The following is a 70348-nucleotide window of genomic DNA, read 5'->3' as shown; positions in this document are numbered from 1 at the left end:
GACGATGAGACAGATTGCAAATATTGGGGCCGGACCGACTTAGCTAACCTACCGGAATTGAGCCCACCAACTTCTCTCATCACTTCAGAAGCTCCATAGATCTCGATTTCAAAAGAATCTCGCAAGGTTGAATCGCAGAATGGTTATGAGAAAAAGATTGCCAGACTTTTGAACATGATCATTTTCTCGAATTTTTTAGACTTCAAATACCGCAATTAGTCGATGAGATCATCCCAAGGCAATTGATTCTAGAAATGTGGCCCCCCCCTTTTTTTGTTTTCCTGTACATGGACTGGAGCCAGTGCATGCATGCTGTGGAGATCCAAACCCCATCTTCTCCGATAGCGTGACTGATAAGGGCGAATCTCTCTGTAAAGGGGAGGGGTAGACTTAGCCTTGGCATTGTCATTCTTAAGCCAACATCTAAGTTCTTGTGAGCAAGGGGGACTATTGTTAATGCCCTAACATGCCTCATGGCCTGCTCGGATCCGAGTCTGTTTAGAAAGTCCACCACCTTCCACTTTTCGACTTCCAACAAGCTAGACGACGCTCACTGCAGGATACTCACTTTTTGTTGCAAATGCCCTATGGCTACGCCAGCGAACCAGACAGTTACGAGTCCCGTGTCACTTGACCTTAGGCGCCGGTCAAAACGAGGATGTATCGACTGCAAACTAGCTAAGGTTCGATGTGACGAGATCCGCCCATCATGTGGCACTTGCGCTCGTCGGCAGCGTCCTTGTCGAGGATACGCCGCTCAAGCCGATACAGGAGCACACCCAAAGGAACGACAACGGATTTTCATATCATACGTCCCGAGGAATGCAAGAAGCAAGTGGGGCCAGGATCATTCCAACGAGCACTCTGATACGCAGACACATGCATCGCCAACCGCCGAGCCGACCGGAGAAAGATATGACAGGGCTTTGTCGTTTTGCTCCACTGCCAGTGCCAGAACTGAGATTGACGCTGATGCATTCCGCAATGAAGCATTTCAACTGCCAATGTCTCCAGACCTGACGATATCATGCGAGTTATTTTCATCTATGTCTCCTATACCCCGGTCCATTCCCGTGATTCCGCCAGGAGCAATCCCGGAAGACGACGCCGAGACCATCAACGTATACTTTAATAGGCATCCGTTTGAGCAAGTCATTAGCATAGAGTTCGTTGAGGAGATGAACGCCTCGGTTTTCATGGTGCTGCAAGACAGCCCAATGACAGTTGGGGATGCCCTGTACTCAATCGGGCGCGTCTACCTTGAGGAAGAGGGCCATGGTGCCTTACTTCCGCTGGCACTGGAAAGACGGGCGCGAGCTCTAGCCAGCCTGAAGGTCAAGGACCCAAGTCGGGAAATAGAGCAAATGCTACTCACATCTTTAGCTCTAGGTGCAATGGAGGTATTGACTCAACAGTGTTGCAACGTATGTAAAGTCATTAACGGTCAATAGGGTATCGACACAAGATGTGAACCTCATGAGCGTTCATCCTCTATTCTCGTCACTTACGCCGCATCAATTATTAACAAATACATCGAATCGGGCCTGCTACTAAGTTCGCTGGCCAAATATTTTATTCGTGCCCTAGCCCGGCATGACATGATATTATCCCTAAGTCAACTGCGTCGTAATTCAATCAAGACGAACACGTGGTTCGATCCATCTACTATCTGCACCGATCGATTTATGGGATACACTACTACGCTGATGCCACTTCTGGAAGAACTGTGTGCTCTAGCTGAAGATATCCGAAATCCAGTAACTACCCAGGCCATTGCGTACACACCCGAAGACACGGTATCGATCTCACAGCCGTCACTACAGGATATGGCTATAGCCAGCTTGCGTGCACGAATTCTGTCATGGCGATGGGCATTTGGCAATGGCGATAGTATAGCTGTGAGATCCTCTGGGCGCCTCATAGCACATGCTTATGCGTATCGCGCCGCTGCTCTGCTTATGCTACATCGGGTGATGCATCCTGCTGGAAGCTCGATGGAAAGTGACCAAGAAGCTTTTGGGATGGCGTGTGAGATCATGGCCTATTTAAAGGGGCCTCCGGAAGACTTAGGGCTATCAACTTGGCCCGCATTAATTGCCAGCTGTGAATTCGACACTGAGGAGGACCGGGAGATCGCGGTCGGGATCTTTCGTGACATATATAGCGTCCGAAAGACTGGTACATCTCTCCAAACAATGAAATTTGTCATGAATAGGGTCTGGAAGGCAAGAGATGAAGGCAACGACTGGGACTGGATGAGGTTAAGTCAATTATACCCCGGAGAGTGTATACCGATATAAGACCTCGGATGAAACCTGGCACGTATTTGCACCTTAATCAGTGACCCGGAAGGTCAATCCTAACAGAGGAAGCCCAATTTCAGAGGGTGAGAATTCATTCTAACCCGAGTGTAACATGAGAGCTTTGCAGAAAGTGCAATTGTTTCTCGATACAAGGGAGCAGCATAAAGATGGACATACTCCTAATGCAGTTCATGAACATCGCCCTGCCACGTCGAACTTGTAGATTACTTAGGGGATGGTTATTCGAACAGGCGCGAGGATATATGTGATATATATGTTTGCCTCTGTTTACTTCTGATACATTCGTCTACCGATGAGAGTTTGTACGGAAATCACATTTCACGAACTAGCGAGATCGAAAGCTTTTGCATGGAAAATCAGGTGACTATTTGCTCAGTGACTAAGGCTTAGTTGAAATATAGTATGGTTTGAGTATTAGGCAACGAAGCGTTAGTAGACTCACTTATGGATAGCGCATATGTTGCTTGCGCATACGAGCCTCGGTCAGCAGCTTCACACCGTCTTAAGTCCCGAGCACAAATACTACTTTGATCTGGCGGAGGAAAACTATTACCATGAACAAAGCATGAGTCTCAAGACGAGCGAGCTATTGAGTTCGAAAAACGCTAAATTGACATAGTGATAAGGTCTCATACGTGTGTGGGAGGTCGTCCTTGAGTGGCTGTCGGTTGCGGTGTCGATAAATACGACAGCCAACAGGGGTGCACTTGCTATCTACCTATAAGAATACCACAATACACTATACCGAAAATCGACAGGATTTTGCTATCTAAAACCGGGTATCGTCAATCCGCCCTGGTTGAACCGCACAAAGGATCCCGGAGATTGCAGACCCTTGCGATGTAAATGTACCTATGGCCCCTATCTTACTCAAAACAGTAACCACAGCATGGCCTGTTTTACCCCGCGAACTCCACCGTTTACTTATTCTATGTTATGATGGTTTTCTAGTTGAGAGATGTAGTGAAGGGTCGCTAGGTACTTTGAGAAGCAAATACGCAATGCTCTTTCTCCAAATACAGTTGCCGAACGCCTTACAAGGCCACGAAACTATGGTTATTGATTAGCAAGAAGACTGAGCTGGCAATGCAACTGGCTCTAGACGGTGCAGAGCGGCTATCTGACTTGATCTTGCTAGTAATCTATTCAATGAGGGATTTCAGAGTCTACACACTTCGCTATATACTCCGGCAACTTGGTCTGAGTTGTTTGAAAGTACAGTATTTACATAAGGTTCACGGAATAATTTCTCCTTGTTCTCTAACGTAATAATATATCTTGTCTGAAGTCCCCTTTCATCCGTGCAACTAAGTCGTCATCCGATAGAACTTTCCAGCCTGTTACAGCCATGCCTTTCGCGACCTCAAGCGCGGCGCGGTGTGCTTCCTGTGTTCGTGCAGCGTCCGCGAATTTTGCAGAGTGCAAAGCGACGCCTGAAGGCGTTTCAATATGAAAGGTTCCATGGAACGCCGGACAGACATAGGAGACATTTCCTGTAAAATGTCAGCTAGTTGAATTTATCACATGGCAAGAGAGATTACCCATGTCTGTGCCATAAGGTCCATCTTCGATATTCTCCAAATCACATTTGAACGTCTTTTGAAATCTAGACATTGTTTCCGTGAAAGTAGAGCATAGTGCCTTGTTAGATCGTAGATCGGCGTATGGTTCATGTCTGAGCGTACAAGTCAGCGCCAGGTCATGACATATCGGAAACCCAAAAGCTAACTCACATGGTTTCAAGTTTCAAGCTACATCCCGTAGCAAGGGCCGCTCCTTCAAAGCACTTGTGTACTCGATCCAACAGCTCAACACAGTTCTTGAGAGTTTTTGCCCTAACATTACAACTCATGACTGTGCGTTCCGAGATAATATTACTACTCGCTCCACCATCTTCGATGATAAGCCCTACAATATCAGTTGGCCGAGTCTGTTGGCGAAGCATACTAACAGCACTGTACGTCAAAGTCGCAGCGTCTAGTGCATTTGCCCCTAGCCACGGCGAGAAAGCAGCATGTGCAGCTCTTCCCTCAAATGTGGCCCGAAATGCTAAAACAGCAAGGCAATTCCCGTATGCGACACCATCCCATCCTTTACTCTGAGAAGAGACTGGAAAAGGGTGACACATCAGCGCCGCATCGACGTCTTGGAATGCACCAGCACTAACGAGCTTGATCTTGCCCCCACCGCCCTCTTCTGCAGGCGTGCCTAGGAGTCGGACACGAGCACCAACACCAGAAAGTTTGATCGCGCTAACAACTCCCAAGAAAGCTGCAATGGTAGAGGTCGCGATTAAATTGTGTCCACAGCCGTGACCGATTTGGGGTAATGCATCATATTCGCAGCAGTAGGTTACGACTCGGCCACTGCCGCTTCCATATTCTGCTGAGAATGCAGTTTCGAGACCGTAAGCGTGTGGCGTGACAGATATGCCGAAAGACTCAAGAAAGGCTATGATGTTGTCATGGGCCTTGAATTCGGCGTACATCAGTTCGGGATTGCCGTGGATCTATCATCAAAACTTTGTTAATGAGTTCTCCTTGATCAGAGGCAAGCCAAGAAACATGCCTTGAGGTTGATTTCGCGAAGTTGGTTGTCAAGCCCTTCGATAGACTCGCATATGGCTTCTTCGATTGATGTCGCGGAAAGAGCCTCTACAGTTGACACTGAAGTGATGGTGGACATTCTGTTCGATGTTCTCTGCTTATGCAAAAGGAAGGGCAGATTTTGAAGCTCTTTGGAAAGGCTGAAAGACTGGACTCATGCATCACAGGCGCGGTCTTTTATTTCTGCAATGGCTAAGATGTATAAGGAATTAAATGTTGCTTATCCAATGTTGCTTATTCTACTTCTCCCCATTCATAGCCCTGAGTTCTCGTCCACTCCGAATAACTCTTAATAACGACACCCATAAATCGCGAGCAGCCGGAAGCTGTGATAGCTTGCCCTCCTTGTCTATGTGGGCTTCAAATCAAGGATCGCCGTTCCCTTGTCCGGGCGTATTTCCCTCTTCAGACCGGTTAGCAACAGCCGACCAGCATGTCAGTTCATAATGTGGGGCATTACAGATTGCCCAGGCTCCCAGAAAGCATTAGTGGCATTACCCGAAAGGGAAAAGCACTTGCTATCAGTACTGATAAGCGTTACCAGGTGTTTGGGTGACGTACCGAACGTGCGCTCCAGGGCACACGAATCCACCAACGGACTGACTTATCAACTCGTATGTTGACTAGCGAGATAAAGCTGCAACACAGGAGTGAATTTTGGCCAGGACCGATGTATCTTTCTCTACAACATCATAATGATCTTGATACCACACCTTGGCAACCATCTGATAGCTAATCTTCAGGTGGCTGGCACTAACCTGACCTGATAATCCTCGAGGGAGGTATTTCGCTACTTAAACATCGTTACCGCTCCCCTCACCACTCTGCTACACCGTTAGTTCTGGGCAAGAAACACGCTCAAGATGGCCGAAATCATTGCTACCGATAAGAAAGTGTCGGATAACACTGCTGCCGACATGAGAAAGGACCTTTCCATGGACGACCTCAATGCAGCTGAGCTAGTCAAAGCCGACAAGAAGAACGTTGATGAGGCTTTTGCGGCTTTCCAAGGCTATGGAGACATCGTCGTTGACGAAGCGACCGACAAGCGTCTCCTTCGCAGGATTGACAAACGTATCCTGCCCATCATGTGTCTGATTTATGGAATGTATGATATGACTCATAACGAGATGATTGGCAGATGGGAGACTGACAAACCTAGGAACTACCTTGACAAGACCACTCTGTCGTACTCTAGTATCATGGGCCTTCAAACCGATATCGGCCTTCTTCGTGATAATTACCAGTGGCTGGGCTCGATCTTTTATTTTGGTTATTTGGTAAACATCTCGATAAGTGACTTCTTGCGACCGCAAGTGGCTAATGCATCGCGCTCCAGGGATTTGAATGGCCTACAGTTCGGTTGCTTCAGAGATTGCCAATTGCTAAATACTCTGCCTTCTGTGTCGTTGTCTGGGGAATCATCGTGACGCTCTTCGCGGTGGTTCACAATTTCGCCGGTGCCGCAACCCTTAGGCTTCTTCTTGGTGGCTTTGAAGCTGCCGTCACACCAGGATGGGCTTTGATAACATCACAGTGGTACAAGAAAAGCGAACAGGGCGCAAGAACCTGTCTTTGGTTCAGCTTCAATGGCTTTGCTCAAATCCTCGGCGGCGTTGTTGCGTGGGCCCTCGCTGTTGGGGAAGAGAGGAATTACTACTCGATCGCCGCTTGGAAGATTCTATATATCATCACAGGTCTTCTAACTATAGCCTTGGGCATTGTCTTCTGGATCCTTGTCCCCGATAACCAGCTCAAGGCTCACTGGCTCAACGAAGAGGATCGAGTCCTCGCTGTTGCACGTGTCCGAGAAAATCAACAAGGAATTGGAAATAAGCATTTCAAAACATACCAATTCGTTGAGGCACTCAAGGATCCTTTTTCCTGGGCTATCGTTGTCCTTAGCCTGGCTGGAAATATTCCCAATGGAGGGATCTCAAACTTCTTCAGCCTGCTGATTGTGTCTTTTGGATACGATGCCAAGAAATCTTTACTGCTCGGCACCCCTGCCGGTGCAGTTGAGATTGTCACACTTCTCCTTACCGGATGGCTTGGGGATAGGTACAAGAACCGCTTGTTGATTTCTCTCGTCGGCGTCGGTCTTGCAACAATTGGAAGCATCCTGCTTGTAGCACTCTCGGACGGTGCCAAAGCCGGTAAGCTCATAGGGTTCTATCTCACCCTAGCCGCACCAGCAGGTTTCGTCATTATCCTGAGTCTGATTTCGTCCAATATCGCGGGATACACCAAAAAGACCACAACCGCGGCCATGTTTCTTATCTCCTACTGCGTTGGCAATATTATTGGTATGCATCACAAGAGCACCCCATCGAAAGATTTGGCAGACTACTAACCGACAATAGGACCACAGACCTTCCGTCCAAAAGACGCGCCGCACTACCGACCCGCTATTATCACAATCTTCGTCTGCTATGCGATTTGCATCGTGGATGTTCTCTTCATCTGGTGGTGGTTCCGCAGAATGAATCAGAAGAAGGCAGCTGTCCGGGCTGACCCTTCCTATGTCAAAGTAGCGAATTCTGAGTAAGTTGTTTGTCTGAAAAGACACGCTGCGAGGATACTGACTCGGTAATAGGTGGCTTGATCTGACTGACAGAGAGAATCCGGAGTTCGTTTATACACTGTGAAAGACGGTCAAGCGCAAGAAGGCTAGCTTAGTATCTGTCGAAGGACCTGCAACTTGAGTCTATTTCGATGGAATGATCACGGCACGGAAAATGCCTTCATCAGAGTCTTGAGACTTGCATAGAGTGTCGCGGTTATTTCAAGGTATATTCAAATACTTTGTTTTTTACAAAGTCTTTTCAGGGGTTTGTTCACTTTAGGCATGAGAGAAGGTTCGCGCTTTTTAAAGGCTGTTTAACAAAGGGGAGACGATGACTTTTGGCCTTTCCCCCCTACTAAAGTAAAACTTCACTGCTCTGCTGTGGATCGCCTGGACCAATCAATGCAATTGTGCTCGTATCTGCCTTGTAAATGAGGAAAAGATCAATCAGTAGTCATTGCGTATCAAACGAATCTTAAGATTGACTTCTAGAGGGATTCGGGTATTGAATCCTTTAATAAGTCTAATTGCTCAGACGATTTTCATTTGAGCTACTGAGGCGGTAGCTCCAAATTTTCTTGCCTTTTCTATGGATATTTGGAGAATTCGAACAGCCGCCGGTTTCAGCTAAATGTGAGGAGATATTGCCTTTTCTGAGAATGACATGCGTACTATTTCTTCCCTAGATGGATCAGGTTGCTCAACAATGCTAATTAATCAGTTTTTTGTGTTGCCTTGTCTAGCTCGTTGCTTTCCGAGCTTGTCTGGCCTTGGAAGGCGAGAGGAAGTGATACGATCCAAATGTCGGTGTGCTATCAAGTCGGTTAGTCTCTTTCTCGGATACATGTATTGATAAGAGATTTGTCTTCACTGCTGTTTGGTTAAGGCTAGAATAAGTGAGGATCGGTTGTGATGTGCATTCCGGGGTAGAGGCGCTACTCTGGGGGCTACAGCAGGGCTAGTATGATAGCGGCCTTGCATGCGTAACGAGGAATTAGCTGGTCAAGTGCAAGCTATCAATTCTCGTTTCGGCTTACCCTGGTAGTAGCAAGGACCAATCACGTCTGCGGTATTTCGAAGCCACAGTGATGTTATCAGAAGTCGTCAATCAGCCCAGGAATAGGGAGTTGGCATACATGGGTCAATCCTTGTCGAGACTTTTTGTAGCGTAGGCATTGATACAATTCATAGCAGCCAACACCCTCCATGTGAGGGAGGTTGCCTAGAAGGAATGGGACTTGCCGTTGCCATGTGGTGCCAGATTTCAAATTCATTCTTTGCAGAACTATGATAGCTTAGGTTTTCTACAATGGGAAACGGATTCATGTAGCAGTGAGTGTTAGCAAGTTCAGGGCCAACCATGGCTGTCCACGGCTATTCCGTATCTAATTGCTGATGACGAGCCCCTGCTAGCTGTGGCGATGACATTGCGCTGAGAGTGACGGTCTCAGTTCAAGTCGTGAGTAGAAAGCAGTAAAGACTTCACAGCCTGACTAGTGGCTTTCCAATTATTCGCTTCTAGGTTGTCTCGGAAAGGGGGCCTTAGTATCTTTGCCCTTTCCCTAAAGACTTGGAGATAAATTGAGGCCGCTCCTTTCCATTCAAGGGGTTCTGACATATCTCTCTACTTTTCAAACACCTAGACAAGTCGAAATGAAGATTGATAGTTTCGTGCTAGGAACAGCTGCAATGATCTCCCGAGGGTTTGCAGTGTCTCCGCCATCTGGGACAACTGTAATTACTTCCAGCGTTAACAGTGAAGTCAAAATTTCGCAGAAGCAGGTGAAGAAAACTAAAGGATATACGAGATGATCTAGCTGACCTTTTGTAGATGCACATCTGTGAAACGACTCCTGGCGTCAAGTCTTATAGTGGGTATGTCCATGTTCCAGGCAGCCTGGTCCCTGCGCTCGGAGGCTTCGACATCAACACCTATTTCATGTATTTCGAAGCACGCCACAAACCTGAAACCGCTCCACTCGCAGTTTATCTTGCAGGAGGGCCTGGTGAAGCTTCATCTTATCCTGTGTTGAATAGCGAGAGTGGACCATGCTATGTCAATCCTAATGGTACCAACACAACGACGAATCCCTGGTCCTTTAATAACTACGTCAACATGCTCTATATCGATCAGCCCAACATGGTCGGCTTCTCATATAGTCAACTTATCAATGCGACGTACAACACTTCAACTCTTCTGGTCACACCTCAGAACATGACTTCTAGTGCGTCACCAAGTAGTGGTTATGGTACATTCTCCGATCAGAACCCATTGACTACATCGAATACGACGGTAGCCAGTAGCAGGGCTTTGTGGTATTTCGCTGAAAATTGGCTCTCTACCTTTCCAGGGTATAGAACTTCCTCAAATAAGATTAGTTTTTGGGGAAATTCCTACGGCGGCTTCTATGTACCCGAAACCGCAGCCACTATCAGCAAACATCTCAAAGACCTCACAGCTTGCCATCCTCTAAAGCGAAAGAATCTCACAATCGATGCAATAGGAATCACAAACGGTTGCATCGATTTCAAATACCAAATGGAGGGGTTCCCTGAATTTGCAAACAACAATACTTACGGAGTCAAGTTCTATGACGACGCAACCTACCAGGAAATCAAATACAACATAACAAAAACTGATGGCTGTCTTGACCTCATTACAACATGTCGTCGAGCCGGCGAGTTAGGAGATCCTAGCTATACGGGCAACAACGGAACGGTCAATGAAGCCTGCACCAAAGCGAATCTCTACTGCGCCCCTCTCATTACGCTTCTTTACCAGCAGCACAAGGTATCAGACACCTAGCTCTATCCCGTGAATTGGCCATATATTGACGAGTGCTTAGGTATCGACATATGATGTCGCTATCCAGACTCCAGGTACCTGCACTTACTATCTAACAGTCGGCAAGTATCTCAACACGGCCCAAATGCAGTCTGACCTTGGAGTGCCGCTTAATTGGACGTGGTATTCGATGGAGGTGACGACAGTATTTGGGAGTCTGCAAGGAACAGGAGATGCATTCCGACAATCTAATCTGCCTAACCTTGAATATCTACTCGACAGCGGCGTCAAGATCGCCTTAATATATGGAGACCGGGATTACACCTGTCCGTGGACAGGTGGCGAATCGGTCGCAAAAGTAACAAAATGGAAGAACCAAAAAGGCTTTCTTGCAGCTGGATATCAAGATATCCAGGGGTTGGGACAGAACGCCAAAGGAGGAGTTGTAAAACAACATGACCGACTTTCGTTCGCGAGAGTGTTCGAGTCTGGGCATGCGGTTTCTGCATATGCTCCGGAAACTGTATTCACGGTGTTTAACCGAACAATATTTGGGAAAGATGTGGTCACAGGTACCGAGAGTATCGGTCCTAATTACCGTACAACTGGTCCAACGGACAGCCGGGGTTGGAAGACTAAACTGCCTACACCCATCCGTGATGTTTGCATGGTGGAAGGAGATTTTTTGCCGAGCAACATATTTGCTGTCGACGGGTGAGGAGTCTTTTCTACTGTAGACAGTCTTTTTCGCAGTCTTTAAAGAGCTATATCATATATCTCCCTATCCCTCCCCCCCCTTTTTTTCTTTTGGCATGTACCCTAAATTCACTAGTTTGAAGTTAGATGATGTCCGAATTGGTAAGTGTATTTATGGGTAAAGTGGACACATGGTAAAACGGGCGTTCGGATGGATTGCCAACCTTTGGAGTATTCGATTGATCATGATATATGTACACTTTCAATATCTTCAAACCGCCGCGCTCTTCTGCCCGGTACAAACAGGACAACCACCCATAATACGGTCCTTCAACAACCGCGCGTGCGTGACCTTGGTGCCAATCACATTTCTCCCTGGCCGATCCTCCGACCCGAATCCAAAATCAATGTCAACCGGCTCGCCAGGGTGCAAGAACTCCAGGAGATGGGTCAAGTGGAAGACATGGCCACAAGCAAAGCCTACAAGCGTCTCCGTTTCCCACTCGGCGAAAGGCTCATTGCACTGGACACAGTGACCCGGCTGGTATTCCTTAGCGACTCTGGTCTTTTGCTTCGGCTGACCGTCCGTTGCTTCGTCATCCCCAGCTTGTTCCTCCTGCTCGGCTTCCTCCACTCCAGCTGCCGCTGCTTTAGGCGTTGGCACATCCTTAGTCTCAATGTCGACATGGTCGTTGCTTTGTATCGCTACTTCAAATTTGATGCCCTTTCTCTGGCCGTTCCTCAAATTAGACTGCGCTTCTGCAACTTCACTTCGAAGTACACGAGCCACTCCTTCACTGATGCTATATTGTATCTCGTGCTCTTTCATGATATGCTTCAATCCTTCTCGTAGTCCCTCGATCTCTAGACCTTCAGGTATCCTGCGGACCAATATGATCGGATTGATGGCTGTTCCAACTTCTTCAAGAAGTCCTCGAATGAAGCGCGGCTTGTCCATGCTATACTTGAGTAGATCTTCCCATAGATCCGGATCGTCCTGTTCTTTAGCAAACGCTATGGCTTGGCTGACATCTCCGAGACGGTCTATAATGAGATACAGAGCACGCTTCATCTGACCCGTCTTGGCGTAAAGGTACACTAGCTCGGGGACATAGTTGTGTGACTCGCATTCTTGCACAGCCTATCATCATTAGCTTAATATATAAATGGCAAAAGAAGACATTGCTCACTTTTTCAAACGCGTAGGACGTCGATGTCTTGAGAAAGTCCATCAGAATTGGTTGGTCATACACCGCGAATAGATGAACTGCCAGATCTGCAAAGTCGTCCACCAGTGTCTTGCTGTCCATGACAAGGCGATCGCGATTCTCACCCATGTGTTCTTGAATGCCTTCGCCTTTCCAGAGAGCTCGCAGGTAGAAGAAGAGGTAGAGGTTCAACTTTCTTTCTTGTAGCTGAGAAACAACAACTTCGGGTCGCACGAGACCATGCTGGGCTTCATCGACAAGCAGCGTAACTGCTTCTGACGTCGCCTCCTCAAGCTCGGGCCTCGACATGTGATCAACCCGCCCAGATGGAACTCTGAGGGCAATGAAACTAGGGATGTCGTCGGCCACCGCATCAGCCAGGTGACTGTCTTTAATCAATCGCATTGCGGAATCGGCATCTTGAAGCCTAATGTAGCAACGCAGCGCCTCTCTATGGCGTCCGTTCGCTTCATGTAGTTTCGCTAGACACTCCATGACAATGCGCCAATCGCGACCCCTCTCACCATCTTCGACGCTATCTTCGCGGACATCGCGGAATTTGAGTTGATTCTCCAAGGCCGTTGAGACAGTGTTCAGATCGAATAAGTCTGGTCCCCACCGATCGAGCAATTCTCTGAAACGGGGTTTGTCTGTCTGGATATAATGGCCCAGCACTACTTCATATATGGTGCTCCGGATAGGCGGTCGTAGTGGCTCAGTTGGCATGTAATTCACAATCTCGTCGAACTTGTCGGAGCCAGCAAATGTATAGACCCATTTCTCCCATCGATCGGATGACTCTATTACTTTACCAGCCACTTGACCAGCCCGAGTCCAGTTTCCGGCTTCAATTAGCTCCTGCATCCAAAGCTCTCCAATGCGTCGTTTTTCTCTCTCGGCAGACGAATTGAAAGACCGGCTCGAGGCATCAATCGTGGAAGCAGTATCTTCGTAAAAGTCATCGACCTGCTGTGGTGGATGTGACTTGTCCGGTGTAGAAGGGGGCTGCAGCTCAGGCAGCTTGTCACTTGTGCTGACGATCTCGGGGTGCTCATTAACGAGCTCCCATGCTCGCTGGTACTCTTGATGCTCTAAAAGCCATCCGAGATGATCACCTAGATCTCTTTTTGTTGCGACGATACAGTCGTAAGGACTGTGAATGAAAATCTTGATCCCCGGCTTAGCTAGGTTGGGATGAACTGAAGGTGCCGGGCGGTGTGGTAGCCTCAAACTGCCTGTTGTGCTAGCAACCTTGGTACTTGAAGGAGCATCACCGCTGTCTCTGCTCTTGATACTAGCACCCGAACTAAACAGGGCTTTGGGATTAATGGCAGCATTCCACATATCAGTACCTAGCCCGGCTAGGGCTTCCAATGCGCCCCGCGATGACGCAGCTGCTGAGACGCTGTGTTGAGGAAGGACTCCCAGATGATAGTCTCCAGAAGATAGCCGCTCGAAGCGACTGACGCTTAGTCCGTCCTTATCTACCTCAGCTTGCGAGACAAGGTCGATTAATCGAAGCTCTGGAGGCTGGTTGTTTTGTCGTCGTCGAATACCTCCGGATGGCTCACTGCTGCTTGATGCCGTCGAGGGCTTGGATTTGTGACCTCGAACTGGCGCCTTCTCCTCTGCTTCGTCCTCCTCCTCTTCCTCATCAGGCAATGTATATGCAAGCACCAACAAAAGATTCTGGGTATATAATGAAATGCCGGAAATGATGCAGTCCATGCGAAGTCTGCGCAAAATCGACATGTGAGCACAGTAACATGTAAAAAAGGGCGAAAACACTTACATCTTCATAATCTCCGCTCGCCCTGCGGATCTCTCTCCTACATGCTTGCCAACGCCAACGTCGCCCGGATGAACATTAATAATCCAAATAGTACTTCCCCAGCCAACCAGCAAGCGTTCGATCTGCTTTTTCCCCTTGTCTTGCTGTTGTTTCAACTTCTCTGCTGCAGGCGATGCTGCGACTTCAAGGCTGTCTTTCTGTGCATCTTCTGCTTCAACGGATTGTTCGTCGATCCATTCTGCACGACCCTTCCATACACTAGCCATAGTTTCCCATTCATCGGTCTGCGGTCTGTCGATATGGCCAATTCGTTTCCATGCATCGTCGGCGTCAGCGCTCTCAAGATGCAGCTTCGTGCGCATAATCCAGATGCCGTGCTCATTGATCCAGGCGACGTACTTGCCAGAGAGTGACCACTTAATTGTACTAATTGTACCCTCACCAGAGTGTAGAATAGTGTCCTTCCCAGTGTTTGTACCTAGCCCCATGCTACCGAGCCAGCCGGAAGCTGCAGCCGCAGTGCCCACTGTAGTCGACGTACTTCGGCCCGCCTGTCCTCCAACAGTCAGGATCAGGTTTCCGGCAAGGCCACCGGAAAGATATGTTCTGTCGTTCTTGTAGTCTGGAGACAATGCTACGGCTTGAACTGGTCTTGCGAAATTCCGTAGCTGGACATCTTTCATATCAATTAGCGACTGAACGCACACATTGCCGTCCATTGACGATGTCGCGATGTGAATGTTGTTCGATGGGAGGTTCGGGACTTGCGGTGCTTCTCTCGGTTTTCTAGATGTTGCGGCGGATGGCGACCCAGACTGCCGTGACTCTGGCCGTATGGGAGTGCCAGTTGCTTGAGCCACTGCTCTGGCAGCGACCTCGGGTTTCAAGGTGGGAAGCGGAGGCGGGTACGGGGAGATGGAGATGCTGGTCACGGATGCAGAATGGGCATGATAGACTCGGATAGTCTGGAAGACTGGCAGCTGGATAACATGCTGGGAGTCGAGTTAGCGGAGGCCGATCGCAGAGCAGCATTGTGAAGCTTACGATATTGCCATTATGAGTTCCGATGATCTGTGTCAATGTTAGCACGCTACATGTGCAGAGTGACCTTTCGATGTAGACGTACCATCTTGTCACCAGCCACGAGAAATGAGCTTGTGGCGTCTCCATTTCGATAGACAGGGGCGAGATGTTGGGTCAAACGCGCGTACTTCAGTCGCGGCTCTTCATCCTCATCGTCTTCTTCATCTTCATCCTCATCCTCCTCCCCCTCATCGCCATCTTCTTCTTCGTCACCCTCGTCATGCGACACCCCATCTCCATTGTTGCTGCCCTTGCTCCCAGCATCTTCAGACTCAGCATCTTGACTTGCCTGCGCAGGCGGGTTGTCGCCGGGTGTCGGAGAGGCAGGCGTAGGAGATGCATCTGAAGTGTCGTGGGGCTTCGTGTCGCCTATATCAGGCGATTCATCTGCCATGTTGCAAAACGCGGCCCAGGGCCAGGCATGGCGCAGATGCAAGATAATGTAGAATGTCGCGAGAGCTCAATAAAGTGTTGGGAGTCCTGATGTTAGAGGTGCCAGGCCGGAGCTTGGAAACATGGGGAGAGACGGGAGCTACGTCAACAGGTTAAGCTTGGGCCACCTTCCTGCGATGCTCAGGTGCCTGAATTAGCGCCGATCGATAAGGGAAGGTCGGGCCTGCCCCACCAGAGCTTGCTGGTGAACCACACCTTCCTCTGTCGCGTCTTCCCAAAGTCAACACGCGCATGTCCAAAAGTCGCCGAGAAGATCAGCCCCACCTACAGAAAGCTGAGCTGGTACGCCCCTTGTTGAAGCTATGATCTGGATTATGATCTTTTCCATGAGAACGCATTAACCTCCTTTTCGAAGGACATTCCTTTGCTATTCTCGACTACCTGCGAATGGAGTGTGGTTCCCAAGATGGCGTCGGTGAAGTCTTTGGGGGTGCATCAGCCTACGGGCCTCCGACATGCCATTGCAGAGCAACTGCTTCCTCCCGATCCGCCAGCCGACTCTTACACATGGGAAGTAATACCTGACAGTAACCCTGAGAATGCCGGTGTCGATGGGGACGATGAGCTTCTCACTGTTGGCAACTGTGTCATCTGGTCAAGAGGTGGCATCTTTCGCAAAAGCTTCAAGTTCGATCTCGAGAAAGAAGCTATAACACAGGCCCTTCTGACCCAGTTCCCTGCTTCCGACGAGACCAAAGACCCGAATAGCCCCGATAGCAAGCTCGAGCACACAACGAGGACACGGCGGCGCCCACTCTCGAAAGCCCTCGTTGTCTTTCTCAAGACCCAGGCACACATATTCTTCCTCTCCGGTCCCAGCCATGTCGTCCACATGCCCTTCGAGGTCGAGTCCGCCTGCGCTGCTCCCTGCGGCGTCATCATCCAGCGCAAGTCCAAGACGGATAATCTCGCTCCCGTGAGCATCAAATTCCCCCGAGTTCCCCCAAATTCCTTCATATCCTCGCAACTCTCGCCGGTAGCTCCCCAGAAAACTGCGAACATCGCTGGTGCTTTCTCTATCGAGGGTTTGGGGAAACCCAAGACCTTGCCTCTTCGACTAAGTTCTACTTTTGAGACGATGTTCGATACACCGCTAGAAGCAAATGATTCCCAGTGGCCCAGACTTGTATGTCTGACAGACCCGTTACTGGAGCTAGGCCTTGTCGTCACACCTCAAGACAGATCCGTGAAGGAGTCAAGAAGGACTAGCTCGATCCGATCGCCGTTCCTTGACCCAGCTGAAGAAATTCTTCATATAGAAGCTGTCAAGCAGCCAGGACAAGCTGGAAATGCTAGCCAGGATGAACTGGTACTGGCTGTGACGGTCAATCGAGAGAGCAATATGTACACCGTGTGGCGATTATCATACCTAAAGAACGAAGACTTCTTTATTGGAAGGCAGAAGAAGCCAAAGTCTAAGACGTCACGACGGCGCAGCTCGATGCAGCCTGGTCTGAGGAGTGGTGCGGCGACTCCGGTCCCGGCTCCCAGCTTTAGGGAGAGCTTTGGTGCCCCCATGCCCGGCAAGAAACCGAGGAAAAGCGAAAAGTTAGATAAATCAATCGAGGCCGCGTTATCGCTAGATGCCGAGAAGGGGGCAGAAGTTACTCGGAGACAGTCACGGCGGGTTAGCTCCCTCTTGGCTAGAGCTGACCTTTCTGCGTCTCATGAAAGATCCGCCTTTGCGGAACAGTCGATGGCATCAGTATATCCTGGGGATCGAAGACACACCTCACACGGCAGTCAGAGAGGGCGTTTGAGTGGCGGCTATCCACACTTGAGTATGAGTGGCACTTTCAGCCAAAATCTCAACAGTCTTCTCGAGGCTCCAGTTGACGATGTCCTTGACGAACTTCGTGCTGGCGGTGACTTCGAAGGGTTTCACGATATGGGAATCGATGACCACGAATTTGACGGTCTTACTAGAGAAATTCTCTTGACCAAAATCCACAGCGTTCCAATGGACAACAGTAATGTCCGGTATTCACTTTCAAACAAGCCGGCGCGAAGTCAATCCAAGGTCTTCATTCTCACAGGTCCCCCATTTGCAGCGGACGAAGCAGGCAGGCAGTACCTGCTCATTGGCATACAGGACCCCTTAGATAAGCGATTGCAGCTGCTGACCCTTTACCTCGAAAGACACAGAAAGTTTGATCTCGCCGTCCAAGCAGGAAAAAAGGAATCGAATACAGATTCCGAGATGACAAAGCTGACATGGGGATTGCTTAGGAGAGCCCAAAATGTCGTTGACTCGTGCAAAGTCTTCGACGGAGACCAGGCTATGATACTTATTCTATCCGAGAATATGACGGGACAACGAGAACTGAGCATCCAGGCACCTTGGAGCGCGATGTCCATCATTTCTTTACCGAGACTCTTCTTTGATAACCTGAACAGCCTGGATTATAGTGGCAGGCATGTCAATCGGGAAGTCCGGGGTCGGAAGTCTGTCAGTGCAGAGTTTTCAGCAACCCAAGTCCAAACCATCCGCCAGAGCAGACCCGGAGGCGTCATTGATCTCCAAGACAAAGATGGCATAGTTCACCGGATACAAATTCAGCTACAGCCACTTTCACCACAAATTCGCAAGACACTCGGTGTATGCCGGAGCGTTTTGCCTTCAACATATGGCGAGAAGATGCTTCCAGGATGGTGGCATGTGACGAAATGGCTGAGAGAGCAAGACGTTGAGCTGGGAGACCTCGAGTGGTCTTCATTTGTTGTTGAGCTTTTTGTGATATTCTTGGCACTAGGACACACGGACGCTTCAACACTGCCGACGGTTCAAGGTCGTCCACGGGCATTCAAACGAGCACGTAGTAGTGCGATTACCTTGGCAAACCTTGAGCTTATGCGAACCTTTGATGCACCAAATGCTACTGTCGCTTCTCCCTGGTTGCATACAAGGGGTTGGCAATGGATAATGGACGATGAAAATTCTACTCCGCCGTCAAGTCCGGAAGCCTTACCAATTACTGAAGATTTCCTGTCCCTCCACATCCGACTAGCCAAGCAATTCATGGCCTCGGAGCCCGGGCAAGCAGCTATTGGAGCCGCCGGCTATCTTCCTACCGCTTTTAACAGAAGTGTGGATAGTCGCAGGAAAGCGGCATGGAGTCTTATTGTTGGCCTCCACCTTCTCCTTGAGGAACAAAAACTGAATGCCCTCGCCCCTGAATACATCTCCCCTGGTCGCGCCGACTTGCGGGTTGTTCTATGCCAAATCGGTAGATGGCTTAGGTGGTATGAATTTGTGTCTTTTTACGAGTTGGGTATACAGACTGATGTCGACCCAAAGCATGACGCAGGTAAGCGCTGGCAAGCCAATCGCTAGATCTTTTGAGACTGACAACAGCAAGAACTGGAACTCGATCCTCCAATAACGGACCCCCCAGGTGCCATCGGCGTCTTTGAATGGATACAGTCACATCTAGCGGGAGACAAGACCATTCACTTTCCCACTCTCGCTGATGTATTTACAACCGCAACTCGTGAGACCATCAAGCCTGCAGACAAACAGAGGCGCTGGGGAGCACTCATTCCTCGTACCCTGATGTTTGAGAAACTGTTTCAATCACTCAAGATATCCAGTACCCATGTTGAGGTTGTTGAAGCTCTGCATGCTTGCGGATTTACGGTTAGCATTTTGGAGACCCTGCCTGAATCAGTATTAGCTCCTCTTCAGGACGCAATCTCGATGTGTCAGCCTCATCCTCCAGCATCGTGGCCGAAAGCCCTGCTTGACTTGGTGAAACGATCAGATGTTGCCTTAACATTGAAGCCTAGCAGGATAAGTCGATTCTCAGTCCCGCAAAATATGGTCAGTCCATTCCAATTTATTTACTTTTCACAACTAACCGCTCTTCAGGCTCCCACGCACACCGCAACATGGGATTTCCGCATGATCGCACAGAGCTTAGAAGAATATAACAATGTTGGCTACGATGAAGGAGATGGCACCGAACGACAGGCCGTAGTACGAGCCTTGTTCAAAGATGATCGTCGACTCAACGAGGCGCAGAACCTTCTCTCTACGCACCGCCTCCGTGTTGTACGTCTTAACCCAATACCGCTGTGGACGGAGCCGGAGTACTTGGAGAAGCAGAAAGAACTCGTTGCAACCATTGCCACCAGCACCCTGGCCATTCCAGCTGGACGTGGTCTGCTATACTACAATCTGCGTTTCCCGCTTTTAACCCAGAAGTTCTTTATCGGGGGCTTCAATCTCACTTGCGTGGTCAAACCAGCAAACAACACAGTTGGCGTTGAGAAGTCGCTTTTTACTGAAGAGAAAGTCAATTGGGCTTTTTTTCACCAAGGCGTTGCTGGTGGTCTCGCGATATCGCCGAATGCGAAGGGCATCGACACTTCGTGGATTCTTTACAACAAGCCCGGTCAAGATCTCAGCAATCGACATGCTGGGTTCTTGCTTGCTTTGGGCTTGAACGGCCACCTCAAATCCGTAGCTAAGTGGGTGGCCTTCAAATACCTGACACCCAAGCACACTATGACTTCAATTGGCCTATTGCTAGGTCTTGCTGCCTCATATTTGGGGACAATGGACTCCCTCATCACCCGACTCTTGTCTGTTCATGTCACTCGCATGCTTCCTCGTGGGGCGGCCGAGCTTAACCTTTCGCATCACACTCAGACTACAGGCATTATGGGAATTGGGCTGCTCTACTGCAACAGTCAACATCGCCGGATGAGCGAGATCATGATGTCCGAAATCGAGTTCGTCGATGACGAAGATGACGAGGATCCATTAAGGAACGAGGGATACCGGCTGGCAGCAGGCTTTGCACTTGGCTTTATTAACCTCGGAAAAGGAACCGACTTGAAGGGACTGCATGATATGCGCCTCACTGAGAAGCTCCTCACACTAGCTTCCTCGACGAAGAAGGTTGAGGAGGTCAACGTTCTTGATCGGTCAGCTCCAGGCGCTGTTATGGCAATCGCCTTGATTTTTATGAAGTCTGAGGATCATATCGTCGCACGCAAAGTTGATGTTCCCGAGTCAATTCTGCAATTTGGTTATATTCGGCCAGATATATTGTTACTTCGGACATTAGCCAAGAACCTGATCTTGTGGAGCCAAGTCCAGCCCACTTTCCCATGGATCAAAGCCAGCTTGCCTAGAGAGTTTAGCTGGCGATACCAATTAACGGGAACGCACAAGTTACAGAGCAAGGATATGCCCTTCTTCTCCATAATTGCCGGTCTATGCTTTGCTATAGGCTTGAGATACGCGGGGTCAGCAAACATGAAGGTCCGCGACCTCCTAGTCCACTATCTAGACCAGTTCATTCGCATATCTCGCCTCGACTCGGGCAACTATGATGCGCAGCTATCACGCAACACGGTGCAGATGTGCATGGACGTTGTTGCATTATCGGCTGCGAGCGTCATGGCTGGTACCGGAGACCTTGTTGTCATGCGTCGCCTGAGATCTCTTCACGGTCGTGATGATGCTGAAACTTCGTATGGCAGCCATCTTGCTGCCCATCTCGCTATTGGTACCCTATTCTTGGGCTGCGGCACAGCGACCTTCAGCACAAGCAACATGGCTATCGCGGCACTCCTAGTTGCATTCTACCCGATATTCCCGGCGGATGTTCAGGACAATCGCTCGCATTTGCAAGCATTCCGACACTTTTGGGTTCTTGCCACCGATCCAAGATGTCTAGTCGCAAAAGATGTTGCCACTGGGCAGCCAGTGAGCGTTCCCATTCTTATCAAATTAAAGAAAACACCGCTGCCGAGCGTTGCCAAGTTGTCCTCACCGCGCAAGAGGTCAAAACTGGCACCCCAAGCCGCTGAAGGATCAGAGGATTCCGTCATCCGCCGCATTACGCCGTGCCTTCTGCCCCCTCTCGAAGACATCTCCACTGTGCGCACGGATGCTACCACCCAGGGCTTTTGGAACGTGGAGTTGAACTTCGAAAAGGATCCCAGCCTAATTACCTCGTTCCGGAAAAATCAAAGCTTGCATCTCCGGCGCCGAAACCTTCACGAAGGTGCATTTGGTGCCACGGTTCGTGCTCTTGGCCGCGATGATCTGGAATTCCCTGACACAGCCAACGTCCTCGCGGCCGACGAAGCCAACCCCACTCGGCGGGCTCATAATCCACTCGAATGGGTCTTTGAACAGGACGCCTTGAACGATCTGACCCATGCAGAGAGGGCTGTCGTCTTGAATAGCCAGGGTGGTGATATAGGCGACGAGGGTGCAGGCTCTGCTGTTGATGCTCGACTGGTGCTCGAAGCTGGTATGGATGGATGGTCAAGGGAGAATCTACAAGGTCTGAAATTCTTGTTTGAGTGGGCAGACAAGAGGTCACTGCCGCAAGATGCAAAACAAGAGCAAGGCTCAAGCCCGGAAACACCCAAGAAAACATCAAACAAGGGCAAAGGTAAGGTGAGAATGAAGGATGACCCTGTTCCGGATGCTTCCAAGGACAGTTCCAAAAGCGTATCTGAAGAGACGAACGGCTGGTGGCTCAGGGACAGTGTTGTCGAAATGCTGAAAGGCAAAGCTTGGCTTGCTGCCAGGGATGACGAGACTTAGCTTCACGATTGGGGTCTTTTGTAAAGTAGCCATGCGTGCCGAGAACTAGGTACATGCATCGTCGTCTGTTTACATGTCATGAGATAACGACTTGGACGGGTCACGACCGTTACGAAGAAGCTTGATCACAGCATCAAAGCTAAGTATTCAATGCTTTATAAATTTTTTCCCTTTCCAATTGCTTTGAAACAATCAGGGCCTAAGTGTTGGCCTACCTCTTAGCTGCTTATCTTGGTCTGCCTTTCATCATTATCCGGGTGGAGGGGGTGTAGTCCAATCCACTCATACTCAGCGTAAGTCTCCTCCATGCCCAACAGACGTTTCTCAATGGCGGCAGCGCTTTTAACTACAGCCTCGGACATCCAAAACTGCGACTTGAACTGCACATACTCAGCCCACTCGAGTGACGTGATTGGTTTGGGGGCAAATATCAACGCACGCCTGGGCAGGCAAGACGAAAGAGAAACCCAAAGAAAGTCCTCACGACGATTGGAAATCATCAAGAGCATTGATCTTTTTCATATCTATCAGGAGAAGTTGGAATGCTAGCCCCTCGCCATCTTGCTGTTATTCAAGCCACGATAATGAAGTGATAGGCCTATCATTGTTGAATAACGGCTACGCAAGTTGACCATTCAACATAGTTCAGAACTATGTTGTTTCAGCTGCAGCTACACCATGTGCTTTAAGAGTCATTGCAGGGTATGCTTACTTTAGCAGACAGGTCGTCAAAAACACCCTTGAATCTTTGAGTTTGTTTCAGGTTTTCTAGATGCCTTACATCCAAGAAGGATATTTGTAAAATCTCGTCGCCTTCATTGCGTCTCAACAATTTTCTGTAAAACTTTGATCGTTCGACATTCCTGTGCCAATATATTGGATCATCCACATCTTTTCGAAACGCTTTCCCGTCAGACGAATCATTCGAAGATCTGAACACAAAGCTGTCTTTATCAAATATCGATCTTGATGAGATCAGAAGCTTTTGTCGATAGTTTCTGTCGATCTCTTCGGCTATGAGCAGATGAGTTGCTGATGGCTTTCCGTCAGGGTGATCTTTGACCCATTCCGGCGATGGAAACACTCTCGTTGTATACAATGACATCTGTACCAGAGAGCTAATCACTTCCGCCAATGTCGTGCACCAAACCCCTTCGGGGTGGGTAGCTAAGATATAGAAGAATAGATTCGCGAACAATGCCTGCATGATCCCAGATTTGCGCTGACTTGGGTGTATGATAGTCAGACCTGTATGGATGACAGGCGTCTCGAGTCCTCGTATAGGAAGTACAATAGTCGAGACAAACCCGACAAGCGTGCCACTTATCCTTGCCAGCACAATGATCTTGTCGTCCAGTGCGTGTCCCGTTTCTCGTTCAAATACCTGATATGCCGGCAAGGGATCAAGACATAATGCTCCGAGTTTGCAAAGTTCTGACTGCAGATTTACATTTTCGTCCACGGACTGATTACGTCCCGGTTTGTCAAGGATTTCCAGTTCCAAGCTCGATGCCATAATACTGTCCAAATAGTCGAGAGTTCTCTCCGGGCCATGCAAATAATGAGTGAACTTACAATTTTTACAGCTGAATGAGTGATGTTATCAGGACTGACAATGTCGCAAATGCGAATTCTATCAAAAATTTATAGACTGCAGTAGCTAAAACCCTTACTTTGACTACCAGCTCTTGTTCTCTGACGATCCCTGATTTGGATTGTTTGATTTGTCACTACATACATTACCTGGCGTTGATCTTCTCGTTGTCTAGTTTGGCCTATGAATTATGGGTACAAATTGATGACGCCGTATAGAATACACCGGTAGCTTCTCCTCTCCATACTATATCCGAGGATATACACAGCGATTTCCAGCGGTAACACAAGCTGCATCTTGGAAATGTAACGTTGTAAGAACGCTGGAAGCTAAACGGGTCGTATGGGGCTGGGCGGCGGATAGGTAGAGGTGGTTGATAAGAGTAGGATTCCTACCCCGGTCCAGTAACGAGGCAGTACTTCGTAAAAGATTTAGTGGAACGCTGCATGTATATGCATGGCCTCCGTCAGCACTACCGTGCTTTCTTTCGAGATTGAAAATGTAGTTTCTCAAAACTGACATTATGATTCATAATTAGGCTTTTACACATGAAGCATAGTTCACTATCGAATCATGTGCGCGTAAAAGAAGCCGGTTGATCGGGTTCGGATCATGGAGTACAGTGCAACTGAGCGGGAGCTCGCGTATATACTTCTCGTGGAGTTGATTGCGTGAGTACACTTTAGTCGGGATTTAGCCATGTGTGAGACTTTCTAATTACTTTCAGACATCAATTCTGCTATCCCGTCCGATGGTAAGTAAACTATACCTCATTTATGGTTGATCAATCAAGAACATTGGGGATATTAACATTTCACTGTTAGGATCGAAACACAAGACGTTCTACTCGCCGAAAGGCAGGTAGAGCGTCTTATAGAGATTGGCCCGGGAAGCACGCTGGTCAACATGGCCAAACGGACTGTCGCATCTATATATCAGAACGCCGATATGGCAGCGGGCCTACAGCGACGACTCTTATCCGTGAAGCTAGATTCTAAGGAGATTTTCTACGAAGAAGAAAAATATTTCCATGAGCAAGGTCCAGTTAGTGTTGAAGGTAGTGAAGATGCTCCCGTCAAGACTGCCTCCGAGGCCCTCGCTCCTCCGGCTTCGGTCACACCGTCGGCACCTCACCAGCGAATGGCCCTACCGAGCGCTCCCGTAACAGCAGCCGAGGTGGTGAGGACAATCGTCGCGACTACCCTGAAAGTCCCCATCGCAAAAGTCTCGATGGATAGTACTATTAAAGGATTCGCAGCCGGTACGTTATTTATTCGCGACGCGTAAGTAGAATTTTGTCGAGCTAATGAAAGCGCCTAGGGAGATCTACTCTCCAGAATGAGATTGTAGGTTATCTTGAAAAGGAGCTTGGGTCATTACCACATGACGTGGAAGATACGACACTCGGAGACTTGTGCTCCTCTCTCCAGACCAGCTTCAATGGCGAGCTTGGTCAGCGCTCACAATCGATGATAAATCAAATGATGGCATCCAAAATGCCTGGCTCTTTCACAGCCCGTTCTATAAGAAAATACCTGGACCGCAAGTGGGGTTTAACGAGCGACAGACAAGATTCCGTCCTCCTCCTTGCGACGACTGTTCAGCCTGCTGCTAGGCTCACCTCAGAAGAAGAAGCCAATGATTTCATTGATAGAGTGGTTGCAATCTATATGGAAAGCTTAGACATCGATCCACTGCTCACACTCGCTGAGAGTGGAACGCAGAATTCGATCGCCCTCGATCCCGTGGTACTAGACCACTTCCGAGGGCAGCACGATGCTCTAAACAGACGATTGATGAACGTATATGCAGGTCATCTCAATGCGAACTCTTGCTCAAGTGGCACCATACATGATGACCTTAGAGAACACATTGAGATATTGCGGTCCCAGCTTGGGTCATGGGTGGAAGAGCACGGAGAGACATACGGAGACGGCATCGCATCAATGTTTGATGCGAAGAAGGCGAGACAATACGATTCAAGTTGGAACTGGGGAATGCAGAATCTTTTGTCTCTATTCTATGGTCTCATACACGGAAGCCTAATAGACAACGATGCAGTCGCTCAAAGAGCCTATCGAATTCGGAATCAGTGCAACCAGCGGCTAGTAGTGACGATGCGATATCTCAAAGAGAAAGCTCAACGGATATCACATGTTCAGGGTCATCGGAAGGAGAGATACAACACGGCGGCACGGTTCTTGGCATATTTGATCGAAATGTGCGTTGACGAGCCTGAGCTTCTACCCGTAGCTAGGGGCGTTTCAAACTTCAGAGCCCCAAAGACTTTAATCGATAGCCAGGGCAAGATTCAGTATTTCGAGGTTTCGAGGCCTAGGCAACGAGAAAGAAACACATGCGATTGTACCTCAGCCAAAGAACTATCCGTACCAGAAGCGGAGATCAACGGGAAAGAACCAAGTATTCTTGAGGCCATGTCTATCTCAAAACATCATTTGCGCATTAAAAAGAAAGTCAAGCAGGGGTGGGTTGTTAGCCACGATCTTACACAGGAGTATTGGGAAGCTTTGGACCTCAACATTACACGAGGAGTAACATTTCACGAAAAGTGCATCCTTATAACAGGAGCAAGCCAGGGGTCAATTGGGCTTGACATCCTCAAATGTGTACTCAGCGGTGGGGCAAGAGTAGTCATTACTACCCGGTCCTACTCAGCGGCGACCGCTCGTTTCTACCAAGAGATCTATATGGAATTTGGTGCGCGCAGCTCACGATTGGTGGTAGTACCATTCAACCAAGGCAGCCAGCGGGATATCAAATCCTTAGTTTCTTATATATATGACGATTTGTGCTGGGATTTGGATTTTGTTGTGCCGTTCGCGGCCATTTCCGAGAGCGGACGGGACATCAGCAATATCGACTCTCGATCAGAACTAGCCCATCGTGTTATGCTAACAAATACCGTGCGTATGTTGGGCGAGATAAAGACACAGAAAATAATCCGTGATACAATCACTCGACCTGCTCAGGTCATTCTGCCCCTTTCTCCCAACCATGGTATCTTCGGCAATGATGGGCTTTACGCGGAGTCTAAGTTAGCCTTGCAAGCCCTGCTTAACAAGCAGCGCTCTGAGGGTTGGGGAAATTACATCTCTATTTGTGGAGTCTCGATTGGATGGACTCGGGGCACTGGCCTAATGTCTTCAAACGATATCGTTGCTGAGGGGATTGAGAAACTTGGCGTCCGAACCTTTTCACAGGCGGAAATGGCATCCAACATCCTAGGACTTATGTCCCCGGCCATGACCTCGATATGTCAAGTCGAGCCAATAATCGCCGATCTTATGGGAGGCATGGACACAGTTGATGACTTTGATACTGCTGTTTCAGCAATTCGTGAAGACATAAATGCTACAGCTGAGCTACGCCGAGCTATTCTAAGTGACGAAGAACTGGACCACCAAATTATCAACGGAAGTCCTAAATCATCGACAACTAATGAATATCAGAAGAAGCTTGAGCCGCGTTTAAACATATGTGTGGACTTTCCAAAAGTGCTCGATTACGAGAATGATATTGCTCCCTTTCACGAAAAATTGGATGGAATGGTCGATCTCGAGCGAGTGGTGGTCGTTGTTGGTTTCTCCGAGATAGGACCTCAAGGCAACTCTAGAACAAGGTGGGACATGGAAGCGGAGGGCGAGCTCAGTTTTGAGGGTTGTATCGAGATGGCTTGGATGATAGGTCTGATCAAGCATCACCATGGACCAATCGTGGGCCAGGGACACTACAACGGCTGGGTCGATGCTAAGACAGGCAAGCCAATCGCGGACCAGGATATCAAGGCTCAGTACCAAGCTCATATTCTAAAACATACGGGAGTTCGTGAGGTTGAAACAAATTCCGAGGGCAGTAATGACGCTACCAAGAAACCGTATCTCCATGAACTCCTCATTAACGAAGATCTGGAACCTTTCGAAGTGCCACAAGAAATGGCCATGCACTTTAAGATGCATCACGGCAACAATGCAGAAATTGCGCAGATTGAAGGGTCCGATCAATATCGTGTGCGGATTAAAAAGGGTGCTACGCTCCATATCCCCAAATCCATTGATATTGGACGAAGAGTTGCTGGCCAAATACCCACAGGTTGGGATGCACGGACGTACGGCATATCTGACGAGATTATTTCTCAGGTGGATAAACTTACATTGTACAGTTTGGTCTGTACAGTGGAAGCGCTCCTCTGTGCCGGAGTGACGGACCCGTATGAATTCTATCAGCATATTCACACTTCAGATATCGGTATCTCCATTGGTTCTAGTATTGGCGGTGTGTCATCTTTGAATGATATGTTCAAACACCGACTTCTCGACAAGGCTGCACAGAGCGATGCTCTCCAGGAAACATACATCAATACAACCAGCGCTTGGGTCAACATGTTACTTCTCTCTAGCAACGGTCCTATTCGAACTCCTGCTGGTGCATGTGCTACTGCTCTGGAAGCGTTAGATACTGGTTATGAGCTGATTGTCGGCGGGAAAGCAAAAATGTGTTTAGTTGGAGGACTTGACGATTTACAAGATGACATGTCTTTCGAATTTGCGAAGATGAAAGCTACGATTGACCCAGAAACCGATTTCGAACGAGGGCGCGAGCCGCGAGAGATGTCTAGACCAGCGACTACGTCAAGAGACGGATTTGTTGAAGCGCAAGGATGCGGGTTGCAACTGTTGACCACTGCAAAACTGGCCTTAGATATGGGTCTTCCTATATATGGTGTGATCGCCTTGACCCAGACCGCGAGTGACAAGATTGGCCGGTCGGTTCCAGCGCCAGGCCAAGGACTACTAGCGGTTGTGCGTGAAGAATCCTCAATCATACCCTCACCTTTGCTTGATATACAGTACCGGAGACAGCTTCTAGAACATCGACTGGATCAGATCAAGTTAGACGAGGAATTCAAGTTAACATTGCTGAAGAGGCAGATTGCCAAGGGTTCTTACGAAATTCCTTCGGATGTGGCCGTTGAATTCTCGCGGGAGAGAGTCAGTTGCATCCAAGCCGAGGCTAGGGTCCAACGGAAAGAAGCGTTGTATACATATGGCAATCACTTCTGGAAAGGTGATAGTCGCATCTCGCCTCTCCGAGGCGCATTAGCCACATGGGGTCTCACGGTCGACGACCTTGACATAGCCTCCTTTCATGGAACCTCAACATCTATTGGCGACAAGAACGAAATAAAAGTTATTCAACGACAACTCTCCCATCTCGGGCGAACAAAAGGATCTCCTATAATCGGCATCTTTCAAAAATACCTGACCGGCCATGCGAAGGGGGCCGCAGGAGCCTGGATGCTAAATGGGTGTTTACAAGTTCTCAACCATAGTCTCGTCCCTGGGAATCGAAATGCTGACAACATCGATGAAGACTTCGAAGAACTTGATCATATCACATTTCCGAATAGGAGCATCCAGACAGATGGAATAAAAGCCTTCTCCATCACATCATTTGGTTTCGGGCAAAAAGGTGCACAGGGCATAGGTGTCCACCCCAAATACCTATTTGCTACTTTGGACGAAGACACCTATCGTGGGTATCAGGAGCTGGTTCTTTTTCGAAAGAACCAAGCGAATGCCCATTTTCAAAGTGCGATGATAAATAATCATTTGTTTGTTCCCAAGGATCGTCCACCATACTCAGACGATAGAGAGGTGGACTTTTTACTGAACCCTAACGCACGTGTCCTATGAGTACGATTTCTATTGGGTTTTAACACTATGAGCGTTGCATGTCTGGTGTTATGGGTTCATTGAACAATGTTGATCAACTGGTATCCATTTATATCGTTGGCAATAGATCATCGTTGGAAATAGAGTCTAGCATTGATGTGGCACAACAAGACGACTTAGAGCTCCGGGCAGTGAAAACACGGGGCTGAGATTCATCGAGTGGCAAAATATTGAGCAAATTAGATGTGTCGTATCCCTCTTATACTCGCATGATCCGCGTGACCTGTGTTTTACGATCAACCCTTCTTGATTAACATCTTTCAAGCTTGCGCTAAGGTGAATTGAAGTGTGCATCGTGACCCCGAATGTACCTAGGTAGTCAATGCAAATGGCGTTGGAGGCAGAAGCTCACTCAGACGTAAGTTCGATTTTCTAATAAATCTCTACACCATAGGAGCAAGAGTCATAGCCCCTGGTTCTTCCTATTGACGGTATCTTACAAGTCATATTTAAATATTCTCATTTCTTCAAGTCGTCCGAACTTGAATGTTGTTCAATCAAAGCATTGCTCTCGAGCAAAATCTTGTTCATATAGCCTTTGAAAACAGGCCAAACTGATGGCCGTAAGTCACCTGTCAGCCACATATTCCCTTTTGCATCTCGCCCAATGACGCCGAATATAGTGGGCGAGAATCTGGGAGTTCCTAGTGCCTGCAAGTGCCAGTATGCCGGATGCCCATAATTTCCACCCTTTTCTAGGGATCCTTCCCTTGAGGTCTCTCTATCCGGTGGCGGGATGATGGCTGGACGGAAATTAACGATGTCGAAGCAACGAGCCTTGCTCCAGCTCGACACCACCGCCAGCACAGTACTCGTGTCCCCAAACATCACAGCATTTCCCGTCTTTTGGAGGTTTTGCCGGTTGAGCCTGCACAAGCCAATCACCTGGTCTAATTCAAGCTGAGCAATAAGGTCATTGCGGTACTTCAGTGCCAACAACCCGAGCGGCTTCCGCAAGATCTCTGAGGCTGTATCAAATGAGAAAGCACCAACTGCTGCATTTTGGACATAAGCGGCGTCCTGACGAAATATTGACGGTGCGCGGGTCCGAGAGTCCACGCCAAGGATAGTAGTGACTGATCTGCTTGAAGGCTTTTTCAACTCCTCGCAGGCCATCCGTGTTACTAGCGCAGTGATGATGTCGCCATCGCTGATGAACGGGACTTCTTTGTTCCCTTGGCCGGCGCTCTGAATTAGATCATTTTTTGCTGTCTTTCTCAAAGCTAACACTAGCTCTTCGGGGAAACAGATTGTCCGGCTCTCAAGCGGAGGACACCACCAAGATTCGATCAGAAATCGGATGCCCCAGACGAATAATCGCCAGCCTGATAGCTGCCGGTCAGCGAGCAGGTATGGCTTGGATGGTTCGGCTTCATAGAGCCCCGCCATAGGATCATCACGGAATCCAAGAAAGGGCGGTACTTGATCTAGCTTTCCTCCCACTGCGAGCGACCAAGCCTTAAGAAGCGAAGCAAATCCCATCATATCAGAAAGGGTGTGTAGGAAGACCAAAGACACTAGAGTACCATCCTTGAAGTTGACAACTCGGAGCGCGATTTGTGGTTCATCGCCTTGCAAGTAGTCCTCGAACTTATCCGGTGCGCCGGGGCCAACACTCAACGACCTGAAGTAACGGGGACTGGGGTAAGTCTCCAGTTTGCCCGTCGGCCTAGGTAATTGAGACGCCATAGGATGCTCGGCCATGCACATATCTTCTTTGGCGTGTGAATACCTCAGAGGTGGTCTTTCGGTGGTAAATGGACGTGGAATATGAATCTCGACTTTTCCAGAGTCCTAGTGGCCTCTGTATCAGTCCAGCCTCCTGAGCGTCACCGATTTATAGACATGGACGAAAGTCCGTCAACACTAACCGTCTTTCGCAATCTACCTCCAAGCTTTCTCCAGCCTTCTATCTCGAGTAGCTGCCACATGCCATCTTTCAATTTGTCGCCGTCCAGAGCTTCGTCGAATCGACAAGTCCACGCCACTGAGGTAGTGCGATATCCCGCGAGATCGTCGAACATGTGCATAGGCACGACTTCATCTGTAGGCACCAACAAAGCTTGCTGGTCCTGAGGCGTGAGCCTGAAAAGGCTCTTAAGAAATGACACCATTGGCGGTCAAATTGTATTAAGCGCGTGTATCGAAATGAGGTTCGCAACAGTGTTTCCTCCGCGCTTTGAGGGGCGACGCCACGAGGAGGTGTTTCGCATGCAGCTTTGGAAATGTTCGTTTCCGAGTATGACGGTGTATTGGGTATCGCAATACTACGTAGTACTTCCCTACTCCTAGCTATTGTTAGAAAAGTGGGTATTTGCATGTGGAAGGATTGCCGTACTATCACTTATCCATTGTTCTGTAACGTTAATATCTTGGGGTAACCGTAACAAATAATTGATACTCGCGGTCTGACGAAAGAATACACGAAGGCTTAGGTATGCCGTATGATTGTTAGCCTCTAGGATCCAGTCTCGCATTTTTTTGCACATCAATTCCAACCCTGGGCAACCCCGCTAAAAAGAGAGGGTTGATTAAATTAGCTAAGTAAGTATAAAGGTCGCATATTATGCTAGACTTCCTTTCAACCCATGATTAGGCTTGTGTGTTTCAGCTACCATAGGGGGCACCTCGCATTTGGAGAAAGCCGATCGAATAGATAGCTCTACGGTTCTCGAATAGCTGCAAATGCTGCCGCTATAATCCTATCTGCGGGGGCGGCCTCAGTCTTTGTATCCTGTCGCCCCATTTACAATGCGGCTAGTTGGAATCAGAGCTGCCTAATGTGGGTTGTCCCATCTGCCGATATTCGACAGATCTGTAGTGAGCCATATGCTACATCCCACAACACTCCCGAGGGCTCCTTTGTCTAGAATTAACCGCCCATTTGATTTTATTCTCCAAAGTAAATCAACTGCAAATTGTATTTCTTCTTGTCCCCAACACTCTACATCGTCTTCATCCGCTGCATCTAATGCAACACCTATTGTGCGGCGAGTTCATTCCTTGGTGGATGTTGTATCCTCCTGTCGTAATCTATGGAATCTACTTGTCAATTAAATATCGAAGTCTTACCCTACCAACGATTGCTAATCCCGGCATCTATACTGGAGGAGCGTTCGGAGAGTCCAAATTCGAGTTGTCGCGGGAGCTCTTTCGAGTCTCTCCGGACTTTGCAGCTAAGACAGGTCTAATCGAAGGCTGCTCGGTGGGGGAACGACTTGTCTCATTGCAAAAGACTATGTCAGCACTACAAGTTGATTTTCCTGTGATTTTGAAACCAGATATAGGTCAGGGTGGCCTTGCGGTCGAAATTGTCAGGAATGCTGAGCAGGCAAGGGAATACTTGGATCGTTTCATGGGCAAGATATTACTGCAAGAGTTCGTTCGCGGGCCATATGAAGCAGGTATTTACTATTGCAGATTTCCTGGTCGGGAGAAAGGCTCTATCCTAGATATCACCGACAAGCGATTTCCTGTTGTGATAGGAGATGGACAGCAGAGTATTCAAGATTTGATACTGCGTGACCCAAGAGCTCGACTTTTCGCATCACATTATCTTGAACAGCTTGGTCCATTAGCCCGGCGGATCTTATCCCGCGATGAAACGTATCGCATCTGTTCACGAGGTAATTGGGTACAGGGCTGCATGTTCTTAGACGGAATGAGGCTTTGGAGTCCAGAGCTAGAGCAGCGTATCGACAGCATCTCGCGTGGTGTGAGCGGGTTTTTCATTGGGAGATACGATTTGAGATACGATTGTGAAGAGGACCTGATATCAGGGCGTGCATTCAAGATAGTTGAGCTCAATGGCATCACAGCAATACCCACAAGTTTGAAAGATCCCAAGACAAGTGTTTGGCATGCGTGGGGATTACTCTGCTATATCATGGGATGTTTGTTCGAGGTTGGAGCAAGGAACAGGGCACGGGGACATAACCCAATGCCAGTAGGAAAGCTAGTAAAGGCGGTGACGGATTTCAAGAATGTCATGAACATGATGTCCCGAAAGTCACAATAGACTAACCTCTTAAACCTTGCATGTCTATAACAGACCAATGTATAAACATCTTGAGAGATCTGCCTATTGAGCTATTCCGCAGACCCGTAACTAATCGCCAAATAGCTCATCGCCTTTGGCAAAAACGCGTACTGACAATATAGCTATGTACTTGATCTTTACTATGATAATGGTATATTGTATGACATCGACAACTCGACGTTCTGGGGATATTCAAAACATAGTGAGCATTATCTTTCGAATAGTGGAACGAGAGCGCTGTAATACCGACTGAGCAGACAACAAAAGCCGACGCGTTCACGGCCACTGTTGAGGGTATTGTTTGCACTCAGCAGCAAAAGTGGTATAAGACATTTGCTAGCGTACATTTTCAGCTTACGGCGAGGGTCAGCCCTTTGGAGACAACATGCGTCTAGCCCCAAGGGCTGTCTCACCATCATGAACCCGCTGAGTCAGGGTTTAGGAAAGGTCTTAGGATTAGTGGAGGCATTGAGGCGGGCTGGTCTCGAGCCGTTGCAGCACTCACCGAATGCGGATCTACAAAATAAAAGATTGAGACAGCACCCAGTGACTAGACAAACATGTTTCTGTGGTTGAAAATTAAAGAATTTATCCCAAAGCTACTACACTTGTCCTGATGCACATGAATTTTGATACTGGTCTTTCACGATCGACATCCCTTCAAATGTTGTAGAGTTTCCTCAAGGAGGCAGCGAAGATAATAAAAGCAACTACAGCTCATTTTCTAAGCCAGGAAAGGACTTCAGAAAATTCTCCTGAGACCCCTCAAATGACCCAGGATATACAATCCTGGCTCCGGCAACCCGTCCCTTTGAGCCTTTAAGAGTATACTGGGCCGTGTCGGACGGCACTTGGTATAATTTCGCTGGCTCCCCTGAGCAGGGGGTAGGCTCCCTCCCATTCTGGTAATAGATGTACAACATGTCGCCTTGCTTGACATCTCCGAAGACTGCTTCGTCAAATAGATCCTTCACGACAGTAGTGGAGCAGCACGCGCCGGAACCAGGTGAGTCGCAGGTGTGCGAGGGTGGCTGGGATGTAGCTCCCACCAGTTCGATAGACCGCGATGCAACGATCGAGGAATATAGAGCAAGCAGTACGAGAATTTTCGGTGAAAACATCTGCTTTGGTATCCATCAGCACTGTATGTCACAAATTGGCATGAAATAATTTGACCTTGGATTGAAGCTGAAGTCGTTGAGAATTCAATTGCTTGACAGGTTTAAGGCTAAGGTTTCGTTGGCATGAATGATGGTTGAGAATAGGGAAGTCTGGTATGAATTGAAAAGAAGAAATAACCCAGATTGCAGCGGCAAAGAATCCCATCTTATCCATGAAATCTGAATCTATAGTTATGTCGGAAGCTAGCTTTAGGGAGAAGTCAGCCCATGACTGCTGGTGCTGATGACCATATTTCCGGACAAAATCTCACGACAATATACTTTAAAAGTGCTTACAAATTTTACGCGACCGAAACTAAAATGCATTTCGACAGAACGTCCCAAGAGGAAGCAATGGTTGCAGCAGATGTCTTACTCCGGAAGGCCGAAACAACATTTGCGAGGCTCCTAGGCCGGCATCAGCTAGTCTCAGACGATTCCACTTTCTACCTGAAGACGTACCGCGGTGAGTGAAATACATGGTTCACTAGCTTCAGCCGAGCAGCAATCTAGGTTATGTCTCAATGCCATTTAAGGCTATCTAGCTTCCCGTGTGGCCTTAGTTGCCCGTTGAGCGGCACTATCGTGCTGTCGCATTACCCTAGAGAGCCCAGCCAAACCCCACGTATTCAGCTGAAGCGTTGGCATCTGCGACTAGTTGAACTATGTAGAATTGGAGGTTTCTGACCGTAGAGCGGATAGGGGCCGCTGTGTAGCGAGGATTAGTCCTCGGCCGTAACTCTGACGAAAATCCAGGCCAGGAGAGATGCTTTACACATGATCCATTGCCGAACCTTAAGGATCCGCCGCCGTGAACCAAAAATTAGGTTAAAGTGATTTCACGCTTGTGAATTATACTTGCTTAGTTGCCTTGATCCATCATCTGGCATTTATAATTGGTGCTCTCAACCAAGCTGAATAAGTCTAGGATCACCAGGGTCGCAGCGGAACATCGGCGCCTTATTCAATTTGATCGTTTGGATTAGCAATGATCACTTGCCTATACGATTCATCCATTTGCAGCGCAGAAATTGACTATCAAATTTTCGAACGCTGTCATTCAGGTAAGAGGAGCGCAGATGGGTTTGTAAAGCATATCTCTATGAGACCTTATATAATACATTCGATCCGTCATGAGCCGATAGGTTCCCCGATTAGTACAGTGTTTGACAACTCTCTACCATGTATATCTGAAGGAAGCCACAGGAGCCTTAGAGTTTTACTTTCGCACATGCCTGACACGGGAGTAGAACTTAGTCGGAATAGTTTCGTTTCCTGGGTTTCCCGCAATTCCGTTGTTCGCTAAGACGTTGGCTGTGCCGCTTGGAACGCCGGAGATAACATCAGAAAGGGCTGTTTTAGCAATGTAGCTGCATAGCTCGACAGGGTCAGTAGGAACAGTTCCTAGACCGAGCAGATAGGCAGCAAGGCCAGCAATGTGTGGGCTAGCCATGGACGTTCCAGAAATCGTGTTCTAGATCTCATTTAGTCATTTTTGCCAGAATGAACTGACAAGGTGCTGCTTACTGTTTCGCCACCAGGCCAGGTGCTCTCAATATCAGTCCCTGGCGCTAGGATATCCACAAGGCTACCGAAGTTGGAATACTCCGCAAGCTCGTCATCGATAGTTGTAGCCCCAACAGTGCATGCTGACTCTTCAGACGCGGGCGAAGACTCTTCTGCATCCGTAGCTTCGTTTCCTGCGGCAACTGCTAGAAACAAACCAGCACCGGTGATCGATGCCGCTGCCTCATTGACTGCGGCAGAGTAGCTTCCTCCCAGAGACATATTGACAACGACACCATTAGGGCACTCCTGACCCTCAGCATCGCTGGCTACGAAGTCCATTCCAGCGATGACAGCAGAGTTGGTGCCTTCGCCATTAGCATCCAGGACCTTGACAGCGAAGAGCTTAGTCTTCTTGGCAACACCGTATGTGACAGATCCGATAGTTCCAGCAACATGTGTACCATGCCCTTGGCCGTCTGTATCGTCGCCATCATCAGCATAGTTGGCTAGCCATTCCGCTCGCCCCTCAAACTCCTAAGCCGCGTTAGTCAATACGGTCAGTGCATGAATTGCAAGTCAAAGCATACCGGATGATCAATATCGATGCCGGTGTCGACAATGTACGCACACGTGCCTTCACCTGCACTTGAATCATAAGTGTAGGTGGTACTTCCAGGCCCTGAGCTCGACAACCGTGCAAGTCCCCAATCTGCATTCTGCTGCGTTTCAGTTGCTTTAATGGTGATGATAGCATCCTGCTCTATGTACTCGACCTATATCCGGATCAGTCTTGTTAACATATGTATTTTATAGACAAAACACACATTGTCGTCGTTTTGAAGAGATTCGAGTTCTTCACTGCTAAGACCGGAGGCAAACCCTTTAAAGCTACCAATTTTATAGACATGGTCGGCGTCTGCCTTTACGGCATTCATAACACTTTCAAGTGACCCGGTCTGGGCCTCGCCCTTCAACTTTACAATGTATTTTCCATCAATCAAAGTGGCCCCTCGAGGCTGAATCAAGGGAGCTGGCTGAGCCCGTCGGGAAGGAGCGGCAATTACCAACGGCAATAGAGAAAGAATGGTTGCGGCATGCATGATGATGGATGGAAAAAATTACGGGCTCCTGGCCGAGTGAGTGGATGACGATGGATGATAGGAACGAGCGAATAGCTGAGAACACGGAGCTTTACTGTTGGGTGACAGAATTGGCAAGCAATATCAGAAGACTTCCTCGTCTTTTATGCTTCAACTCTCGGTCACCCATGTCAGATCGCCCAGCTGAGCCATCTTGACGTGATTGTTATCTATTCAGGTTCAACTGCCATATAAGGAAGCTATTAAGACTCTGGACCCAACGGCCAGTAGATCCCGCACGCCATTTGGAAGGACCAAGTGAAGATGCTGAAGCGTGTATAATATTAAGGAGTCTCCTGCAGCATAAGCCACCAGCCAACCCGTGTCCGCCAGCTCACCTTGCCTAGAACGGCATTCCAGGCATTGCTTGCTGAACCATGTGCCGATCTTTGGCATCTCAGGCAGGAGGTCCTATTATTCGTCGAGGCAGCTCACAGTCCTCATTCTAGAATGAACCCACTACCGACGCGATGTTCACGGATTGCGGGTGTGGGCCACCTTGTGGCTGCGGCGAATGGCTCAATGGCCTCGGCACTCGCATTGGATCTTACAGCGGGCGAAATGAGGTCAGGGGGTTGTTGCAGCCAATTGAGACCGCTATCGCATTGCCAAGCTCCTATCGTTCCAGGCGCCAAGCGTTGATCTACGCGGTTAAGCATAACGCCTCCTTATCAGGGGCCTCTTGCTCCTTACCATCCTAATGCAGCTGAAACATTGTTCTGGAAAACCGGGTGATGCCTACCAATGTTTACCGGGTTTACCAGGTTTGTAAGGCGGGCTGTTCTATACTCCTCTCTTTCTGATATCCTCCACAGGATCAGTCTCGTTTCAAGTAGAATACTTCCCGCGACAGCTCAGCGGACAGCGTTGGCATGACGTAATCCCAATGCAAACAGGGAGACATGTGTGTGTGCTTGTAGCAGAGATACTTACGGCTTCTAGAAGTTGAATCCTAGACATAAGGTGTAAATACAACTAAAATATGAGAGCGCTGAGATATCTATGCTTCACTTACGCTAGTTTGGCTTAGAAAAGCTGCCTCGTAGAACGATATGTACCGATAATGAGAACAGTTAGGCCGTTAAAGGAGAGCATGTTTGGCTCGAGATTCGCAATAATAGCATGCGATTCATCGAAATGTGACGTTGTACATTAGTGTGGCGTTATTTCTGTGCGTTTAGCCCACATAGGCAGACCGCGCGAGGATCGGAAGCCATCTCCGCCCGGGATTCATTCTTATATCGGTAGATTCGCTAGATGATTTGGCGCTTGACAATGCACTTGATACATCCCTCTCGTCTCGGTGTAGTACCTCATAGTTTTTCTTTTCGTCTTTGGTAGCAGTTCCGCACTGGCCTATGAGCGAGATGAATCCTTCCTTCCTAGCCTCTTTGCGGCACAGACAGGAATCCGCTATCGCGTGGCCAGCGTTGACGCGATCCGCGACTTCAAAACTTCTTCCCGCAATTGGACAGCATTCCAGACTCAACCACGCATCGCACGACATCAATCTCGCCTTCTGTCGGCTTGTTATACAGCCGCAGCCATGTTTCGGCAGGCTTTCATTGGCGTGGCAGCGCTGGCCGCTATCCTTGCCGGGCTAATCGCCTTCTGGTCGACAGCTGCAGAGAAGCATCCAGTGGTCTATGGCCGTAACAACACCGTTCTGTTCATCACGGACAACCACCACGGCCTCTCAAATGTGCATGTCGCCACCAGCTTTGCACTCCTCGAGAACCATCCCGATATTGAGATCCATTATGCCTCATTTCCCAAGCTTAGAACGAAGATCGAACGTGTTTCAAAGGCCGGACAAGCCAGAAATGCAGCCGCAAAGCCAATACAGTGGCATACGCTCCCCGGATTGAACTATGTGGATGCTGTCATGCGCACACTGTACCACAGGACTAGTGCTATGGGTGATATGACTACGAATCCGGGTGTGCGAGGGATTGAGAAGCTCGTTACTATCATGGACACTGCAGTGGCGCCCTGGACGCCCGAAGAGCACTATGACTTGCTCATGTCAATGCGAAATCTAATAGAGGAGGTGAACCCCAATGTCGTCGTAACTGATCCATTGGTGTACGCGTCTCTTGAGGCGTCACGGGGACTAAATCGATCAACTGCGATGATCTCTCCCAATGACCTGCCTACAATTCTTGGTCCTCTGCAGCCTAGGGGAGCCGTTTTCTGGAAGTATCCAGCGTAAGTAGCTGCCCTAAACCGTCGAATTGTGCTGTGTAATCCTTTTGTTGTGTCTAGATGCAGTCTCCCCTCATTTTGACTGCTTATTATCCGGAGACTGACCAAAGCGATTTATCAGAGTTGGAACCGGATTTCAATTCCCAGTTCCTTTGCGAAATCTCCCGGAGAACATCTATGTCATGTATCGTTTGGCTAAGCAAATGCTATCATCTCCCCTCGTTCGTGAGAAAAGAGCATACCTGGCTAGCAAGGGGATAACAGAGACTACTCGATTCGATCCAATCGGTTATGAAGATCTGCCATGGATATCACCGGGGTTTCCAGAAGGCGGGTTTCCTATCGACTATATTCCTCCTCATGTCGTCGCATGTGGGCCCATTGCACTGGATGTTGCGTCAGTAAAAGAACAAGATCCAGAACTTACGATATGGCTCAAAAGGGGCCCAACCATGCTCATCAATCTGGGCAGTGGATACTACTGCCCAGAGAATAATGCGCAGATCATGGCAGAATCACTCGTCCCTGTATTTGAGCAAACTGATGCGCAGGTCCTCTGGAAGCTTATCAGGCTCGACGGCTATAATGATGACTTTGCTAAATCAGTCAAGAAATACATTGACAATGGTCGCCTCCGGATAGAGTCATGGTTGGATGCGGACCCTTTGTCAATTATGAAATCAGGTGACGTTGTTGCCTCTGTTCATCATGCAGCGGCAGGTGCTTACTTTGAAAAGATTCTGTAAGTCTTCGTTTGCTTCCTAGTTTGTTTTTCAAAGTTTAATGAACGCGCCCAGTGCTGGCATCCCACACGTTGTGCTCCCTTTGTGGGTCGATCATTACAATCTCGCATCTATGACTGAATACCTAGGTATTGGGATCTGGCCCGGAAGAGACAAAACTCCTGAATGGACACCGGCGGCGCTGAGTGATGGTTATCTACACGTACTGAAGGGCAATGAGAGCATTAAAATACGTGACAAATCGAAGTCCCTCGCCAAAATCGCAGCTTCATATGGTGGGCGGAATACGGCCGCGGCGAAAGTGGCAAGTCTAGCACGCGAAGGTCCTTAGGCGAATACAGCTCGGACCTCAGAAAATATTTCTTGCCAAGTGATCGCTATTATGTATTTTCTTGTTAATTCGGTCGCTGAAAATAATACACTTCTACTCTGTCTCGTGTTCTCGCTTCTAATTCCTAACACGCGCTTCAACGCTCCAAAAGACCTAGTTCAAATTGCCAACTTTCTCCCGACCCAGACTGATCTCTTAGTTCTGGTCCAATCTCACACCCCGTTTCCAAACACCCTTGATCGACAGAGTATCCGAAATGTTAATTGTAGGATTACCCTCCACAAGAAGCAAGTCAGCCCGAAGCCCTTCCTTCACATGACCTCTATCTTTCAACCCGAATCTCCTTGCTGGAACGCTTGTCGCAGCTTTCAGTGCATCAACCGTTGTCAAGCCTGCCTGAACTAGCAATTGCAGCTCGTGGTGCACGCTAGCACCGTGAGCCAGGCCTCCGAGATGTGGCATTGGAACGGATGCATCCGTGCCAGCGAGGATATCAATGCCAGCTTTGTGGAGGTCCCCAACTGTTTTCAAAACGACATTGAAATCACCCGCCGGGTAGGTATTGAAGCTGCTCTTTAGTGTGGACAGCCATTCCTGGCTCAATTTCGAGGAGACACGCTCATCGGAGGCCAACGATGCAGGCGGCAGGCCCATAATGGACGCATTTAGGCACAAACACGGCGTGATAAAGGTTCCAGCAGCCTTCGCCTTGTGGATAAACGATTCGTCAGCAGGCCGATCAATGAAAATGTGGGCGAGGCCGTCCATTCCGGCGTCAATAGCTATCTCAGCCGTGTCATAGGTAAGAATGTGAGCAATAGCCATTTTCTCTCGACGGTGTACTTCATGCACAGCAGCTAGAATGGTATCGTTGCTAGGCACAGGTAGCCCGGGCGCCTTCAGAACGCTCCCTTCCTCGATCATGATTTTAATGTAGTCTGCACCCTCTTCGATGCGTGCTTGCACAAAGGCAACGGCTTCATGGGGGTTAGAAGCATTGGGTGCCTTAATTCCTTGCCTCTTGCCCTCGCCACCCTTGTGGCCATGGTCATGTCCGTGTCCATGTGTATGAGGTGGACCGCTTCCTGGAGGTTTGCCAGCAGGTGGACCGTCTTTGCCTTTTCCGCCGCGTGGGCCATGAAGTTCGCTTGGATGGCCCCCAGGCGGCGTGAGGCCGAACGAAGCGCTTCGGAGGTCAGCAATGTCATCACGAGATGCAACCTCGGCGCGCTGCTCCGGTGTCCAATAACCCATCATCTCCAGCTCTGTAGTGACACCAAATGTCAAAGCCAGCTTTAATTGGGGAATTTTCGTGTGTGTATGTGCGTCGATTAGACCCGGCAACAAAGTACAATTTGTGCCATCAATGACCGTGGCATCGGCCGGAATGGGTACACCAATGCCTTGAATCACTGGGCCAGAGAGAACGACCGTAGTAGGGGAATGTTCGTTCTCTCCATCGAACAGACGAACGTTGGTGATAGCAGTGGTGGCCATAATAAATGATAGAGTTGATATTTATGGTGATGTATTTTGATAAGATGATTGATCTCTTTCTTCCGAAGTGGGTAGTCAATGCGATTGCAGGTCAAGAACTGCTAGATATTACTTTATAAGTGAAATTCCCAAGAGGTAATAGCAACGATATATAGTTAAATTTCAGTCAGCTATCGCTCCCTTCTTCCTATGATATCTCGATGTCGCTTCGGTGGATTGCGTGCCGGGACTTTCGGTAGATTCGGATTATTCGGGAGCTTCGGCACTTCGGACATTTTCGAGATGCGGTCAACTGGCGAGACAGCTCTTCAACCCCGGATCCGATAAATCTAGAATCATTAATTTTATGCTAGATCAAGCACAATGCCTCTGAGTACCTTCAAATCAGCTTTGATGAATCTTTCAGGCACACTGAGTTAGGGGAGCATGGCCTTACCCTGCCAACAGTCAGGTGACTTATTTCGCTATTACTTGATTCTACTCGCTTACTTAGCTATTACTACTTACAATAAAAGAATTGATACTCCTTCGTTCTCAGTACATTCTCATGCCCTGGAGGCTTCTTTTTGTGTATGTGCTATTTGGTATTTTGATTGGGTGTTGGTCAGCAGTAGGTACTGCCGCCCTTTTTGAACACGCTACTGAAAAGGCGATAAATGATCTATGGAGCTCCATGAATCAATAACTTGTCAATATATATAAGGCCACAGAGGCTCAGTTAGTATTATGAACGGGGCAAGTAATCGCCACCCTCGGGTTCCCTATTCTTGTTTCACACATTTGTACGAGATCCGTTAGGAAGCCATAAGAATTTCAACCCCTCTCATTGTAGCATCTCGCTGAAATGGCAATGTTCCATGACTCTTTAGCTCAAACAAGTTTAAGCTTGTTTCTAACAAAGTGCGATGGAGTAGTATTCGTGATTGTCGTGCCTGAAGCCGCGTGCTCTTTAAGCAAAGGGGATAGCCCAGTGCTGAATCAATCGTCTTTGTCGTCATCCGACGATGAAAGCAGTCCTTCCTCCTCCCTTCGCCTGTCCACTAATGGTATATCTTCCACTTGAACCTTTCTATAGGTCCTCCGCACTCTGTATGTCCTAATGCCTAAGATGATCCCTACCACTATGCCAGCTATTGAAGCAATGATAACCCCCAAGGAGATCCACTTTCTCCAACCCCGTATGCAACACGGATACCAAGCCATAAACAGGGTCACCGCCCACTCTGTCCAACTCATATAACGCTTCTCATCCGGTCTCAGCCCCTTTCGTACTAGGTGCTTGTCTCGTGGACCTGTTGGGCCATCAAGGAAGCGCTTTACTCCAAAGTTCGGGATAGTTTCCTGACGGGGGTCTGAGTCTGCGTATTGCGTATCGCCCCAAATCCCTTTGAAATAGAAGAAGGATGTGAAATTCGCGGGAGATGATTGAGGAGATGATTCTTTGGGAGGAACAAGTGGCAATATCGTGAAAGAATCCGGCTCAAACCGGTAAAAATAAGCCGACAGGACGGGGTCCCAAATTTGACCTGCGTCTGAGAGATCTATTATAACTGCATTGTGTACTTGTTGACTGGAGGCATGTCAATTCATATTGTTTGTTCAGTGACTTTAACAGAATTAGAACATACCCAGTCGTAGGATAATTTGCATGAGTTCCTAGCGCGCTATAAACAACGGGCTACGTGGCTGTCAATGGGTCGATGATTCATAGAATAACAGGTTTTAAAAACGTACCCGTCCGACCTTGGTTTTCGAGACGATCTTGTCATCCCACTGATATGCGCCTCCATCTACATGCTGACTGTAGAATATGCCCGTAGGCTTGCCGTTCTGGAAACGGACCATGTTATGTTCCCTTTTGATTTATGTCAGCAATGCCCGTCTATCTAGTGCATGGCATCGTTTACCAGTCTCCAACGTGATCTCCAAAGTGCATTGCCATGTGTTCCTCATCACCTTTCAATAGACTCTTTAATGGCTCTAGAACTTGAGTGACATTTGATCCTTGGTTGTAAGTGTAGAAGTAGAAGTAGAAGGCATCTAGGTCTACATCATTCTTCTCGACTAGAATAACAACGCAAGCGGTTGAGTTGTGGAGGCGACCGGTTGCGTCTGGAGTCTCCCCAAAGAGCCATGGCGGATTTGATAGAATGTTGTCATTTGAAGTTAGTGCAACCCGATCCCCATACTTATTGAGAACCTCCAAGTTATCTAAGTCGAGCGAGGGGAGACCCTCAATTGGCTTGCCATCGAGGAATGGCGTTGTGTGTTGTATATGCGCAAGTAGATCACTGGGCATGTATTTCTCCTCTGGGTGTAGCCATATAAAGGGCGCTAGGATGAATTTGTTAGGCTGGACCTCAATGTTTCACTCCCCAAAAGTGACGTACCGTAGTCAACAACATAATCCGGGCATCTCAGGTCCGGGCCGATCGGCTCGGTCTGTCCGGCGCAGGCTAGGAGGCCGATCAGGACGGCCGGCAGTAGTCCGGGCCTAAAAGTCCGAGCTCGCGACTTCCGAGCCATCTCCTTGATGCGCTCGGTCGCGAAACCACTGGCAGTTACCGGATGGTGTGAAAGGTTGTGAGTGAGAGCTGTGCATGCGGCGCAGAAGGAATGCATCTTGTTGCTTACGCTTAATCAGCATCGGAACCTTCGGCAACCGACTGTGCCGTAACGTTATTTCAGGCCAAGTGCCCCATCACACTCCACTAGACTCCAGCACGGCACGTCAAATCAACAAGATCAATTTGCTAGTATGCCTTTGTAGACAGCTTAACCCATCCCCAAGGCAGTTCAACCCAACAGTACTTATTGGATGCCCTCCAGACTGTCATGTCATAGGTCCATCAGAGGTCTTGCTGCATATTTTTTCACAAGCGATTTCATTTTCATTTATAACAGCAATAATCTAGTACTGCAGGACTCTCTCTTCGCCCTTCGTCATCTAGATGTTCAGGAATAAGTAGTTGAGATATCTCACTGGCTGATATCAAAAGACCTGACAGTGACAAAACCTCCTAGACCCGCGGTTGCGAAGTTAAACACGCCGTATCGATATCCCATGAAGAACAAACATTGGTTGTCCTGCACGTGAGGCTCGCCAAAATCAATGTAACTCGTCCCATCGGAGCTATAAGAGAAGCGGCCCTCGTTCCCATCCCCTCCGCTAATGTTGACGTTTAGTCGAAACCAAATAGTGCCCCCCGAGATCTCTACATTGGAAACCTCCGTGCCTTTTGTTGTTGGTTGCCCAGCCGTCTGCTGTTGGCTCCATCGTCACTTTGTTCACCATGACCAGTCTCGTCGTGTCCCCGGTCTTGGTCACCCCTATCCACGCCGCCTGGTAACGGAAGAGGGTAAGCCCGGCACGATCACCATCGATCATTCCGGAATAGTCCAGCTCAATTGTTACTATGGATTGTGGACCAAGAATTCGGTGCGAGAGAGTATTTCGTGCTGTGAAGAAGTCATCCGTCACCGTTGCGGTGTGAAGCACAAGACCGTTGTTGATCTCCCACGCATCATTGTTTGGGTTATGGTTCCACTCGTACTGAGGGCCAAGGCTCTCAAATCGATCGGTTCCTGTAATTGGATTTGACTGGCCGTTGTGGCAAAGGATATGGGTAGGTAGACGCCCATTCGTTATCGACGAATTCAACGGATGGCCACCCATCTTCATCCCAAGAATTCGGGGCTAGCACAGGGAGCCGTCCACCCGGATAAGCATCCACGAAGGCCATATAGTACCAATCCCCGGCTGGCGTGGAAACGAGGCCCCCTTGGTGAGGGTTCCCGTTGCCGGGGACGGGCTGGCCGTTTGACTTTAAAACTTGCATGCCCTATTATACTCAACGAGAGTCGCTCATAATTAAATATTTCAAGATTATGGATATCTTTTATGAATAGCACATCATCAAGATTATGGATATCTTTTATGAATAGCACATCATCAAGATTACATTCGTCTTCCACATCACCAGCTTACCATCCTGGTAATATATCTTCTATGACAGCGGTATGGGACCTATATAGAGTTTAGTTCAATATGGCTTTTTCAGTCCAAGGTCTATCTATATCCAGTTCTCCACACTACCTACCACATTTAGCTTCTTCATTTTCTAAGCAATTTTTGTCCTATAATCTAGGCGCCGAACAATGCTATTGCATACATGATGGATGGTGTTCTTGTCTCATGAATGAGAGCAGCCGCCCGAATAGGGTTAGCTCGTCATGTGATACGTCAGGAGCATGAAACAGTCACATTAGTGATTACTTCACTCAACCTTACTCTTGTTCAATCATTTATTACCAAACAACCCACCTATTCACAATCGAAGCATTCTTTTCTCTGACCCATTGAAGCCAAAGACCGGTGCTTTGTTGATAGAACCACTCATTCCCAGCATTCACGATTCGTTTGCTTGATCTCCAACAGAAACGCCCCAAGGAAGCGCAAGGAAGAGCGAGTACACCCGCCTAGCTAGCGATGCTGTCGAGGATTCAAGCACGGGGTTCTGTTCACCATACCATTTGTGCCCTATTACTCATAGGCGGCTATGCGTCTGCTCAACGCCAAGACCAAAGAAATCACCAAATTTCTCGACGATGAGCTTCCAGAATATGCCATTCTGTCACACACATGGGATCGAGATGAAGTGACACTCCAGGATATGAAAAATCTATACAGCGATGGTTACCCAACATACGGCAATCCGGATTCAGTACATGATGTTCAAAGTCTGAAAAAGATCAAAGGCTGCTGTGAAGAGTCCCTGAAGCATGGACTAGACTGGGTATGGATTGACACTTGCTGCATAGACAGGACAGACAGTGTCGAACTCTCTGAGGCTATCAACTCTATGTTCCGATGGTATCGTGAGGCTGCAGCATGTTATGTCTATCTCGCGGACGTGCCTGATGATAATAACACTGATACCTCGTTCGACTCCCCGTTCTGTAACAGCAGGTGGTTCACTCGAGGTTGGACATTGCAGGAGCTTCTTGCACCAAAGCATGCGTACTTTTACAGCAGCTGTTGGTCTCTTCTTGGTGAACGACGCCAGCTTTCTACTTCTCTTCATCGCGCAACTGGCATTTCTGTCCAGGTGCTGGAGAGAGGCGATTTTCGTTACACAAGCGTAGCCCAGAGAATGTCCTGGGCATCGAAAAGAACCACAAGCAGAAAAGAAGACATAGCATATTGTCTTTTGGGGATTTTCGATGTCAACATGCCGCTTCTCTACGGGGAAGGAGAGCGGAAGGCATTTTTTAGGCTTCAGGAGGAGATTGTCAAGACAAGCAGGGATGATTCTCTCTTTGCATGGGGTGTTACCTTGGATGGTCTGCAGCAACTTGACGAAGTGGGATTACTTGCACAGTCACCGCGAGATTTCGCGAGTTGTTCAAATGTGGTGAGATGTCAAAGTTTGCTCAGTCATCAGGACAATGATTTTGAATTCATGAAAGGCTGCGTGAAGATGAAAATTCCGATCTCCAAGGTCATCGAGTTTGGCTTTCCAAAAGTGGCGGTTCTGAATTGTCGTCTAGCCTTTGAAACAAACAACTTCCTCGGTATCCCTTTGCTTCCATCTTCTGTAGTCAATTCATCGACGCTTTGGGAGGAGGACGGAGTGTCAATGGAAAGGCCCCGAGCGCTCGCCATGGTATCATATTCAGGAACTCATATAAATCGAAGGAAAAAGACCACCATATTTGTGGGCAGCGGAACCGATACTACCTACGGGGCCGGCTCCCAAGTCGGTTTAATAACGTATGAGGCATCGCTGGTGCCAGCCGAATTTCGATTACACATGCAAGAAAACAAAATCATCATACCGCCCCCTTCAGGGATCTTCCGCTGGAGGGTCTCCGTATTGTACAGCGATCCAGCTTTTCGAATCACGACTGGGCATCGTGACAGGTCATGTCCTGGAATGGAAGTTGGTATAGAAAGCTTTGAGCGACTGACCACCCCAAGCACCTTCCTCCTCTATGAAGCGGATGGCGTTGACGGAGACTGCTCAATGCGCTTTCTACTTCGACTCACCGTGAAACCAGCACGACGGCTCATAAAATTCCTGAAATATGGCGTGAATGGGGCATATCTAGAGTGTGCTGTCTCATATATTCCTGAGGATCGCGTGCCATTGCACTATCGTCCGGAAGATCTCTTGGATCGTCACTGGCGGCCTGTGGTGCAGATGAATGATACAACTATCACGGCCTACATTTTACCGGAGCGGGATAGTCAAAAGGTACACATATACTGCACACCCACGTCCACAGATTTGCGATCGGAGGTGGTGGACTTTCTCAAATATGACATCCATGCGGCGAAGAAATCGAGTGGGCTGGGCGGTGCCATACTCAATATCCTGGGTCTTGTACTTTTATGTCTCTCATTTGCGTTTCAAAGGTTAGATCTGCTACATGATTTAACCGGATCTATCTCGTCTGCTATGGGCAGTGCCTTATTAGCGTCAGCCCTATTTTGGCAGTTTATATGTGGACATCATTTCTTCACGACAATATTGGTCTTTATTGTGGTTAATTTCATGTTGATCATATTTCTAGGACTTGCACATATCTGAACCAGGTCCAACCCATTAGCTGTGAAAAAATTGAGTTATCTGGCAAAGTACAGTTACCCATTTCATGGGAGCTTAGATAACATGGTATATAGCTATTGTGAAACATATGGATAGCCTTAATATGGACATGGGATGATCTTGTAAGACAAAAGCTGAGACAGAGGATTGCAACAATGGCATGACCAGTTTACTGCTCTTGAATTTGCTTAGTATACTAACATACTAATCTTTGGGTGCTCTTTTCGATGATATATCCACAGACTATCTAGTAGGGTGAGCAACAGTCTCGGCTGACACTTTTGAGTGAACCATCATGAAATTATTTTCATGAAAAAAAAGTGATATGTATCTAACAAGCCGTGCAGTGCTACAACTTAGGGAGATATGATGAACGAACGGGGGCAGAACTCGAGGCAGTTCTTGATCTACTGTAGTCCACACACTTAGCCACAAGAAGAGGGGGAAGAGGGAAGAGGGTGTGCAAAAAAAACCAAAGGGGGATGACGGGCGGGTGCTGAGGGGGGAAGAGAGACGACAAAGAACTCGCAGTAAACTCTGGTGGCATGGCAACATTGTTTCCTTACTTCTTCAGATCAAACCGGTCCAGGTTCAGCACCTTGTCCCAGGCAGCAACAAAGTCCTTGACGAACTTCTGCTCGCCGTCCGAGCTGCCGTAAATCTCCGCAATGGCACGCAGCTCGGCCTGGGCGCCGAAGACGAGATCGACACGTGTGGCGGTCCACTTCTTGGAGCCGGTCTTGCGGTCTGTGCCCTCGAACAGGTCGCTGCTCTTGTCGACTGCCTTCCAAGCGGTGTTTGTGTCGAGCAGGTTGACAAAGAAGTCGTTGGTCAGCTGGCCAGGACGCTTGGTGAACACGCCGTGCGATGAGCCGTCGTAGTTGGTGTTCAGGGCACGCAGACCACCAACGAGCACTGTCAATTCTGGAGCGGACAGGGTCAGGAGGTGAGCCTTGTCAATGAGGAACTCCTCAGCGCGGACACGAGGTGTGGATTTGCCATAGTTGCGGAACCCATCGGCTCTTGGCTCGAGATGGCTGACAGACTCAACGTCGGTCTGCTCCTGTGTAGCATCGGCACGACCTGGTGTGAATGGGACCTTGATGTTGTGACCGGCATCGTTTGCTGCTTTCTCTACACCAGCAACACCGCCGAGGACAATGAGATCGGCAATAGAGACCTTCTTGCCACCGCCCTGAGAGTCGTTGAAGCTCGTTTGGATCTTCTCATACGCGCCGAGCACTTCCTTCAGCTGAGCAGGGTCATTCACCTCCCACTTGTTCTGAGGAGCGAGACGAATGCGTGCACCATTGGCACCGCCACGCTTGTCGCTGCCACGGAAAGTGGAAGCAGATGCCCAGGCAGTGGAGACAAGGTTCTGGACGGTCAAGCCACTAGACAGGATCTCCTTCTTGAGAGCAGCAACATCGTTGTCGTCGATGATAGCATAGTCAACCTCGGGGATAGGGTCTTGCCAGAGCAGAACCTCGGACGGAACCTCAGGACCGATGTAACGCACGCGCGGGCCAAGGTCACGGTGCAGCAGCTTGAACCAGGCGCGAGCAAAGGCGTCCGCGAACTGATCAGGGTGGTCCTTGAAGCGACGTGAAATCTTCTCGTATGCAGGATCGAAACGCAGCGAAAGATCAGTGGTCAGCATGGTCGGCTTCTGCTTCTTGTTGGGGTCGTAGGCATGGGGAATGATCTCCTCTGCGTCCTTGGCCACCCACTGGTTTGCGCCAGCGGGGCTCTTGGTCAACTCCCACTCATACTTGAAGAGGTACTCGAAGAACTGGTTGCTCCATTTGGTGGGAGTCTTGGTCCAAGTGACCTCCAGACCACTGGTGATGGTGTCGGGTCCCTTGCCTGAGCCGTGCTTGTTGGCCCAGCCCAAGCCCTGCTGTTCAATTGGGGCCGCCTCGGGTTCCTCCGCGACGTTGTCGGAAGGAGCCGCGCCGTGCGTCTTGCCGAAGGTGTGGCCGCCTGCAATGAGCGCAACAGTCTCCTCGTCATTCATGGCCATGCGGCCAAAGGTGGTGCGGATGTCCTTTGCTGCAGCGACCGGGTCCGGGTTGCCATCGGGGCCCTCCGGATTGACGTAGATCAGACCCATATGGGCAGCCGCCAGCGGCTTTTGCAGGTCGCGAGAATGGATGTCGCGGGGCTTGGGGTCCTCGTCTGAGACCAGGGCGCCGCGCTCTGCAACTCCCTCGGAGCCCTCAGAGTATCGGACATCATTGCCGAGCCAGGTGGTCTCGCCGCCCCAGTATACTGACTCATCAGCCTCCCAGGTATCGGCACGGCCACCAGCAAAGCCGAAGGTCTTGAAGCCCATGGACTCGAGAGCCACGTTGCCAGTGAGCAGCAGCAAGTCTGCCCATGAAATCTTGTTGCCGTACTTTTGCTTGATGGGCCACAGCAGGCGGCGGGCCTTGTCGAGACTGACGTTATCGGGCCAGCTGTTAAGAGGAGCAAATCGCTGCTGGCCTTGACCACCGCCTCCACGGCCGTCGAAGACACGGTAGGTACCCGCGCTGTGCCATGCCATACGGATGAAGAGACCGCCGTAATGGCCGAAGTCAGCGGGCCACCACTCCTGAGAGTCGGTCATAAGGGCCGTCAGGTCCTTCTTCAGCCCATCGTAGTCGAGAGTCTTGAAAGCCTCCGCGTAGTCGAAGTCCTTGTCCAGCGGGTTGGAGATGTCTGTGTGCTGGCGCAGGATGTTGAGCTTGAGCTGGCCGGGCCACCAGTCGCGGTTCTTGGTTCCGCCGCCCGCGACGTTGACCTTCAGGGTGTCATGGACAGGGCACTTCTCTGCTGCCATGGTGAAGAAATAGACGATGACGTTCTCTAAATATTAGGTGCGTAATTATGATGATAGGGATGGCGTCCGCCTTAGAAAAAAGAGCTCAGCTGAGTAAGGTGGTAGGTGACACTCACTCACTCAATCAGTCAATCAATCAGTGATGGACGAACACCACAGAAAGTCAGACAACGGGACGGTATTGGAAGGGGACAAGTGAGATAAGACGGCAGCAGGGCGAACGAGCGTCGAGCGGCCTCTCCTCTCACACGGGGACGGAATGGCGACAATCGGGTTCCCTAACTAACTTACTTAACAGGAGCCAGCAACGGATGGTAGTGAGGAGGAGTGAAGGATGGATGATGACTGAGAGAAACTCGTGGCGATGACGGATGAGGTGATCGGCGGCCAACCCCGCACCTTATCTGAAGAGTCCCATTGGCAAACTCTTCCCAAGTCTCCACAACCCGACTTGCCCGCCCCTCCCGATATTCGGCAAATGCAGCCATTGAGACGCCCCGGGTTGTCATCACCGGTTGTCTGATGCCTGGGGAAGCGGGGGAAAGAGGGGCGCTGCATCTCTGTTGCGCGGAAAGTGGGCATCTCTCCTGTAGCTAAGTTGTTCTAGGTCTTTCGGTTACACTTGTAGCTTTCGAGACAATGGTCCAAATGAAAACATTGTGTTACTAATACGCGCCTTATAAGGTGTAGTGTCTCGAAGCTCAAAAGCTCCCCACAAAATGTCGCAACTCATGAAGTTACAACAAGTTTAGCTTCCAGGCGAATTGGTGTCTTGTGGTTGGCTAATGTGACACAGTAGGTAAAAAGCCTCAACTACTTTCAAAGTCTTCGATGCTTCATCAATCAGAGGCAAGAATCATTAGATATTTTCTATAAACGTTCGTGTTGCTGCATGTACTCTAGCCTCAGCTCGCCTTATTAACTAGCATATTAGGGGACTCGTGGTTTGTCGTTTGAGTTGTGTGTAAAATTTTCTGTTTCTGATCAGATGGGCAAAGCCAAGCAAAGACAACACAATGTCATTTCTTTGTGGCTAGGAACACTGTCAATTTGTACTTTTATCAATGCAAAATATGTTCGTAGTCTGGCCAATTGCTGTAGAGAATTCGCGGTATCCCCGCGACTAGACGGTCGACACGTGTGTGCCATGTTGAGTGGTTGCTAGTTGCCTAGCTGCTTACTCACTCAATGTGTGACTTTGACAGCCTTGGTTCTTCAAAAACTGCAACCATCTTGTCCTCTGTTATAGCCTCAACGTTTCAGAGATTGCAACAGGCTTGAGATTGTGTCAACTAGCGTCTTACACAAATTATAGCTGTGATGGCATCTCCTGAAAATGAACCACCATCCAACGTTGCACCTGACCTCGCGTGGACATCGCTAGTAGAACGCAGCCTTGAGGCTTGGAAATCACTCAAGCTGAACACCGAGGTAGGCGTGTTCCAGACATCATTCTTGCAGAGTTATAAGAGTCTAGACGAGCTTTTGAGCTCGGGGCTAGGACATCTCATGTTCTGGTTCTTCCAACGACGAGACGCATTTTTATCACAGAAAAGGATGTCAAAATGGAGTAGGACTAGCCTCGACGATTATATCCTCTTTCCCGCTAATAATGGATTTGTCAACCGCATCGATTGCTTTTTCCTCAGTCACTTCTGGCACAGCAAAGACCACCCTGACCCTGATGGCAAATATTTACGCCTTATCCAAGACGATCTCCAGTCACAAGAATGGTCGTACATCTGGGTTGACTGGACCTGTATACCTCAACACCCTCGCAGTCCGACCGAGGAGGCATTTTTTGTGAGGACACTGCAAACTGTGTCGGGTATCATTAGAAACTGTGGATTTATGTGGTACTACCCGCCGTTTGAACCGCGCATGTGGATTCTGTACGAAGTTGCTGAGAACCTTCTCACCTCCGAAGGCCCCTTCTTTGGAACTGAAGACATAAGAGCATTCATAGAGCACATTCAGGAGATGTTAGAAGCCGGAGTTCGCCCGACACTTGAAAAGTACGGCTACAACTGCTCGTACGATCGCGATAAGGACTTTCTCACCTCTTGGCTGGAGGTTCTTGTCCTTCTCAAGAAGCTACGCTTCGATGTTGACGATATAAGGCGCCTCCTAGACGCACTGACCTGGGGACATGGTATACATTACATGTACCTAGGTACCACCAAAGGCGCAGTCACGTTCATGCGACAAGAAGGAACTCTAGATCTAAACGGGAAACGTTACACTTTCACACCATTTCCCAATTGGGTAAGTTGTACGTCAAGATGTCGAATCTGGGCTGACCGAGATGATATAGGAAGACGGCAAATATTCCACGAACACTCTGCAAGTTCCGGAATAAAGGGACCGATAACAGTTTGCGTTAAAGGTTGGATCTACACGAGGTATCAGAACAATAGACTTGTACCACGAGCAAGTTTGAGACTGTCCTAATCCAGTTTCTAGAGAGATGGAGGGTTTCATTTAGCGTGAGCTAGAGCAGAATGGGGCTTCGAACAGGTGCCTAATAGCATGACTGAGGTACGAGAGGTTTATAAACATAACCCAAGGCTCTTAGCTGTCGAGGTCTTGAGATCCACTCTCACAATAGTCCAATTTTTGATGATTATATATGCCACCTATAAAATCGGGAATTTAAATATGAGGCATGAGACACGGATGGCACAAATCCTGGGCTTTAATTCTGCCTGGAGTTGTCACATGGATTGCTCACATTGAAGGGAGGTGCCTGTCCTAGTTGCAGTTGCTTCAGCGCTGCGATGGAAGAGGGGGTAAATATTGGGCCGCATTACATATCCAAGGCCTATAGCTGATCAAAACCCGTGAACGCATTTGGTGCTGCAAACATAGCAGGGCCCGAAAGGAGAAAACGAAGCCTTCAACTGGAGGTAGATCCTCAAACTGTCTATATAAAAAATATAACTAACCTTACGACTAAGTGACTTTCCCCGTTTGAGGCTCATAATATTATCTCCTCAAACCGAATGAAAATATTTCGGGCATGAGCCTCCATTCAAGAGCTATGTAATGCTCAATAGAAGTGCAATGTCTCTTCTCAGCCAGCCTTCGCCTGGCGAGGACCGTGTCGGACCGCGAGGGAGAACACACCAGCACGAGGCTGCAGGTGGCACATTCTATTCCACATTTCGTTACTCAGAACTAGATCCCAATACTGATCAAATCCGCTTGCTTACCATTAAACCTCCTGATTAAGAGGATTACAAGCGCAATGCCGTGAAATGCGAGATAGTCGATGGCGTTTCGCTTGCATCTATAACTAATCAATATCTATCCGTCTCATATGAGGCAGGAGATCGTCATAGTGTCGAAGTTATATATGTTAACGGTCATCCTTTCAACGCATTTGCCCGTTTGGGCCATGATCTCCGACAGGCTCGTTACTTCTGGAGCGATAGATTCCACAAGGCAACACTGCTTGTCTGGGCGGACCAGATCTGTATCAATCAAAATAATAGTCAAGAAAGGATGCATCAGGTTCAACTCATGGGAGATATATATGGAACTTCGTCGAACGCGTTAGTATCTCTATCGTGTGAGGATGATATTGGTGGACGGGCAGAGCGGTTACACCATGTCACAACCCTGAATTCTACCTCATTGGGTGACTATTTCCTAGCTACTCGGAAATTTATTGAATCTCATATCAGTTGGAATGCATTTATGAGTACATTTCTCCATAGTCCTTGGTGGTCGCGGGCATGGATACGCCAAGAATTCATACGGTCTTAGACGTCTACTTTATTGCTGGATTTGAGTCGATCCATTGGTTGCGAGTAGCAACTTTTATAGATGTCTACCTGCACAATACCTTAATATTCAATGGGAAATTGTACGGCTGTCCATACTCTTCTGGCAATTCCCCAGGCTCTAAGAGTTCTTGTGTAGCGGGTCTGCATATTCCACCAACGACGGGTACCATTTACCGGGATGTTGGAGAGCGCGCCGAAGAACTCCTCACAAGAAAACTCGAAGTGCAGGATCCAAAACTTGGGCATTCAGAAGATCTATTGTACAATTTTTGCGACACTTACTCTTCTGCAGCAATAGATGCTAGAGTCTTGATTTATGCATGTCTCGGATACAGTGGGAATAAACATAGTATTGATCGAGACTATTTCCCAAACGTAACTCTTGAAAGTCTTTTCTGTCGACTGGCTTTGAACGTCATTGAACAGTGAGTTGGGGGATAGGGGTCCTGTCCTATATAAGGCTTGAAGGGCTCCTCAGACTGTAGTAATAGAACTCAGACTTCTATTATTACGAATTGACCTACCTTACCACCCTGTTTCAACAGGGAAAGAACTTGAACATCCTTGAACTGGCATTTCATACGCAAGGGCACCGAGGGCGCACGTTTACTTCTCTTCTGCCATCCTGGGTTCCGGATTGGCGCAAACAAAGTGGGGTAAAAGTTCCTCGCTTCGGAAAGACGACCAACAATCATATACAACAGACTTTTTCTCCTTCCAAACAGATGAGAAAGGTTAGCGAATCGAGTTCTGCGGGTACGAGGTATTCGTCATAAAATGTTAAGAACTCCCGGTGGCGCGCTGATGAAATTTTTACCGAGCTCTCAACCGGAAATTTGGGCCTATGGTGATGTGAAGGAAGGTGATGAGGTGTGGATGCTCGATAGAACGGACTTGTTCTTTATTTTCCCGCGGCAAGGGTGTCTACACAAACTCGTCGGTAAGGTGTCAGTGATCGACTCGGAGTATACCTTGTTAGAAGAGAAAAGGGTTGCAATGGCAGCAAACGACGCGAGCATTCAAACAATAGACATAAAGTGACTCTGTTGACCTAACTCTATATGATTGTGGGCTTAGACACTCTCTAGACCTAAGAGCTATCCATGCGGAAACTAGAAGCTCCGGGTATGCAGGTGCAGGGAGATCGACTTGTGACTCACGTGGTAAATGATGTGACTTGCTCTAGGTATACATTGACGATACTTGCACCTCTGTTAGAAACCCATTTTAAATAAACGTAGATTTATGGAGTGCATAAAGACGATAGCTATTTATGCATACCAATCGGAATAGAAAAGACAATGGTATTAAGGCTTGCAGGAAAGGCGACTATGTAGTGTTGATATGTAGCTGAACATCTTTCTCATTAGAACTAGTTGAAATTCCAACCAGACTTAGTCCGTACCCCAGAAAGAGGCCCGCACAAGAAAAGGAGACTGATAGTTCCTCCCAAGATTCATCATACCTCTCAGAGTTCCTCGATTCAACATGTCAGGTCGCCTGTAATCAGAAAAAGTTGCCAGCCGGCAGAGCGACGAATATGACCGTCAGAGCTCCGCCGGCGAGGATGCCAGCCATAGCCGATTGTAGCATTATAACAGTATGGATTTGTCTCAGAGCCGGCTCATGGATCGATTCTTCGCGATCAAAGATCTTGCGCACGAGACTGCGCTGCTCGTACCGCACTACCCAAGGCTCCTCTTCGAAGCTGTTACCAGAGCCAAACGAGTCAAACGAGCGCTTGTGCCGAGAGGCCGCCGATGTGCTCGTCTCGTCGTCCGGGTCTGCAAAGAGTTCCCAGGGTCGGATGTGCCGACGACGTCGGCTAAAGATGTACATACAGATGCACATGCCGCGGTGACTAGCCACAACAGCCCATATGCCGACAACCCAGCCCAGTGCGGCAAAGGCACGCCATCCACGGTCGGCGCGACTTAGGGTTACTAGTATAGCGATGGTGAAGGCCATGAGAACACCACCGTAGCCTAGAGTGGAGGCAAAGGTAATGCGAGGCGGATTGCCGTTGAAGGCGGACCACCGAACGAAATTGGGATGGCTCTGGCGGCGGAGGGTATTATCGACGGTCCTAAAGACGGTTCGGAAAGTACTAGGGTGCGTGGTGTAAGAGAGGGCGTGCAGCAGAGCCTTTCGCTCCTGGCCTGAGAGGTTGAGCTGTCTCGGCGCGCCTTCCATGATGTACGTGGCGATGATGCGATTGACTTCCTCGCGGTACGGCTGAACAGTGACTATAAGAAGATGTTAGAGTCATATTCCATTTCAAGAAGACTTGTCTTTCTCGTGTAGCTAGAAGAGGAATGCCAGTAATGCTATGACTTACAAGGCGTATGGGCTCCCGCGGCGGCAAAGTCATCGCTGAGCTGAGTGCGAGTAGTAGATGCAATGGAGAACGGGTTTCTAAAGGAGTATGTCGATGCTTCGTCGTCATGGTTGCTACAGGTGGCCGTTGATGGAGGAGTGGAGAGGGATTTGTTGCTGACCCCCATGGTGTCGACGGTCTTCACCTCGAAATAGGTACCCTTAAACATATCTGCACCTGCTCCGGTATGCTGTCGGCAAGCCTCCGATGCCTCCTTCCGTAATTTGGTGTTGATTTCATCCTCCATGGCTTGGGTCCACTCGGGTGCCATGACCAGGTCCGACGTGTCGGCCTTGTTGAAGCGTCTGACATAGTCTTGATGCCACAAATAGAACTGCAAGTTCTCGGCCGAGTGCTCAACATACATGAGATAGTCCATGAAGTCAACCAAAGTCATAGGCTGGCAGGATTTGTTAATGAAAGCGTCTCAACGGTAATTCAGGAAAACTGGAGGACGGATAACGTACCTGGCAAGTCTCTCCTCGCAGGATCCTATCGAACGACAGGGCATCAGGGATCCCTTTCGAGACGCTAGAGACGCCAGATCGAAGGGACGCCTTCTCGTGCTCGGCCGAGGACGACGTTGTTTTCCTCTTGATACTGTCTATGGATACATACGACGGCCGCCTGTATGTTAGAGGTACGGCGTCCATGTTGATTTGTTCTGCTGTAGTATGTCTAGAACAGTAAGGGTGGATGCAAGCTGAGCAATGGCTTAATATTTGATACTCTCACTTCGACCGAGGAATGAAATTAGATTACACAGACGATGATCGATAGTCTGCAGATGTTGCACGGATGTGAGAATGTGGGGAGTTTTCAGACAGTTTCCAGGGACGTCTAGAGCACAACAAGAAATCGAAAAGCTGGGTCAGCCTCAATTAGCTAAGGATGTCCAGTTCTCTAAGTTTAAGACAAGTTGTCAGTCATGCCTTGGGCGTGGGAAAAAATCAACCGTAGCTAGAGCAGGATCGCATGCAAGGGAGGACGGCAAACGGCCAAAGGGGTTGGGCACGGCAAGCAGTGCCAATTACACGAACTATCTATTAAGGAAGCACTTACTTTTAGTCTAAGTGATGCAAGCTACTCCTCGACGGAGGCGTTCGCCAAAACAAGAAAATGCAGCTTCACCCCACTGCATCCCTTGCATCTAATGCGCACGCGTGGTGTGCTCTGTTGGACGCGAGACAACACGAGGCGAAGCGGCGCATGGGAAATACGTGGAAGCACACCTTCAGTACTCGAGTTCGATAAATTGTAATTAGATCGCCAAACTAATGCATGTCGAATCTGGCTACTACGTAGGAGCACATCTCGGGCACCTCCCCCGGAGAACTCGGGAATCACCATCCGCGGGGGGTTTCCATCCCTGCGCTGCTCTCCCGCCGTCATAAACAAGTGACGAGTGACGTGTAAAATGTGACAGTGGCTGGCTAGCGTGCTGTCAAGTGTCAACATCGCTCCCTGCGTTGCCGCTAAAGCATGTATGTACGCCAGGGCTGATCAGGGGAGAACGCCATCATACAACGTGGTTGGATGCTGATCAGTACGGGAGCGAGCGAGGGCACCCCCGCCTCCCCGATCTAATCTAGAACGGGGGACCCACAGCATTGTTCATGACTTCTGAAGATGTCTTACAGCTGAGTTCTGGAGACCTCCATGCCGATCTTAGCATACCCAGAGCCGCCTGAAACTTGATTGTCTTCCACACCACAGCCGTACCTGGGAGCGCCTCAAGCCCGTCTCGGCCCGTGTGGCCAATGATCAATGGCAACCTTGAATGAAAGTGGTTGTGTGTGCAGATGGCTTTTCACTTCCCTCGAAAAAGCAAAGAAGAGATCCGGCAGGTTTTCCGACTAATAAACGCCATCTTGCTCCCACAGCCAATCAGTCCCTAGCACGTTAACAGGGTAGCTACAGTAGCTGCGCTAAAGTATGAACCAAGGGGCTGCACCGGAATCAGGAAAACATGCCAAAGTAGCTTGGAGCATGCGGACTGCATCATGGCGAGAGGCTCCGGTTCCTTACTAACAACGCAAACGACTCACTAGAGACGATAGTTAGCTTGTTGGTGTTTGCCCTACGATGCTTCACGCCACAGTGGAGATGACTGTTGTGTCAGTGGAAATGAGTCTGAGACACCGTTGGGTAAAACGTTGCCAGGCGTCGAGCCGCGCATGCTGCCATGCTTCGTAGGTTTAAAATGCTGCCGATCTTGTCGTCTTCAAGCCGCCGGGATCCTCTTGTGTGTGTACCAAGCGTGCATATGATTTGGGCAGCATGATTCTTACGATGCTCTACAGCCTCATTGCCTTCGCTGGCTTAGTCTTCGCCGGGTAAGTGAAGACAACACCACTGCTGCTCCCTTTGTGCAGAGATAAGCACGTAAATAGCTGGTCATGTGCTAACCATTGGACACATACAGACCGTCTCGATACAGGGCGCGGCAGGCTACGCCGTCGGATCTGCTCAGCACATATGACTACATCGTCGTTGGGTCCGGGCCCGGAGGAGGCCCGCTCGCGGCACGGCTGGCCATCGCTGGCAAGACGGTGCTTCTCATCGAGGCCGGTGACGATCAGGCAGGCGCTGCACCTTATGAGGTCCCTGCCCTGAGCCTGCAAGCAAGCGAGTACGATTCGATGAGATGGGACTACTACGTGAACCACTTCAGCAAGCTCGCCACGCAAGCAAAGGACTCAAAGATGACCTACACAACACCTTCTGGCGAGCTGTATATAGGGCTCAACCCACCTGCTCGCTCCACTCCCAAAGGCATCCTCTACCCCCGAGCGGCTGCGCTTGGCGGCTGTAGCGCTCACAATGCCCTTATCAGCGTCTACCCACACAAAAGTGACTGGGACGGTATCGCAACTCTCACGGGGGACAGCTCATGGTCATCGTCTAATATGCGTCAGTACTTTCAGCGGCTCGAGAACTGCACCTACGGCGGCAGTGTCATGGGTCACGGGTTCAGCGGATGGCTGTCAACAAGCCTGGCATCTCTCACGCTTGTTGTAGAAGATCTCAAGCTGTTGCGGATTGTCCTTAACGCGGTCGTCTCGATGGGGCAGGGCGGGCTGATCACGTATCTCATCACTAGCGTCGCCGGACTGGCTGGAGTTCTCCTGACAGACCTCAACAACGACTCACCTTCACGGGACTCGACTCAAGGTGTGTATCAGATGCCGATTGCTGCCGATGACGGCGTCCGCTCTAATCCACGCAACTTCATCCTCGATACGGCCAACGCGCTGAAGGAGGACGGGTCACGAAAGTATCATCTCGATATCTCACTCAATACGCTCGTCACCAAGGTTCAATTCAACCGCACCGGCTCCAGGTCTCGTGCCGCGGGCGTGGAGTTTATCCGCGGGCAGAGTCTATATCGTGCGGATCCCAGGTCCGGTGGAGTCAGGGGCGGCGTGCGTGGCTCCGTCAAGGCTGCCCAGGAAGTCATCCTCGCCGCGGGTTCATTCAATACGCCGCAGTTGCTCAAACTCAGTGGCATCGGACCACGCGCCGAACTCTCTTCACTGGGCATATCCGTCGTTGCCGACCGTCCGGGAGTCGGGACCAATCTCCAGGACCGCTACGAGACCACCGTAGTCGGCCAGGCGGCGTCCGATTTCGCCGTCATCCACGGTTGCACCTTTTATCGCAATGGCGCCTCGGATCCCTGTTTCCAAAAGTGGCAGAATGGCATAGGGGCAACGCTCAAGGGTGTCTACGCCTCGAATGGCCTCGCCGTCGCCATCGTCAAGAAGTCTGGCGCGGCCGCGACCACCGACGATCCGGACATCTTCATGGCGGGCGCACCTGTCTACTTCCGGGGATACTTTGACGGGTATTCAGACAATGCCACGGGTGACGCGACTCACTGGTCGTGGCTCGTGCTCAAGGCCCACAGCCGCAATCGCGCCGGCACGGTGACGCTGCGGTCGAAGGATCCGCGCGATCCGCCGGTCATCAATTTCAACTCGTACAACGATCCGGCCGAGGCTGCACTTGATACGGCGGCATCGGTGGAGGGCATGCGGTTTGCGCGCGGTATGCTGGCCTCGGTGGGTGGACTCACTGAGGTGTGGCCTGGGCCCGCAGTGTCCGATGCCCAGCTGGGCTCCTGGATACAGAACGAGGCATGGGGCCATCACGCCTGCTGCACGGCCCCCATCGGTGCGAGCACTGACCCGATGGCTGTTCTGGACTCACAATTCCGGGTGATTGGCGTGGATGGCCTGCGTGTCGTTGATGCATCTGCCTTTCCCAAGATCCCGGGCTTCTTTATCGCTGTGCCTGTCTATATGCTTAGTGAGAAAGCGGCGGATGTAATATTGAACCAGTCATCGTAGTATCTTCAAAATGTACAAATGGAGGCAGGCAAATAATTGTAATTAAGCTGTTTATTTCGGACATGACCCGGGAAATCATGAATCTCTATCTAAATAATTGTCGAATACTACATTTGAATGACACACCAGGCGTTTTGAAAATCGAGATCAGACAATGCGACGATATCGTACCACCTAAGTCTTGTACGGGTTCAATAAGAGGAAGTCACCGGCAAATTGCGCTCAAAGCTCCGTGGTTGCGCATATTAGAGAAACAACCCGAAAATGGATAGGCTTGTTCAGTAATCACGAGGAATGTTCTTCTGCTCTTTATCAGTGAAAGCTCCTTGGCCGTATCTATCCTCAACATCTTGTTTGTTATCGTGATGCTTCGTCGAAGAGTCTGCTTCCGCTTTCACATTACGCCACTCCATGCCAAGTCCACCGAAGATGCAGAGACAAGCAACGATCAGCGCAACTCGAAAGCATACACGGAGGGAATCATTGTACGCCTCTAGAGCTGCATCGTAATAGTTGGCTGGGATGATCTTCAGCAAGCCGGTAACTCCCGCATCTTCAATTTGCTGAGGCGTGATGTTTGTAATGCTGGCGAGTCGCTTAGCAAGTTGGCCATCGAATACGTTTTGGCCAATCGAGACAAATATGGCACCGAAGAGTGTCTGGCCAAAAAGCATAAGAGCCGCGCCAATAGACACTTCATCGCGCGGGAGGACAGTCTGAGCAGCTAGATTAGGTGCCTGGATGCAGCCGCCGAAGCCCCAGCCGTAGAGTATTTGATACCCAATCCACTGTCCCACCGTCGTTTCGATTCGCAGAGTTGTGAGTAACCCAGCCCCAATGGCCGCGATGCAAATGCTAAATATCAAAAACGGGGTGTAGTAGCCGACGCGGCTTGTGAGCACTCCGGTGACGATAGACGCGATCACAAGGGCGATGACCTGGGGTAGAAGATGAATTCCACTTTGGACAGCAGAGTCGCCCTTGATAGCCTGGAACCAAATGGGAAGATAGTAGACTGCACGGGTATGAGTATCAAATGTGATAACTTTCCGATCGACGTATACAAGACTCACGCAAGAGCGTCTGATGCGCGCCGAGACAACAGCTAACGAAGAAAGCACTTCCGATGCTTCGCTGGACGAAGATGCGCGGTGGCACTGTGGCTCGCCCCGGCTTCCAGATCTGGATTAAAACAAATGCGACCAGGAGCACAAATGCCAGTACAAGTAGAGCAATGATCCGCCCATTGCTCCACTAACCACTGTCAGTCCTGTTGGGCCCTCAAGGCACTTCCAATTGGCACTTACACTGTAGGTGAACCCACCCCACTGTAGAGCTAAGCACAGGCACACAACGCCTGGAACCAGAGCAACTAGACCTTCAACATTGAGTTGGAGAAGCTTGTCCTTTAGTGTACCCGCGGTGTTGGGACGGTCCGGGATGCGGAGGAGGAAGAAGACAAAGATCAGGACCACACCACCCAATGGAAGGTTCAGATAGAAGCACCTGTGCAGTTATTAGCACTAACATTCAGATTGCAAGGACGTGGATACATACCAGCGCCATGTAACATTCGATGTGAAAGCGCCTCCGACTATTGGACCGATAACTGATGCAATGCCATACACTGCACCAAAGAGACCCTGATACAGAGGTCGTTTCTGTAACGGAACAGCGTAGACGATAATCACGATCTGTGCGAATACAATGTCAGTCCAAAAGAATGAGAGAAGAACAGCGAGGTTGTGAGTACTTACAACCCCAGACTGGACACCTCCAGCTCCCAGCCCAGCAATGGCGCGCCCAATGATAAAAGCGACCGAATTTGGTGCCGAGCCACAGATGGCCGAGCCCACCTCGAACAGCAATACAGCAGCCAAGAAGGTATTCTTTACACTGAAAATAGTATAAAGCTTTCCAAATACCAACAAGAAGGCACAGTTGGTGAGCAGATAAGCCGTACCATACCAGCCAATATCGTTCGACGAATGGAAGTCGTTGGTGATCTGGGGTATAGCTGTTGTAATGATGAGCTTATCCTGTCGAGATAATACGTTAGCTCCTCTCCCTCTCGTTTCGTGAGCGAACGAACCAAGGCCACCAGGAACATGCCAATGAAGATGGAGATCATCAGTAATGCAAGTCTCAATCCCGTAGGGTAGACATAGTCAACAGGCTCATGCCCAGGTGGTGCCACCGCCATTCTTTTGCTTTGAACCTAAAAGTGCAGGAGTTTTCTCGGTCTAATCAGGCAATGAAAAACCCTTGTTAAGCGAGAAGATGTCGTATGCAGTTGATCGGGTTAAAAAGTTTGAAAGGAGTGAATATGAATGAGAAATGCCTTCGAGAACTTGGATTGACAACTACGTAGTCATATAGTAACTGAGACAAATTGCAGGCTACGCATGCTCACGAGTGTCACGGACAGTGGCAGCGGACAGTGATTGTGGCATCCACTAACATCAATTGGTTCATGCCCTTGAATTCGCCTCTTTTGACTCGAAGTTTATCTCCACTACAACTATCGCATAGGAAACAACAGTGATAGATCTCTCGAAGCTCATATTCTCTTGTGAATATTCTAACCAAGTTCGCTTTATTTCATCATGCAATCGTCTGCTGTGTGATAAGAAGTTGATGGTTGTCTGGCTGAGGTGGGTCAATTGACCGTCCGACCGTCCGTTAGGGGGTGGCATTGGATTGACTCGCGACTACCAGGCATGACGCAGGCGCACAATTTGGATTAAGCCACACTCTTCCACTGGTCTAGTAGCCCACCGACGAATTTGCATATTTCAAATATGCGAAAGATGATAAAACTCATCGGATTTGCCCGGGCCATGGGTGGCGACGGCTTGTTAGCTTGGCTTTATAAGAACACAAGGAGGCTATCCACGAGGCTCGACTCGTCGCCGTAATTCATTGATATAGTGGGCCACTCGAAGTCAGACTTCATAGGTTTCGGTAGGCGTGATCAGTCATGAGCTCAGCATCCAAAATGCATGGGATTGATCCATCGTTGGAGTCAAGCATGAGAAGGGAGGGATCTAAAGCCAGGCCTTGTCCATAATCAAAACCATTGAAATAGTCCTGTGTTGTCATATGCGACATCGGATTAGGAAACCCTGTCAAGGCACGTAGATTATCAGTAATCTGACCGAGAACCAAAGCAGTAATACTTACATTGTGAAGGCGAAGAAGCAGGCGGGACACTGGCCCGGGTTTCATCTTGCAGTAGGATAGTAGCGATGGCTTTTGCTGCTCTTCTGGCCTCCATGGACCTGTCTGCATTCTTTTCCCATAGACTTTTAGCAGTAGCTAAAGCTTCAATTATGTTGTCTCGCCTCTGGATAGTTGATGAGTTCCCAGCCTCGACTTGTTGATTACCTAGTCTGCTCAATGCAAAGCAGAGCATCATGGTCGCCTGTAGAAATTCTTGGTTGAGTGAAGTTGCCACCTTCCAGCGAGTGCCGAACAGTAGCCCACCAGGTTGAATCTCTTCGCTTATTCTTTGCTGATGTTCAAGAATAGCTAGGGCGGCTTGAATACATATTTCGTTGGATGTTGCGTTTTCTGTTTTGCTAGAGCTCTTCACGAAGCTACGTCTATGCAGGAGATAAGTTGCCTTATGTATGAGTATGTCCAGAGATATCTGATGTTGTATGGTCACGGGATCATCCGCGATGGAGGAGGTTGCAGATGACTTATATCTCATAAACCCGGGTATGGCGTTGATCGTGCTTTGTAGTTTTGCATCTAGCCCTAAGATGGCTTCAGGAGCTGGCGGACCTGCTTCAGTTGCATCATAGATCTCGGCGGCGACTTTGATGATCTTGTGCCTCTGAATCACATATAGGAGAGGAGTCAAATCTGTCAATGGTCGCTCAGGTGGCATTTCATCGTCTTCCATGCCAATATCATGATCGAAGAAGTGACCCGGAGAATGTGTATCGCATTGAGAATCCTTGATGACTCGCGGAAGTCCGACTTGTGTGCTTGTGAAAAAGTCCATTTGATAGAGAGTCATCCAAAGCCGACGTCGAAGCTCCGTCTGCAGTGGTCGGATATTTGACCAGTGGGAGGGATCACGATGAAGCCCCATGCGCAAGGCTAGCCGGATGACGACACCAATCAGGATCCAATTGCCGACTGATGCGTCGAAATTGAGGTTCTGATCAACCGCAAAGTGTAAAGTCAAAGTTTCGATTGTGTATCTGCTCGGTCGGAGATAATCTTCTGCAATCAAGCATTGAATTGTGAGGTTTCGATATATTTCTAGCGCATCCTGTGATGCTGGGCCACCAACATCCTGCCGCTGAAGAAGTGCAGACATACTCATAACACTGAACAAGAGTCCTATCCAAGTTATTGAAGTGGCCGCCGGATTATCCCAAAATTTTGCATACTAATACAAGTAAGTATTTTAAAATGAAGAACAACTGGACGAGTACCAACCTCTGCGAGAAACGTTTTTCTATGGATGACAACTGTCGAACCCCACAGCCACATCAGAATTGGAACAATTGTTATCAGCAATGAGGACTCGCAAATAAGCAACTTACATGGTCCCATGTCAAAGGCATTGAAGAACTGGGAGACGAGTCTATCAACCACCTTACGAGATGGTATCTGAGCCAGAATCTGGTCTTTCGAAAGACAAGGTGCACTGTTGAGCAAAGAGGTCCTAGGTGCTGATAAATTATCCATTATCTCTGGATGGAGGGTCTCTGTCGGGGATGATTGCTCCTGCGAAAGCTCATCTTTTAGATGTTGAATCTGTAAGTATGGTTAGGTATATGCGGTGAGTGTTCATTGATTTCGTAAAAGGCGCACATCTTCTAAAATCGTGACCCAATGGGAGCTCCCAGTGTAGACAACCTGGCCCTCGGTAAGACTTAATTTCTCCAGGCCAACGTCTGCTGTGCGAGGAGAGGTTTGTACAAGTCTACCATGTGTGACAGCTTCAGCCTGACCTGACTGTTCCCTCATCTCAGTGACTAGATTCTCAAGTCTAACTAGCCTTTGGCGAGCCTGGTAGCTCCTAGCATGTGATCTCGGCCGGTAGTCGATGGCATCTTTACGCTCCTCCTCGGAAAAGGCGTAGGTGCAATCTGCGGCTTTGCCACGTGAGACACAACCGCCACATGGGGATTGTCTATCACAACGAAGCCTAGATAAAGCGTGGATCAGCACTTAATTCGGTACCAAGGTCTTCTAAGATGCACTCACTTCCGTCCCCTGCAGAAGTTGCAGCTTAATACTGGTTTATCCCGTCGACGATTAGGGTGCGGTGTAGGCTGCGCCATATTGGGCATGGCTACGCTTCGGCGGGCTAGTTACTGCCAGCGCTCTGCATAGTGAGTCGCTAGATGACCTTCGTCATTGGCCTAAGCGGCATCTACTGGTATGCAGCTTGTGGTCTTCCAGAAGGAGAGTTGATGTCGTCGGATGCCACAACAATAACGCGCTATTTCTTAGTGCAGCATGCCAATTAGATCCGTCCTCGCAGCAAGCCAAACACGTTCCTAGGCCATGTGGGGGTTTGTTTCGGTTCGATAAGATGACTAAGTCCTCCTCGACAGCGCCATAAAAAGGGCACCATTTCGCGTTTTGATATCTTACAGGGCTCATTACTACCTATCCCAGACTAGTAACCTCTTCGAAAGGAAGGTTATTACGGTCTGGTGGGAGATCACGCAGTTCTACGTCTCTGACTCTCGTTTTCAAGTTCGCCGCTTTCGCTCTTGGGGGCGAAAAATAAAAAAAACCTTTAGGCTCAAATAATAGGTTCGGGGGATCACATGGTGAGCTTGTTCAGAGCTGGGCAGGGGCAGTACTGTTCACTTGGTCTTTGTCAGCATACATGCATGCTATTCGGCAAGACGTACGGCCCCCAGCATCTTTGAAGCTATCGACTCTTGACAACAGAGTCACTAGTAACGCAATTGATCATCGCAGCTAAGGCCCTATGTGAAATTCAGCCCCCAATTCTAAATTTAGGTGCACAGCTCTGCCATTTTGATAAACCTCCGTGAATGTTGAGTGGATATGCAGTAGTCGCCAGCAGGACAGCGTGGCTGTGTTAGTTGGTGGGCTAGTAGTCTTGAGGCCCGAAAGTTGTACATATACAGAGCACGACTTCCACACAATTCTCTGACTAGAAATACAAATGGGAAGATGTGGCCAGCTACTATGAACCTCCTGCTGAACTAAAGTAAATCCATCGTTTTCAACGCAGTTCTACTTTCTCAGCACGTCGGGTGGCATACCAAGTATGAAGCTCTCCATAACTTTGCTTTGTGTTGTTTCTTTTTTCACATCATATAGCTGTGCGGGCAGATCGATCACCCCGAACGAGATTTGGAATCGCGCCGAGGTGGATCAATCACGATGTGATGCCTCTCCCGATCCTGACATTGCAGGAAATGGAGTCAGAGTTGGCCTCTGGCTTCAGGCTGTTGCCCTTGGCCTAACTATATGTTCTGGCTCACTGAGGCTCGCATCTGCTCTACCGGCAACAATCATGTCTTCAATTGTATATAACCTGATACTGTCTATGAAAGCTACCGGTGTTGTCTTCACATCCTACCCCGTAGTGCAGGACTTTTGGGTCGCAACCGGACAGCTCTGGGTTTTAACAACAATCGTGCCATATGCGATGCTCTTTCAAAAATGGGAAGTCGGCTACTTAGGTTTCACCAAGGGTATTCTATTTATAATCACTGTGATCTACACCTATGTACAAGCCCTCTGGTTCTGGAGCGACGGCTGGAAAGAGAGTGATGAACGTGTCTGTGGCACACAAGAGTCAACCTTGTTCTCCGGTCACTACGAGTTGTTCAGCAAGAACGGCAAGGCAGCAATGCTCGTATTGTACTCTGTTGGTCTGATTATCTTTGTTGTCGCCGTTCCTCTTTCCTTGAAAAGAAGACGCGGAATCTTCGCTCGCATCATTGAGATTGTGCCGACAGAGTACGACTCGGTTAGAGCTCTTGTCATGCTATTGCTTCTGCTGCCCGCCTACCTATTTCCGATCTGGTTTGTCGAGGGTACAGTTAGGAGAGGATCTCAGCGCATAGTAATGCAGTCAACTGGACAATGGCTGGCTCTCGGTTTGGGGGTTGCAACTCTAGCGGAGGTTATTTGGCAGATTTTGACAGCTGTACGCAGAGAATTGGTACTTGGAGAGCCATTCTCTGAAGAGGAAATTGGGGAACAAAATCTTAAGAACAAAGTGAAGGGGCGAAAAGACAAAACGAAGAGGAACGAGTCACAAGCTTTTCTCATGGAGAGACTACCTTACTGACGACACGGTCTTCACAAACAGACACTTCACTCAGTTATGATCATCAGAATTTTCTTAATTCATATCCAAAGTCCTTCATTTAAGAAACAGTCGACAGACAAATATAGTACGAATTTCTATTCCGAACTGAATTCGCCTTCACGGCATCTCAACCTCGTCATTGGCTATGTAGATTTTGCCTTTCAGCTCAAACCCAGCAAGAATTTGGCAAATCAACTCATGCAGAAATTATCCACAGAAATGAGCCTAGTGCTATTTGTTTGAGACGAAGCGTGGACTGAATTGTTGACAGAAGAAGCGAAGAAGAGTATTAGCGCGTGTAAACGAAAAAGACATTCTCTCGGTCAGTCAGATCAAGAAACGCGGCCTTCTCTCTTTCACGCGCGACATCCTCCTCGGTCCAATTGTTGTCAGCAATGAGCTTCTCAAGTGCGATCTTCTTCTGCCTATTCCAGCGTGTGTTGACATAAGCCATCGCGACACAGCAACACATCATAATCGCAGTTAGAACAACAATAGCTGCCTTGCCGGGGATGTAGCCGGGAGCATCTTTGGGTAGAAAGATATAGGTGCCAACTACTGAACCTACGCCGAAGGTGAAGAGCGTGAATGAGTTGACAGTGACCTTCTTCGTATGACCACCAGTGTTAGATGCATTCCACGCGTAGCAAAGAGGGAAACACGGAGCGGACAGATTCTGGAATAGCTGGGCAAATTGAAGCACTCCCTTCTGACCAGCGTACTGCATCGTGGTCATGATAATCATGCCGATAAGCGTTGGAAGCATGAATATGAGAATCAGGGTCATACGATCGTTGAGGCGGTCAGAGAGCCATCCCACAGCGACGACTGCAAACCCGCCGATAGCGGCACGAGGCATGTCAAGAAGCAGGGTTTGACGTGACGTCCAACCAAAGCTCTTTGTGATGATGTTGCTGAATGCAGAGTTCCCACCATTCGGTATGCCGATGCACATGATGATTAGGAACATGATCCAGGAGCGAATGTCTTTGAAGGTCTCGGTGATTTGATATCTCTT

The 70348-nt window shown here is 49.0% G+C and overlaps 11 protein-coding genes across 11 annotated transcripts in view; 3 read left to right on the top strand and 8 right to left on the bottom strand.

The window, feature by feature from the left end:
• Positions 1-5793: 5793 nt before the first annotated feature.
• UCRPA7_8072 (putative mfs allantoate transporter protein) lies at positions 5794-7578 on the top strand (the record flags this gene model as incomplete). Its single annotated transcript, XM_007920588.1, has 4 exons — positions 5794-6210; positions 6270-7236; positions 7294-7474; positions 7527-7578. The coding sequence occupies 4 exons, from the start codon at positions 5794-5796 to the stop codon at positions 7576-7578; spliced, it is 1617 nt and encodes a 538-aa protein (XP_007918779.1).
• Positions 7579-11248: 3670 nt separating this feature from the next.
• On the bottom strand, positions 11249-15454 carry UCRPA7_8071 (putative vacuolar assembly protein; the record flags this gene model as incomplete). The annotated part of the gene is made up of 5 exons (XM_007920593.1): positions 11249-12118; positions 12168-13920; positions 13978-14969; positions 15022-15048; positions 15104-15454. The coding sequence occupies 5 exons, from the start codon at positions 15452-15454 to the stop codon at positions 11249-11251; spliced, it is 3993 nt and encodes a 1330-aa protein (XP_007918784.1).
• Positions 15455-19330: 3876 nt separating this feature from the next.
• Positions 19331-22081, top strand: UCRPA7_8070 (putative 20s cyclosome subunit (apc1) protein; the record flags this gene model as incomplete). Its single annotated transcript, XM_007920585.1, has 2 exons — positions 19331-19333; positions 19382-22081. 2 exons carry the CDS (start codon positions 19331-19333, stop codon positions 22079-22081), a joined length of 2703 nt encoding a protein of 900 aa, XP_007918776.1.
• A 13765-nt stretch (positions 22082-35846) lies between these two features.
• On the bottom strand, positions 35847-37236 carry UCRPA7_8069 (putative proteinase t protein; the record flags this gene model as incomplete). Its single annotated transcript, XM_007920582.1, has 4 exons — positions 35847-36101; positions 36155-36670; positions 36724-36909; positions 37201-37236. The coding sequence occupies 4 exons, from the start codon at positions 37234-37236 to the stop codon at positions 35847-35849; spliced, it is 993 nt and encodes a 330-aa protein (XP_007918773.1).
• Positions 37237-40749: 3513 nt separating this feature from the next.
• UCRPA7_8068 (putative organophosphate acid anhydrase protein) lies at positions 40750-42051 on the bottom strand (the record flags this gene model as incomplete). The annotated part of the gene is made up of 1 exon (XM_007920591.1): positions 40750-42051. The coding sequence occupies one exon, from the start codon at positions 42049-42051 to the stop codon at positions 40750-40752; it is 1302 nt and encodes a 433-aa protein (XP_007918782.1).
• A 1544-nt stretch (positions 42052-43595) lies between these two features.
• On the bottom strand, positions 43596-44673 carry UCRPA7_8067 (putative vacuolar protein sorting-associated protein 62 protein; the record flags this gene model as incomplete). Its single annotated transcript, XM_007920584.1, has 5 exons — positions 43596-43621; positions 43680-43707; positions 43786-43906; positions 43959-44385; positions 44442-44673. 5 exons carry the CDS (start codon positions 44671-44673, stop codon positions 43596-43598), a joined length of 834 nt encoding a protein of 277 aa, XP_007918775.1.
• Positions 44674-49224: 4551 nt separating this feature from the next.
• UCRPA7_8066 (putative bifunctional catalase-peroxidase cat2 protein) lies at positions 49225-51486 on the bottom strand (the record flags this gene model as incomplete). The annotated part of the gene is made up of 1 exon (XM_007920587.1): positions 49225-51486. One exon carries the CDS (start codon positions 51484-51486, stop codon positions 49225-49227), a length of 2262 nt encoding a protein of 753 aa, XP_007918778.1.
• A 5294-nt stretch (positions 51487-56780) lies between these two features.
• UCRPA7_8065 (hypothetical protein) lies at positions 56781-58304 on the bottom strand (the record flags this gene model as incomplete). Its single annotated transcript, XM_007920586.1, has 4 exons — positions 56781-57058; positions 57116-57520; positions 57613-58051; positions 58119-58304. 4 exons carry the CDS (start codon positions 58302-58304, stop codon positions 56781-56783), a joined length of 1308 nt encoding a protein of 435 aa, XP_007918777.1.
• A 1639-nt stretch (positions 58305-59943) lies between these two features.
• Positions 59944-62003, top strand: UCRPA7_8064 (putative choline dehydrogenase protein; the record flags this gene model as incomplete). Its single annotated transcript, XM_007920583.1, has 2 exons — positions 59944-59987; positions 60092-62003. 2 exons carry the CDS (start codon positions 59944-59946, stop codon positions 62001-62003), a joined length of 1956 nt encoding a protein of 651 aa, XP_007918774.1.
• Positions 62004-62281: 278 nt separating this feature from the next.
• Positions 62282-64206, bottom strand: UCRPA7_8063 (putative mfs aflatoxin efflux protein; the record flags this gene model as incomplete). The annotated part of the gene is made up of 7 exons (XM_007920592.1): positions 62282-63018; positions 63077-63257; positions 63311-63509; positions 63561-63697; positions 63761-63899; positions 63972-64042; positions 64096-64206. The coding sequence occupies 7 exons, from the start codon at positions 64204-64206 to the stop codon at positions 62282-62284; spliced, it is 1575 nt and encodes a 524-aa protein (XP_007918783.1).
• A 5413-nt stretch (positions 64207-69619) lies between these two features.
• Positions 69620-70348, bottom strand: part of UCRPA7_8062 (putative mfs general substrate transporter protein) — a gene marked incomplete at both ends in the record, with an annotated part of 1026 nt that continues 297 nt past the window's right edge. Inside the window, one exon of the mRNA XM_007920589.1 lies at positions 69620-70348. This exon is cut by the window's right edge and continues 297 nt beyond it. Within this exon, the coding sequence (XP_007918780.1) occupies positions 69620-70348 (729 nt within the window).

This window comes from Phaeoacremonium minimum (assembly GCF_000392275.1).
Source record: "Phaeoacremonium minimum UCRPA7 unplaced genomic scaffold PA7_03_scaffold_576, whole genome shotgun sequence".
Classification (NCBI taxonomy): Eukaryota; Fungi; Ascomycota; class Sordariomycetes; order Togniniales; family Togniniaceae; genus Phaeoacremonium; species Phaeoacremonium minimum.
This window is presented reverse-complemented; position numbering and strand designations above follow the sequence as displayed.